The 72,089-nt window shown below is 33.3% G+C and overlaps 5 protein-coding genes across 5 annotated transcripts; 3 read left to right on the top strand and 2 right to left on the bottom strand.

The window, feature by feature from the left end:
• The first annotated feature begins 7,478 nt into the window (after positions 1-7,478).
• LOC133325313 (transitional endoplasmic reticulum ATPase TER94) lies at positions 7,479-10,955 on the top strand. The gene is made up of 6 exons (XM_061534099.1): positions 7,479-7,539; positions 8,275-8,377; positions 8,443-8,889; positions 8,950-10,539; positions 10,607-10,761; positions 10,833-10,955. The coding sequence occupies exons 1-6, from the start codon at positions 7,523-7,525 to the stop codon at positions 10,924-10,926; spliced, it is 2,406 nt and encodes an 801-aa protein (XP_061390083.1). The 5' UTR covers positions 7,479-7,522; the 3' UTR covers positions 10,927-10,955.
• Positions 10,956-18,843: 7,888 nt separating this feature from the next.
• On the bottom strand, positions 18,844-23,209 carry LOC133325311 (glycerol-3-phosphate acyltransferase 3). Its single transcript, XM_061534097.1, has 7 exons — positions 23,057-23,209; positions 22,735-22,986; positions 20,933-21,175; positions 20,563-20,799; positions 20,013-20,246; positions 19,515-19,771; positions 18,844-19,141 (listed from the first exon to the last, which is right to left on the bottom strand). The coding sequence occupies exons 1-7, from the start codon at positions 23,207-23,209 to the stop codon at positions 18,844-18,846; spliced, it is 1,674 nt and encodes a 557-aa protein (XP_061390081.1).
• A 3,278-nt stretch (positions 23,210-26,487) lies between these two features.
• Positions 26,488-28,402, top strand: LOC133325312 (eukaryotic translation initiation factor 5A). The gene is made up of 4 exons (XM_061534098.1): positions 26,488-26,612; positions 27,561-27,814; positions 27,885-28,086; positions 28,151-28,402. The coding sequence occupies exons 2-4, from the start codon at positions 27,606-27,608 to the stop codon at positions 28,220-28,222; spliced, it is 483 nt and encodes a 160-aa protein (XP_061390082.1). The 5' UTR covers positions 26,488-26,612; positions 27,561-27,605; the 3' UTR covers positions 28,223-28,402.
• Positions 28,403-48,671: 20,269 nt separating this feature from the next.
• LOC133325308 (uncharacterized) lies at positions 48,672-50,659 on the top strand. The gene is made up of 3 exons (XM_061534095.1): positions 48,672-48,896; positions 49,018-49,075; positions 49,131-50,659. The coding sequence occupies exons 1-3, from the start codon at positions 48,672-48,674 to the stop codon at positions 50,657-50,659; spliced, it is 1,812 nt and encodes a 603-aa protein (XP_061390079.1).
• An 18,239-nt stretch (positions 50,660-68,898) lies between these two features.
• LOC133325309 (uncharacterized) lies at positions 68,899-71,880 on the bottom strand. Its single transcript, XM_061534096.1, has 3 exons — positions 70,897-71,880; positions 69,148-69,281; positions 68,899-69,089 (listed from the first exon to the last, which is right to left on the bottom strand). Exons 1-3 carry the CDS (start codon positions 71,868-71,870, stop codon positions 68,899-68,901), a joined length of 1,299 nt encoding a protein of 432 aa, XP_061390080.1. The 5' UTR covers positions 71,871-71,880.
• Between the last annotated feature and the right edge of the window lie 209 nt (positions 71,881-72,089).

The raw sequence follows: 72,089 nt of genomic DNA on the forward strand, positions 1-72,089 counted from the left end.
GTCGAAAATACGCCTTCAAGCTAATATGAGCAGTTGATAAAACATTTCTCTAAACGTCAGCATCTACTCACAGAGCTGATGGTAGTTCTAATATATTTATCTTTTAAATGCCTTCTAATAAATGACACATCTTGAACATAATTTTCATCATCAAAAAATAGTTCCACTGAGCTTATCATCACATATAATTAGTTTTTCTGAAATATTTTATTAATTTTTTTGATTGTTTACAATATTTCTAGTTGTAGAAATGTCAAAACAGTATTATCGACAGGAACTGAGAAAAGTTGATATTCATAGTGTTATGTTTTATTTCAATTGCGTGGCAGTTGAACTGCTTTCCATAATCTACCCATAAATAAAATATATTTTCTATAGCTGAACATTGCTCTTAAGATTTAACCATGGTTGGTACAAATATTTATAAATATACATTTTTTAGCAATTTTTGCACTGATCCCATGCTATGCGTACATTTCGAAGGAAGATATTTTCATTTAAATTTCGAAAGCTGAATACTGTCAAAGGGAAATTCATGACAAAATTGGAAACATATGACTGCATGAGAATATCCTGTATAATTATGCCATGACAGAAAGTATACATTTTTAATTGTATACTTTTGACCGCATTTGGGTAATACGGACATTGAACAAGCCCTATACTTGTGAATTTAGGTACGGGCCTAATAAATAATTGCATTTTCACCATATTTGAAAAATATTTCGTGTATTTTAGGATAATTTTTAAACAAATTTTATCAATGCCTTTGTCAAAGCTTACTATGATTATTTTTTTAATTCAATATATTTTGACAAAAAAGGTAGATAAATACTACCGAATTTCGGAGTAGGGGAATATTGTAATTATCTTCCTTTAGACCGATAAAAGTGCAACAAATTTGAGTTTTTAGATTGCACAAGATAAAGTTAGTTCAAGCATTACAGCCGATTGACCATTTGACGCGACGTACGTTGCCAATTTCATATTGGAAACCCTTAGATACTAGTATTTATTTTGAAAATTGGTTTTGATTTTGTTGGGAATCTGCACAAAGCTTTGGATGTGGAAATCGAAATGGAACTCATCAACATCGATACTTTTTTAATCGATGAGGTCTTACCTCAACCAATACAAACACCTCACTCTCGTCTTGAAGAATTTCAAAGGGTAAATGACCGACAGCGTTAAAGTTTGAATTTGAAATGATTGAAATTGTGTTTAATTTGCAGTCAACAAAACGTAAGTATCGTCTGAATACTCGTTGTGTTATTGTGGATTGTAAAATTACATTGTTGTCCGTCTTTGTTCAACAATAATCTTTGATGCTATAGCCCATGAACAAAATATATATCCTTTTGTAAGTGTTTGAAATGATCCGCGACAGGGCTTTAAATTAGGTTCTTTGGGGAGCTAAAGAATGATCCCTGGTTAATAAAATATTTGTTCCAAAAACTATACATCTTCGCATTTGTTTACAAAGTTTAAAATTTAAAAAAAATATATTTTTTTTTTAAAATGTGTTTGACAATTAGATTCACAAACAAAGAAAAAAAAACTTTGAAACCATATAATTGTCACTTACACCTTGACGTTTTTCACCACAAAAGTAGAACACATTCATATAAATGAATGTTACCGAAATACGTCGACGTACGAATTTTCAAATACGTCGACGTACGAATGACAGAACGTAGTTTTGTTTTTTTCTTTTGTTGAAAATAGAAACAAAATATTTTTAGAATATTTTAATTTTGTTTCGCGATTTTGATTAGTTTGCTAAGAGATATGCATTCGACGTATTTGGGTAATACGGCCGTACAAAACATTTTTCCATAGTGGGGAAGTTGAATATTTTTGTACGCTTCGTTGGATTTTAGGTAACGTTGTAATACACCTTGCGACGAACCATAGTACAATAATACAAGGTAGGCCAGCTTGAGCTTCTGCCAAAAATTAAATAAATATATGCAACAAGTGTTTGTGTTTATTTTTTGGGCTGGCTTATGCCAATGTCTTGAAGCGCATTTACATTAAATTGGAATTCGGGATTTAGGGATGTTGCGTCATTTTTTAACAAGATTTTTTTTACAAGTAGGTACAGGGCTGTATATTTCCTGAAATTCGCCTTCCGGATGACCTGAAATACGCATTGTCAATGTTGAAAATTTGCAACTTTATGTTTTGATACGCAATGCGAATTTGGGTAACATTCATTGAAATACATGCATTTAACTTTAAATTCGTACGCATATGCATGAATTTAGGTACGACCCTAAAATTTGAAAACAGAATGTAACACCGTTACCTAAAATCCAACGAGGCGTACAAAAATAATACAGATGTTTTAAGTGCTCCTGATATACTTTATACAGTATTTTTCGGTTAATTGACCCTACGGTTAATTGGTTTCCACGCTTAATTGAACCACATGATAGGGCAACAAATATTTCATAGGAAAATACATGTAAATTTTCTCGGATAATTAAACCCTGTTAATTGATTTTCCCGCTTAATTGGTTCAAAATTCATGTCATCAAAAATAAATTTCCGTTTACTTTTCACCGTTAATTGCACAATAATAATTAAAAAATAATCTGCCATTTTTTTACATACATATTTGACATAATTTGTGAAAAAGACTAGGTGGCATCTTTACTAATTCAAAACATGTGTTTATTGCTAAGGAAAAACATCGAGAAAGCGTAATTTGTATTTGACATTGGATTTTTTTAAAATCATTAGTAGTTCCAATTATACGTGATTATTGTAATTGAACCAACTATTCAATTAAGCGGGTTCGGATAATTGGTTCCTCGGTTAATTGAACGAAAATTTGTGCAAATTTTGATGTGCAATTAACCGAAAAATACTGTATAACACGGCTTATGGCAAAACGGTTGTTCCATAAGCCGAGAGTAAAAAAGATTTCCAGGAGCGTCTGTTTTCTGCGCATCTCATCAAATTTGAAAGACCATTTTCCAAGATGGCCTAACCAAAGTAGTCGCTGCAGCTCGATCCGTCTGACTATGTCGATATCCGAGAATAGATGGTCCTTTCCGACTTTAACTGCTGGCATTGTACCAGTTAAAGTTATCCTACATAGCCGTATTAATTTTGCAGGAAGCGTTCTTTATACTGGCTGCTATTGAAGACAAAGAGTGCTACTTGCACGGATCTCCACCTGTTGCGCGAATTTCCGCCCATACGTTCATCCAGCCTTCGCAATTACGAGTAGATGGACTAATTAGATTTAGCACATAAATTTAAAAGTGGTTCTTGTAGTAACATTTTGCTAAATCTGGTTTACTTTCCATTCCAGGTCAAACTGCTTTGGAGTTGTGATTTTTACCCTAAATTTACAACAAATATGAAAATCAATGACTAATTTCCTAATGAAAATAAAAATATGTGGTCTTTCCCAAGAATCTACTAGATTTTACTACTTTCTTCGATAACATAAAAGAAAATTCGTTATCTTAGTATAAAGTAGTTGATTCTTGCAGTACGTTAGGAGACCAATGAATACACATAACTACATCAGATTCGGTGCCAGTTTATTTAAAAGTCTATTTGCACCGTCGTAACAAATACTTTCATCGACAGTTTCATGTAAATTCGTCCATCGTGTACGACACACAAAATACGGATATTGTAATAGATAGAAATATGGTATGTTCCCGTACTGCAAGAATCTACTATTTTTTACTCCGATAACACATTTTTCCTTTATGATATCGAAGAAAATAGTAAAATCGAGTAGATTCTTGCAGTACGGGAACAGACCAATAGTAATACATTGAAATACAGCGTTGTATTTTTATCGTACACGGTATCGTTTTATAAAAACGCCACAATGAAAACGACATGATTAAGACGAATATGTTTGAAATACATATATAAGCAGTATTATTATTGAACGCCTGATATTTGAAATTATTTTTCGGGTCACTCACTCAACTTTTTTTCCATTGCAGTTTATTGTGCTCTTATGGGCGGAGCGCATAAGGGGACTTAGGGTATGACATGAAGTATATACATATGTCTGCACGAAGTATGCATACGAAGACTTTTTGCAAAAACTAACTAGAAGAGAAAAAAACGGCTTACTCTCTGAAATATAACTTATTGAGTAAATGTTACTGGAAGAGTAACCAGACATAGCTCATACAAGATATGGTATGCACAACGAAAGAAAAATACACCTCTAAGAAGACTATAGTTTCGGTTATTGAAACTATAGTCTGATCCTCTCAGTTTCTATAGTTATTTAGCTTCTCCACAATAAATTCTTTTAAACACAAATCTCATTTTTTCAATTCAACGTTTTTAGATTAGCAACGAGTCCCTCCACTTGAGATTTCGTTGTTCTATCAAATCAGACTACAAAATTTTTATATGTATGCGTAATAATAGGACAATATCTGACGGATGAAGTAAGTCAATATGTACAGAGCGGTCTCTTTTTTTTGCTTATTTGAAAACGCGCATTATAAATTACATATGAACATACATATGTAAAAAACATATTGTGGACAATCACCCTAAAGTCATATACAGGAATTGTACTGCTTGTTTGGGTGTTTCAGCTTGACAATAACCGAGGTTATATCCGAGGTTATATCCAACGAAACCCTCTCACCAATTCCGTTGGACTCCTAAATTTGTGTTCTCTGACAACTAGTTGCACACTGATCTAGTTGCACACAACCGACTTATAAATCGAGAAATCAGTGTTAACCACTCCTTCTAGTACCTCCCCCACAAAATGGTCAAAATGTGCTAAAAATTATTTTTTTATAACATGCAGCGGACTATCCGATTGTAACGAAACTTTGTACAACCTATTATTTTTACCAAGCCTTTATTGGAACTTGATATTTATAACTTTGATCTTTGATCTTGAAGTGAGATGTAGAGCTATCATGTATAAGCTTAAGCGTGGTTTGCCGTTGGATGAGGATGATTGGCTCAGGCCTTCTGATTTGGTGGATGGGGAGAGTAGGCGGTACAGCACTATCCTTCGGGACTGTGTTGTTGATAGGTGGAGGACTAGGTGGACGAACAGTGACAAAGGGAGGGTGACGTACGAATTTATTCGTGACGCAACGTTCGTAGTGGACCGGCCAGACTTTCGCTTCGGCTTAAGTACTGGTTTCTTACTGACGGGGCATGGCTTACTTAATGCTTTTCTGCATAAAAGAGGCCTTGCACAGACGGTATTATGTGGGTGCGGGATGACCGAGGACTGAGATTAGAGATTTAGCAAGTATGGGTATATCGAATGGAGGGGCGGGGTGGGATTTTAGTGTGGTGATGTGTTCTGATGTCCGATGCCGCGGTCCGTTGGGGCCCTTGGTGCAGTCCGTGAGGACAGCATGTTAATTGTTTGTGTATTTGTCATTGCTTGTGGCCAGGTTTTTCCTTGCCACCTGCAGTTATCGTCGTTGCTTATTGTTGTTTTGGGATACCAGCCCGGACGTGCGTCAAACTGGAAGAGGCCTCGGTCTCGAGCCTGAGCGGAGGTTTTTCCGTACCGCGGGTGTCATGTGCCCCTGGATCTGTCGATCCAGCCTGACAGTTGGTGTGGCCCCCTGGGAGATTCGCGGGGGTTGTGGTTTCGCCCCTCACCAAAGGGGGGAGTGTGCCTTCTGCATGCTCTCCAATTGGTACAGTACTTCGGTGCTGGAGCGCTGGTGGGCGCTTTTCCGCCTGTGGCTCAGCCACTGTGAGGTAGGCCTATTGGCAGGAACTCACATAAACTCTTCAAGATACTTCCCCCAAATGCATACTTTCGGGTTTTTCATAAATAAAAATTATCTGAAAAAAGGCAAAATCATTTCAGCCACTTAGTTATCTCCATAAAATTATATGGCTTCATATTCGAAATATACGAATTCCGCCATCAGAATTATTTTTGAATCTTGTAAAACAGAATATAGAGAATAATTTAAAATGATGCATTGGGTTTTCTTAATATTGGGCTTTTATTTTTCAGAAATAATGTACTGTATCCCCCGAATGCATGGATCTAGCGATGTAAACTTTTGTCCATATCATATCTAGGATAGTCGCATTAAATCTGTGAACTGAAAATTGTTCTATGATTACGGGAAAAAATTCGGGGCTCAAAGGGTTAAAATAACGCTGGGTTTTTGGCATGGTAAATGTCGCGAAATTGTGCCGGTTTTAGGAAATAAATGACAGAATATAGAGAATAATTTAAAATGATGCATTGCAGGCTTTTTAAAAGTAAAAATTGTTTTCAATTTTGATTTTTAATATTTATTGTTTCCAATATTTCGATTGGAATCTCCAATCATCCTCAGGGAATTGAAGAAAGTTATGTTGTCTTTAAGTCAACGTTCTTACTTCAACAAGAACGTACAACAAAGATTTATAAAATTTTCAAACTTTTTCAGTAAAATTGAAAATGATGAATGAAAAGTAAAAAATTGTATAGTTTTTATATATGCAGCAGGATATAAATTTTGTTTTCTACATAATGCAATATGCATTTCTTTTCCCTTGGTTCTAATTAGCGCACAAAAAAAAGAAACAAATGTGGGGCAACTCAAACAAAAAATTCTCCAAATTTTTATATGTATAAATGTATTAAAACAACAACATTTTCAGAAAAAATGGAAAACATGAATGAAAAATATATATATATATATGGGTTAATACTATAGTCAGGAGAAAGATAATTATTTTTTCTATATAGATCCCTATGTAATTCACTAAAATATGTTACATTTTTGGTGTAAAACAAGAAACAATAGGTTTGAAATAAAAAACTCTGATGACATGCATTATGAATAGTGTTGTATGAACGGGTTAATTCATGTACGTAATTCTGAGAGCGAACTACGTTGTTCGGATGCCCGTCAGAACATGGCATTACACTTGAAGTTGATGTGTGTTCTCTTCGGAGTTATATATATATTAACTTTTTGTTAAACTTATGGACAACCTAATATTTTAATCATTCCCCGCACCGGTTCTACACCAGGCATGCTTACCCATATACGCTACCGTAACTGAGGGTCGATGAGTAAACACATTTTCTCTTTCTTTCTCCTTACGTCAGTCGTTTTTAATGGTGAATTCTCAGTTACGCTCGCACACACTTGCTCTCAATTTAATTTTGCCCAACACTGTTCTACACCAATTGTTTGTTGCAATCGATTATTATAATCGTAATCGACTATAAAGTCTACCCTGATATTAGATATACCACGCATTTAAAAGCTGAAAACTGTGAATCGTTCCTACTGCATAACCTGTAACTATTGCCTAGAAATAACCAAAGCGAAGTATTCGATTACTCATCCCGTACTGAGTATGACACTGCAAAATATTCAACGTTGAAAAGTTGTCACCACTGCATCGAGTCAGCTTTTCGTGCGATTAGTGCTAATATACGTTCGTGCGGGTGCGAATTTTTTGATTGTGTCAACTGAATAATTTAAGTTAATCTTGTTAATTAAATTAAGTAAAGACCACTAACATCAATAAAACAATGGCTGATTCTAAAAGGTTAGTACATAGTGATGTGTTCCACACCCGAGATATCTGTGTAGTAGAGCGTTCTTTCTTCGAGAAAAAAGCCGACAAAAAGTGCAACCTGGGTGAGAGGAGAGCAAAACGAACTCAAACTTGATTCAATTTCGCGAAGTCATTGCAATCAAATTTTCCTTACAAATCTGATGCCAGCAATGTACATATTTACATGTTTTTAACAATTTTAGGAAGAATGACAAAGTAGTACTTGTTTTGCATAACTACCTAGGAATTAAAAACAAAGTTACCAACAGATTTAATATTATTCTTTTTTTTTTTTCAAAAAAAAAATGTATTAAATTCAAATAAAATTTTTTTCTGAATGGAAAGGAAGGAAGGATTGTGTTTAATTGGAAAAACTTGTGTTTAGAGTCATTTTATTTTCAATTGCCACACCACAAGATATAAACAAAGAAATAAAATGGCGAATAATGGCAACGGCGGTGGTGGTGGTAGTCGTCGTAGTATAGAAGAAAACCCCCAATTCTCAAACCAATTGCTAGGCTCTGATGATTACGATTTGAACGATGAGACACACAAAGTTTTTAGAAAATGTACAGAAACTATCGCATGAAGACAATTTGAAAAGAAACCAACATTCAAAGTCTGACCGTAAATGTGTTGATGATAGAGGAGGACGGTTCGATTATTTCGTCTGTAAACACTGTATTACATATTGTTATTGTTTGTTGTTTTTCTGTTGGTGTGTAGCGAGGACTTGGCAACTGCTATTCTTAAACGCAAGGATCGCCCAAATCGCTTGATCGTCGATGAAGCTACTAACGATGACAACTCGGTGGTATCGCTTTCGCAGGTTAGTACACTTTTTTGTTATTTATTTTTTGAAATGAGACTTACCACTTTTTGTTTATCGAATAGGCCAAGATGGACGAACTCCAACTATTCCGTGGTGACACCGTCATTCTTAAGGGAAAACGACGCAAGGAAACTGTGTGTATTGTTCTCTCGGACGATACATGTCCCGACAGTAAAATCCGCATGAATCGTGTTGTGCGTAACAACTTGTGTGTTCATCTTTCCGACGTTGTTTCGATTCATCCTTGCCCTGACGTGAAGTATGGCAAACGGGTTCGTATTTTGCCGATAGATGATACAACCGAGGGTATAACAGGAAATCTTTTCGAAATTTATTTGAAACCGTACTTCTTGGAGGCGTATAGACCAATTCACATGGGCGATATATTCATTGTCCGCGCTGCTTTGCGACCAATTGAGTTCAAAGTTGTACTGACTGATCCAGAGCCATATTGTATTGTTGCTCCAGAGACGGTTATTTTCTGTGATGGCGATCCTATTAAAAGAGAGGTAGAAACAATTTAATTTTATGCCATTGTATCGACTTAATTTTCTGCTTCAAATTGACAGGAGGAAGAAGAATCACTTAATACTGTTGGCTATGATGACATTGGAGGTTGTCGCAAACAACTCGCCCAAATCAAAGAAATGGTAGAACTACCACTTCGTCATCCATCTCTTTTCAAAGCTATTGGTGTAAAACCACCAAGAGGAATTCTTATGTATGGTCCTCCAGGTACTGGCAAGACATTGATTGCTAGGGCGGTTGCGAATGAAACAGGTGCCTTCTTCTTTTTGATCAATGGCCCCGAAATCATGTCGAAATTGGCTGGAGAGTCTGAATCAAATCTTCGGAAAGCCTTTGAAGAAGCTGAAAAAAATTCGCCAGCTATTATCTTCATCGATGAAATCGATGCTATTGCTCCCAAGCGAGACAAAACTCATGGCGAAGTCGAACGTCGTATTGTTTCTCAATTGTTAACTTTGATGGATGGCATGAAGAAGAGCTCGCACTTAATTGTTATGGCCGCCACTAATAGACCAAACTCAATTGATCCTGCATTGCGCCGTTTCGGTCGATTCGATCGTGAAATTGATATCGGTATTCCAGATGCCACTGGCCGTCTTGAAGTTTTGCGCATTCACACCAAAAACATGAAATTAGCCGACGATGTCGATTTGGAACAAATTGCATCTGAAACTCACGGTCATGTCGGTGCTGATTTAGCATCATTGTGTTCCGAGGCCGCTATGCAACAAATTCGAGAAAAAATGGATCTTATTGATCTGGAGGACGACAAAATTGATGCCGAAGTATTGGCATCACTAGCTGTTACTATGGAGAATTTCCGTTATGCCATGACAAAGTCGAGCCCTTCGGCTTTGCGGGAAACTGTTGTGGAAATTCCCAATACAACTTGGAGCGATATCGGTGGTTTGGAGAATGTGAAGAAGGAGTTACAAGAATTAGTTCAGTATCCTGTTGAGCATCCAGACAAATTCTTAAAGTTCGGTATGCAACCAAGCCGTGGCGTATTGTTCTATGGACCACCTGGTTGTGGTAAAACGTTATTGGCAAAGGCCATTGCTAATGAATGTCAAGCAAACTTCATTTCCGTTAAGGGTCCTGAACTACTTACTATGTGGTTTGGCGAATCTGAAGCTAATGTTCGTGACATTTTTGATAAAGCTCGTTCAGCTGCACCTTGTGTGCTTTTCTTCGATGAGCTGGACTCTATCGCAAAAGCTCGTGGTGGAAATGTTGGAGATGCGGGTGGCGCTGCCGACCGCGTAATTAATCAGATTTTAACAGAAATGGACGGCATGGGTGCCAAGAAAAATGTATTCATTATCGGCGCCACTAATCGCCCAGATATAATAGATCCAGCTATTTTACGCCCAGGGCGATTGGACCAACTTATTTATATTCCACTTCCTGACGACAAATCTCGCGAAGCCATCCTTAAAGCTAATTTGAGAAAGTCGCCTTTGGCAAAGGATGTTGACCTTTCCTATATTGCCAAGGTCACACAAGGTTTTTCCGGTGCTGACTTGACTGAAATTTGCCAACGTGCTTGTAAATTGGCCATTCGTCAGGCTATTGAAGCAGAAATTAAGCGCGAAAAGGAACGTGGTGAAAACCAAACATCGGCTATGGATGTAAGTATACATTGAAGAAGTGCAGTTGGAAGTAAATATATTAAGCTAACTTAATTGGAATATATAGATGGACGAAGAGGACCCAGTTCCCGAAATTACCCGTGCCCACTTTGAAGAAGCAATGAGATTTGCTCGCCGTTCCGTATCAGATAATGACATTAGGAAATATGAAATGTTTGCCCAAACTTTACAACAGTCCCGTGGTTTTGGACAAAATTTCAGGTAACTAATAATTAGAGATTTTATATTCTACCATGACCTTTTCAAATGTTCTTATTTTTATATAATTGTAGATTCCCAGGAAGTTCCAGTAATACACAGGGATCTGGTCCAAATGCACCAGCGAATCCACCTGGAGACAATGGGGATGATGATCTATACAGTTAGATTTTTAGTTTTAGTTCTTTTTTATAAAATATAAAACATTTAATATATAAAACGAGAAACAAATAAACATACATACAACAACGTACTTTGAAAACATATGCATCATACATTAATCCCATTGGCTGTATGTGTATTTGAAAACCCCAAAACAATTCTCTACAATTAAATATATCTATGAAAACTTCACAAAATTATTATACATTACAATTAAATCAACCATAACATTTTAAATAAACCAATTCCAAAAATGGAAAGCAGTTGCGGTACATGAATCGTCTTTCATTTACATCAGTAGTCAAAGTAAGTAGTCAAATTGTATTAAATTGGCAACATGTGTATATTTTAACATATACAGCCGATCATCAATACACGTAATGAATTCAATTCTTTGGCAGAAATAAATTCTCGACAATGAAATCCTTCGATCATGAACTTGTGCACTGTCGTATTTATATGACAAATCGGTATACAATACGTCAAATTTTTCATCAAAGATTCTGCTGACGACAGCATACAAAAAAATAAATAAAATAAAATTCTCGCTTTCGCCTTATTATTATACATTACAATTAAATCAACCATAACATTTTAAATAAACCAATTCCAAAAATGGAAAGCAGTTGCGGTACATGAATCGTCTTTCATTTACATCAGTTGTCAAAGTAAGTAGTCATATTGTATTAAATTGGCAACATGTGTATATTTTAACATATACAGCCGATCATCAATACACGTAATGAATTCAATTCTTTGGCAGAAATAAATTCTCGACAATGAAATCCTTCGATCATGAACTTGTGCACTGTCGTATTTATATGACAAATCGGTATACAATACGTCAAATTTTTCATCAAAGATTCTGCTGACGACAGCATACAAAAAAATAAATAAAATAAAATTCTCGCTCTCGCCTTATTCTGTATGAAGTTCGAAAGCGAAAAAATCCGCTTTGGGGAAAAAATTAGGTATTCTGGATTACAGGGAGTAGGAGAATGAGATGACATTTTGTGCAAAATTTTTCGCTAACAAATTCAAAGGAAGCTGACTACAAAAACATAAGTAATAAATATTTTAATGAAAAATATTTACACAATTCTATGACGATTTATAATATTATAAATGATAGTAAGCAAATTTTTAACTGGAAAACAACAATTAAAATGCCATTGGAAATCCTATTGATAACGATGCATGCTGAACCAAATATTGCCAAGGAATGTATAAAGATAATAAAGAATATTTAAGTCGTGTTTGATGCATTTTGGAGGCGAAATACATTTTGGGTGAGGATCTGTCTCATGAAAAAAATTTTAAAAATTATGGAAAAACCAAATTTGCCTGATGAGCCACTTAGCAGGGAAAAACTTAAATAAAAATTATTAAAGAACAAAAATAAAGGTACAAAAAATATTTGTTTTTCAAAATTACCGTCTACATGATTTGAAAGAAGAAATAAAGGAATAGGAGCAAATCATAGCATATCTGGCCACTTTAAGAATTTTAGGAGATAAAATATCGAAATTAAATAAAAAACAAACAATTATGTAGTGAAATCTCGCAGATTTCTTCCCATTATTCGTTGTGTTTTTGCCATCATAAAAAAATGTTCTTTTATTTGTAAGCTATTGTAGTTGTTGCACCAAATTGCTTCAAAACAATGAACAGCTGTTTCACATGCCATATTGTAGGTTGCCATAAACTTTAATTTATTTTCTTTTAATAACAAAGCATTTATACAGCGGATTATTGATATTTCACATTTGTATTGTTATAATGTTTAAATAACAATAAAAAGTAAAAAAATCAATAAATAAAATATTGCACAATTAAATTACAATGGGGCAACACACATTGCAACTTAAATTACAATATGGCAACATACATTACAACTTAAATTAAAGTATGGCAATACGAATCTTTTTTTTAACTACCATATTCGCATCTCGCATTTTTTGTGTCTCCCTATTCATTCAGAATACGGCGAGAATGTGAAAGCGAAAATTTTTTTACATGCGAGATATCTCCCAGTGAATATCCAGAATAAGGCTGTGCAATTTTCAATATTCATAAGTGGTTTTGTGGAACCGATCCATGGCCTTTCCATTCATGAAAAAATAAATAATTTGAAAAGAATTCAAATTGCAAAAATTATTTAGAAGACAAAAAATGGCGTAGCTTTTCCAGTACATTATAAAAAGGGTTCCAAAAATCAAATTTTTGTTTCGTTTTTGAAAGAGTAAAGGAAAAATCTATAATAAAATTTGGCTTAGTTGTAAATTTTACACAATACCGACCAAAAACTGACAATGGTGATGAATAATTCCGAGGGACGAGATTTTTACAACTCATGTATTTTTCAAAATATTTAGAAAATTCCAAAACCTGCAAGAATGTAGAATGTTTTACTACGATAACAATTTTTCCTTTATGATATCCAGAATAATAGAAAAATTAAGAGTCGATTCTTGTAATACGGGAACAGACCAATAAAAATTCAATTATTACAAATTGTTATTTTGTTTTGTTATTGTAATATAACTTACAACAACAAAATTCCATGTGGTTGTTGTATCGTTTGTTGTTATTGTACCTTGCAAATTTCTTAACAACTTCAAATAGTAGTGTACATTTGATTTTTACTAGATTTTTCTGGATGTTGTTCAATAACTTTTTTCAATATTTCACTTAAAGGGAAAATCTCAAGAAGTCTTGAAGCTATAGCCGATTTATTGTGTCAGTATCAAGGGACGGCAAGAATGATTATCAAACTTTAAACGCATTTTTCGAAGCAGTGTTTTACGAATGGCGGGCACGATAACTTCAAAACTAATAATCCAATCGATTCCAAATTTTTACACGTTTTTCTGGGAATGTGTAGTTCTCGTATGAACTAGGATAAAGCCATTCGGTGAAGACCTTGCTTTTTTAACTTAGTTTGTGGTAAAAAACAGGCGATTTTCAAAAAAAAAAAAATCAAAGTTCCGCCATTTTGTTAATTGTTGTGCGAAGTCAATAATCCTAGTTCATCGAGAGCCAGACATGTACTCTTTCTAACACCGTTATAATTTTCGGATTCCGATGTTCCAGTGAGGAGTTGTCATGCCCGCCTTTAGTTACCTATAATACTATTTTACAGCACTAAAAAACAGTAAATATGCTAGGTTCCGCTGGCAAGTATTTTTTATATTCTCCACCATGAGGTACATGGTAATTCTTCGAGAAACCAATGGACTACTACACCAACTTCGGTTGAAAATTAAGGACAGACCCTTAAAAATAGCTACAGTTGTCGGGATCATTATATGGGGAATGTGTCAAAACATTAACATTGGACATTTTTTGTTTGGAGATCTGTAATCTGTTGAAAAAAACAGAAGGCAAAATAAACAAAATATAACTGAAAATGTGTAGAGACTTTAATATTTTATACTGTAAAAATCCATAATGCCAACTTATGGGGATATCGGTAGGAAAAAGCTCCAGGATTTTATTAATTTTTTAAATCCAACCTGCCAAACTCGGCGTAACTTTTTAGTGTTTTGATAATTTTCTCCAGAGTTGTAGTTTTCTAACTGTTGTAATGCATTTGATTTATACTGATTAAGTTTTTGCAGATTTCCACCTGGGTTAATTGATTGTTTAGTGTTTTGATAATTTTCTCCAGAGTTGTAGTTTTCTAACTGTAGTAATGCATTTGATTTATACTGATTAAGTTTTTGCAGATTTCCACCTGGGTTAATTGATTGTTAGATTGAAAATTTACCTCTTAATCTAAATTATTTCCGAACCGACGGATGGCCGGACAAACGGATAAAGCCAAATCATCTAAGAATTTTATTTATTTCAAAAAATGCAATTTGAAGCCTTAAAGGCCGATTTTAATTAAATCGCAAACCATACTACTCCATATAATAATTAAATCTTAATAACTATATCTTATAAAGGTATGATAATCCTAACATATAATAATATGAAGTTTTAATGGTTAGCAGTTAAATGACTACTAAAGTACATATTCATACATATTCACTACATATTAACATTCCTAAATACTTTAAAACTTTATTTTATATATAAGTCAATTTAGAATTGTAAAAAACCAAATTAATTCGATTAGAGCAAAAGTTTCACGTCCAAAGTGAAGAATATGTTAATAATAACGGGCAATAAGCCTTGTTTTAATCGTTCTATATAAAAGGGAAGCCAAGGGGACAAGCCCTGATGACCCCATGTTGTCTAGGACTACAAAACTTGCTAAATATATATACATTATTTTATTGTATATATAATTTTGAGTTCTTGGTTAGACCGTATAGACTAATTTACGATACCCGTCCGATAGTCCCATTTTTAAATGAATCACAACGCTGTAAATTTATTTATTTTTTTTAATTACACTATGCGACAAATTTAATTTTTTTTAGTTACCGGAAATTCCAAAAGATTAATAAAAAAGACACGTGTTTCGGCGTTTTGAAAGTTTACGTCGAGGATAACCTAATTGGGTAAAAACTTGTAAAAAGTACAATTTTAGCCCTAAAATGATTTTTGTTTTTTAAGATTTTTGACTTTTAGGCTGATTTTTGAGTTTTAGTCTATTCTTATACTTATAGTAAACCATTATCGCGTTTTGAATGAGTTTTCAATTACTTCTGGAAAAGGGGACCGAAAAGACTCTTCAATGAGTCGATTGAGGGTTAAAGTTGTATACCAAAATATATATTTTTTTAGCCCCTCTTTCATAACATGTTGGAATTTCCCGGTAGTTATTTTTTGTGTTGCACAGTGTTATTTATTATAATTAACGAAAGGAAGGGGAAAACAAATTGCAAATATCTAACGATATGGCAATTACCTCTTTCAGACAGTTGAAAACATTTGATGGGATCTTTTAAAACTTGGAAAAATAAATTAAGCCTTCGAGTAAAAATATACACTGAACACTATCCCCCACATTCGCGTGTATTAACATAGATTTTTCTCTATTTTTAACATTTTTGCAATATTTGCGCACATGGGAACTGTTAAACACAGAGGGGAATGCAAATATGTATAGCCAAACTTTCTAACAAAAGGTGTGGATGTTGCTTCTTTTTTCATAAACTACTGACCGAGGTGGCGAACACAAATGCAAAAAACAACGACTCTCGATTAAGGAATTAACAAATTTTAGCAAAGAAACACACAATTCCAATGGGAAAACAATTCACAAATGCAAAAGATACAATTAATTAATGGATTTGCTATTTTTCTTTTAATATTCTTAGTATTTCCCGACACAAAGACAGAATAAGAGCGATCGTTCACGAGCGACAGTTTGTTAAGGCTGCGACAATAGAACTGATTTGACGGAGAGACAATTGTATTAAGGAAGATTAGAGAGGATCTTCCTCAAATTAGAATATTGTGCGATAAGGAAGTCTATATAGGAAGTCAGTAGAAAAGAAGGAATAGGAAATCGAACTGCAGAGTTGGAGTAATTTCTATAAAATTTATAGAAATTAATACAACTCTGCAATTCGATTTCCATTTATAGTATAAGTGCAACAATTTGGGTAATTAAAAAATCTTTGGTAAGAATAATCGGTTTGGAGTGAAAAATGAATCTACATGAATATGTAGATTTCAGGAACATAATTTTTAAAAGATTTATTGCTGCATTTTGTTAATACTCATAGGGCTTATTTATATTAACACAAATATGCCGGACTATATCGTCGACGACTCAAATCGCCATAGCTTATTACTAGACATCGCATTTTACATATCTGTGCAAAATTAAAATTTAAATATTTTGAGAACCAAACGGTTTTCGCTAGTCATCCTTTTCGGCAAATTATGTCAGTTCATATCGAGTGAGTTTTTATTCGACAATAAATTTCGATAGATCATACCTATGGTCTGTTCCAGAACCTGCAGGTATGTACAATTTTTTACTACGATAACAATTTTTCCTTTATGAAATCGGAAAAATTAGTAGATTATTGCAGTACGGGAACAGACCACTACTGTATGACACCATCCGATACATTACATATTTGGTTTGTTCCTGCACTCCTAGAATCTACTAGTTTTTGCTACGATAACCAATTTGTCTTAATGATATCGAAGAAAATAGTAAAAATTAGTAGATTCTTGCTGTACGGGAACAGACCAATTGTTTTAGGGGAAATTGCTTATAATTGTATAGAAAAAAAAAACAAAAAACAGCTGTTGGTGCAAATAAATGTCAAAAATGTTGTTGTAGTCTCATGGTATAATAATAGAAGGTAACAGCAAGTGTTGTTGTACAAAAAACGATACAACAACCACATGGAAATTTGTTGTTGTAAGTTCTACTAGTGTCAACTCATTTGACAGAAAAATGTAAACAAACAAATGGAATATTTTCGAATCCTCAAAATAAAAATTGAAAAACATGAATGAAAATCTATCAAATTTATATTTCTATCGCTTCCACATCTTTCCTATAATTGAGCCATTGCCATATATATGTGTAACACATATGAAAATGCTGGGAATAGCGAGTTATTCCTTGAAGAATGATTTGCTTCCTCAAACTTTCCCAGCAGGCAGGTTGAGTAAATTGAATACAAGAGCACATTTAATAAAGAACAATTTCAAATTGTATGCGTTCCCAATTTTCCTGTTGGGTGATTTTTAAAAACATAATTTGCCAAATTCATATTGACACTAGTATTACGTTGGAATCAAATCAGCTGGGATTTGCTGTTACCTTTTATAATTGTATCATGTTGTAGTCTAGAACCAAAAAATTAAAAAACAAATGGTATGTTCCCGTACTAAAAATTAAAAACGAAAATCTCCGAATTTTGAAGAGCTTGTTTGGCAATACTTTTAATAACATTTTCTACAAGAATTTGTGTAAAAAAATCTTATGAATCAGTTTGTTTTGTCAAAATATTTTTGACATATCAAAATACAACTGATATTTGTTGTAGAAATTCGCCGATGCTGCTACCTTATATATCTACCTTGGTTATAAGGGTGATGTAGAAAAGGGCTAATATTAAAAGAAGATGCACAGTGAAATCTCGCTAATCCTGACAATTCATTGCAGACCCTAATCCGAATTATCTGTGTTTTAAAGTGGTTTTAATTAAAAAAATAAAGAATGTGTGTTCGTGTCAAGTGTTACTGCTCTTAATTTCGCCAACTCCATTTCTCTTCAAAATACTTCAGCCATCTCATCAAGGTAAATGGCATATATAACTTTTTAAACTTTGGAATTTGCCGGTTTTTATTTGAAGAAATGCGGAGTGAGGGGTTTGCGCCATGAATAGGTCATTTAGGTAAAATTGGATATTGAATGTAATTGAATATTCAATTCGCTTCATATGAGATATACAAGTTTGAAAAATGTTCACCCTTTGAGGGGGAGGCATTAGAAGGAGTGAAAGATAAGTCCTATCTTTCACCATTAAACAGTCATGGTAATAAGGTCGTGCCAAGTTTAGTTCAAATCGGATATTCCGTTCACATGATATTCTGACCATTTTGTGGGGGTGGTATAAGGAGCGGACCGATACCCTCCATCTTCGAACATGGTCGATGTTTGGAATAAAAATTACGACGTGCAAATTTAGAATGAATTCAGTTACTCCCTTCAAGTGTTGTCTTGTTCCATAAAAAATTTAAATAAAAAATGTTTTTAAAAACGTTCTTCTTCACATAACTTTCCATTTTCATAGAATAATATATCTGCCACGGATAACAAATCAATGTACACAAAAAGTTAATTCCAATTTATTTGGTTCCACTTAAATATTTACTTTGAAAAAATTGTATATGTATACGTGTTACAATAAATTACAAATTGGTTTGTTGGTATATCATGGGCTGTGTTTTGGAAACATATTCTAATATATTCCTAAAAATACATAGGTGTTGCATGGATTAATCTCCTTTAAGACGTTTTATAAATTCAACTTGTTGCATTTCCTTCCACTCCTTCTTCGGCTTCATGCGCTTTAGTTGACCATCCCACACTAAATCAACAAGCCCACCTTGCTTTGCAATAACGCTTTTCACACGGTTAGCAAAATCGATTGCAGATTCGCCCTGCTGCCTATACATAGGAGGCAAGTACCAAACGTCGCAGACAATTGCCCAGGATGTCATCATCATGTATAAGTATTGCAACATAGAATATTTGGAACTGTTCCAAAAAGCATCGCCAAAACGTGGATCGTATCTGGATAAGAAATGTATATAGCAATCATTTAATTCAGAATTGTAATTAAATCTATGACTGGAAATACTAGAAACATCTTCAATTCTAACAGTTAGAGATGGACTGTACAGTACACCATCGATTAAATCCACTTTTTGTAATATCTTAAATGTAAGTGTAAGAGGCCCTGGTATAGGCGTAAATGTTGTATAATACTTTATAATAATTTCCCATTGTAAAGTTGAATGGGACTTTAAAAAATAACATGCATCTCATAATCGCTTTCCTCAACTTCTCGTTTTAGCGAGTTAATCGACGTGTGCACTGAGCGGCTCAAATATTGAATAGTAAAAAAAACAAAATAAGGTACTACGTATTATGTAAAAATATTTACTTTATAGCTACTGGATATATGACGCCACCAACTTCGAAGCTGCCTTTTTTAAATTGCATTACGGAAGTGTTGTTGATACAAGTTCCCTCAGGGAATATTAATATAGGTGGGTTGCTGGGATCAGATACGTGTTGCTTGAGTCTTTCAGCAACAGCGTGGCGATCTTTGGCCTCTCCCCTCTCGAACCAAATATGTGGAGATGCTCGGGCTAAAGCTCTTTGGAGAATACCTAGGAAACCACCATGACGCTGTCCAATCTATGTTTTGAAACGTAATAACAATATGCTAAATTTAAGGTCAATCGTTATAAGTTAAACAAAGTGTTGGCCATAGCGAAGTTATTTGTTTTAATTTATTACCAATCTTCGCTATCACCAACAAAATGATGACACGTGCTGGGGGTAAATACGATTACATGCATTTATATAACGGATAAATAAGCAATGTCAAATGTACTCAAAATAAAAACTTAAAACACAAATCATGCATACCACTTACCAAGGAATAAGTCGTGTCACACATTAACACTAGCACATCAATGGGACTTGTGTGATTGGCTACACAAATCCCCGTCGTTGGACGATTTTCTTCATTGTGATAGTTAATTACTGCAGATATAGCACTGGACAATACAGAGAAGCAATGTCGTAAAATACGATTAACCAGTTGACGTTTACGATCACCTTCTGGCATGTATCCCACAATCGCTGTACATATAGTAAGCCATACAACCTGATTATAATGAATGCATAAAGAAGGATGCATAGAAACAACAACAAAGATGGAGAAATGAGGCATATTAATGAAAGACACAGAGGACGCAGGACGATAACAAACAGAACAGTAATCACAAATAGGCACACTTCAGCATATCGCAATGACACATTTGATCGTACAAGTAAACCCGATTCCCTCAATGAATAAGGAAGGTTCTATGAGGAATTTGTGGTCTTAGCGCATTAGGTTTGGTACATGCAAGTCGAATTGCAATTACAATAAAAATTTAGTATACAACAGTACGATCCCCTTATTTCAATTTGTTGCTCACCAGTGAAAAAGTACAATCTGTTGATAATATGGCCACATCGAGTGGTGAGGTATGATTTGCCACACAAAATCCTACGGATTTTGGTTTGTACTGCACATTATAGAAATTTATAACGGCCGATAAAGATAGGCAAATAATTCGAAAAGTGACCTTAAAGGCAATGTCCGCACAGAAGTGGCGTATCATTTTTATTGGAATCAAAGCCACTAAACTGTTGGAACATACAGCAAAGACCACCTGTTATGGAAGAGTAGCAAAATGTTATTTATATTCTTCCGCTTTTTTGCAAACCATTCGTAAACCACTGTCTCTTTCAGAATGTTTCATCCACAGATATATTATTGGAAAGTATTATAACTCTTATACTTACACCGATAAAGCAGACCAAAACTCGCAGGGGCATAAGAATGGTGTATCGAACCGCAAATCCAAGCACCCATATGAGAGTAATTTTCCAATTAATGAACTCATACTGACGATTTGTACGCGTCAATAAATTCCAACTTTTTAATTGCTCAGCTTCAAAACGTGACGTAACTTCATCTTCGATAATAGCTTCAACGCCAGCTTTTATGTAATCCAAACATTCTTCGAAGTGGAAGCTAATTTTTTCCTGAAAATGTTGTTAATATTAACAAAAAACATGTTTCCGTTTTCAATATATTAATGTCCGAGACACAGGTATATCATAGTTTTTGATACGTTTGGTATATACCAAGATACATTAAGTCAATGCTACGAAATATGTTTTAATAATAGGTTTGTCTTCGAACTTTTCCAGTAATAATTACCCAGTAAGTTCTTTTGTGAGTGTAAGCAATAAAATTACAACAGCAAAAGACAAAATTTTTTACAAATTCTCAAATCGTTTTTGCTTATAAACAACTATAGTGAGTAAATTTTTTCTATTATACTTTTATTTTTGCTGTGCGCCTTAAATAAGTGTAAAAATTGAATTTTTTCAAAGCTTCTTCGTACCAACAACAACTTTTGACAGAAAATGTAGATGCAGATGTATTTCTTGAAGGTGCAGATTTATTTCGCCACCTGGATGACCTGATATTAGAACCAAAATGTCTCTCTGAACTTATTCTCATTTACTGAAATAATAAGGTATCGATCCAGTAAGTATTTGTACAAATTATCTTCTTATCAAACATACCTATTATTAACCGGATTGAAAGGGGTTAATTTTCAAAATAAAAACTAGATCTTTTTTTACCTTGTGTGTGTGTCACACATACATATTAAACCTTCAAGCATTTGTATGTGAGTTTTATCTTCATTGAACAAAGTGTAATTTTCGTAAAATCGGAACTTTTACATTTTTTAAGACAATGTAGTTTTCAATTGAAATACGTTGAAGTCCTGCTTACAAAAATGTAATTATTACATCGAAGAAGTCCATACATTCCGTAATATGGGTATCCGGAGTTCGGTAAATAACCTCGAATTTTGTTTTTGGCGAGTGACCGGCTTTAAGACAAAAGAATCTCCTATTAATTCCAATATAAATATACTATATTTAAAAGGCAATTATTCGAGATTATTTTAATAATTCATACTTCTTATAACTGCATTTCTGAAATATCAAATATCAATGAATATCCAATCTTGCAATTACAAAACAATGTTGGTAATATTATTATACATTCTGCTGGACAAATTAAAGATAACATATTTATAATATAGCGTTCATACCAATGTATTTGTTGTTGTATCTGATAAAATACATAATTATTTTTGTGACCATTGATCAGTGTTATAAATATCGAAATGTTCAAAGTAATGAAATAACAGTCACTACCAGTAAACGATTAATTTTCCGTTGTTGGCTAAAAAATTTTACTGCTTTCTTCAGTGTTTATCAGCAAATGATAGCGGTAATATGTTGTTGGCTGTTGCCAATATTTGTTATTGTGCACTATACTAAAAAAGCACAACATATTTAATTGGTAGTTTTCAAAAATGACCTTCTGCAATGTTCAGTAATTGAGTTCCAGTGTTTCGCTTTTAATGAATATTGAAATTTTTCAGATTACGTATTCCTCGTTTCAGTATCTTCTAACATACAACAGCTTTACTTTTAAGAGTATAAATTAGTGTGTGCCCTAACTTCAATCTGGTAATCTTTAATTTAAATTCAATTGTTTTTCTATTTGATCTACTCACATCTTTTATCGTCTCCGTCAGCTTTTCTTTATTGAAATTTGGTTCGTTAGGTGTGGGCAATAATACGTTGTCACGATTGATAAGTGTATTCCCATTGGTATTATTAGCATCGTTGGATATTTCATTGGTCGCATCAACTGGACACAATTTGTCATTCTCCTTAGTGGGATTAGCAATAGTATGCGCTGCGTTCGCTTCGGTTATTGTTGCATGGCGCTCTTTATGAGCTATCTCAATGCTGACACGTCCGTACTATTGATAATAGAAATACAGAAGCATGATCATAGCCTTGACACTGACACAGTCACAACATATCGCTTACCTCAAAAATCCTGAGCAGCAACTTAACATAGGATCTTCGCACTCCAATTGACTTGTTGATTGCGGACAACAGTATTAGGAATAGAATGAAAACTGAAGTCGTTATCCAGAAAATGTCAATAATCGATGGGATATTACCCGGAAAATCAAACATCTTCCTCGATTTGCAATTTATACTATTTGTGTTACGTCTCTTCGTTAATTTATTCTACTTTATCGTATAATGGAATACGCGTCCAACTCTTGAACTACTCCTGTTGCAAATACATGTCGGTTGGAACTGGAGAGGACAAGGGACACATAATTCGACTTTCGACCAATTGATTTAATCGAAAAAAGATAATAATCGATTTTGCTGTTGTCGTTACCTTTCAAGGCATATTTAAGAAGGTAGCCCATCAGAAATTTATTAAGCGGAGTACACACTATATTTTTTTAATGACACTCTTGCCTAAATTTTGCTTGTTTGGTAGTGTGGTCTCTCATGTTCGCTATTCATCAGGCAACAACGAACATATTCATGGTTGTTGGAACGTCATTAGTTGATAAAACAGCTGTCATTCAAAAGCGATAGTGTGTACACCGCTTTATTTATTTATTCCAAAAATGCAATTTGAAGCCATTAAGGCCGATTTCATTTAAATTGCAGACTATACTACTCCATTTAACAAGATTTCTAAATGATATCTTAGAAGGTATTATTCTAAAAATAATAATATATTTCAATGTTTGGCAAGTGGCTAACTACTCAAGTAAGTGTATTAATATCACATATTCAATATTTAGTAATAAACAGCATTGTATAAAATATAAGAATTTAAATTTGTATATTATAAAAAAGATGACATACTTTAGTTTAGGTAGAAAAATTGAGAACTACTCCAACAACAAACTGTTTTAGAACAATGATATGTCAAAAATATTTTGCAAAATCAAACCGATTTGTAAGATTTTTTACACAACTTCATTCAGAAAATGTTAACAAATATATTGCCGGACAAAATTTTCAAAATTTGGATATTTTCATTTAAATTACAACATTTTTGACATTTACATGTACCAACATCTGTACTGATGCGACTACCTTATTAAATCTGCATTGGTTCCTTGAGGAATAGTTGATATTCAGCTGCTCTCCCTGTATGCCCTTATTAATAGCCTAATAAGGGCATACAGGGAGAGCAGCTGAATATCAACTATTTCTCAAGTTAGCTGTCAAAGTCAATTATTGTGAATTAGCTTTTATAATGAAAACATAAACGAGTCCAAACTTTTCACATTAAACTTGAGATTTAACAGCTGACATTCGCTAGCTGGGTGACCTTATTAATAGATTAGTAATTGATTAAAAAAGCTGGAAGTCTAAAATAATTGTGTTCACTCACCTTAAGAAACAATAGTTATCTGCAAAAATATTGTAAATATTTTGTTTTCATTTTTAGAGTATTAATTCTAAATAGAAAGCATTTTGACATCATGGATGAAATCAACTGGTCTTGCCGTTCGACATTATAATTGGGCCACAAACCAATGTTTCATACAAAGGAAAATGTAAAGTTTTTTATATGATGTTCGCGATTATGTTAACAATTTTGTATAAAACAAGAAACAAAAATATGGTGTGTGTGTGGATTACGTGGCCCTTTAAATTTAAATATGTGTTTATTGGGCGAAAGGGTCAAGGATGGGTGGGCTAGTGTGGGAACCAAACAAGTTCCCTTGTCATGGCTGTGTGTTGTGTCGTTTTATTTTGTATTCATTTTGTAGATTACCATTTTCACAATTGTTCGACCCCTAGAGCTGACGGTTGTTGGGTTGAGAATCCCCCTGAAAGTGGTTCTCCGACGATTAGTTGGAACCCCACTAAAGCGCCGCGGTATGTAACAAGATTAAAAAATAAAGGTTTTGTTTTGCTTATAGGTTATGTCATATGAAAAATACATATGCAGGTTTGAACGCAAAAGCTAAAAGTATTGTGTACATATGGATGAAAAAATTGACAGTACATATGTGAAATACATATGGTGTAAAAGCACCATAAGATTTGAAGAACAGAGAAAAGTTAATGAAATAAAAAAAATACACTATTCGTTGGAGATACACGCCAAACACAACAATATTATTGCAGGTTCTGGAAGCGGTATAGATTTTTTGGTTAAAAATATTGGATTCTTGTAGTTCTGTACCCGACCAATTTTACAATATAATGATTAACGAAATCACCTTTTGTAATAAAGCCGTGTTAAGATGTGAAGAACAGAGGAAAGGTAATGAAATAAAAAATACGACATTCATTGCACTATTTACTGACAATTTTTTTCCAACTTCATACAACGTATTTGTTCTTTTAAACGAAAATGGACTATAGGCGACAATTTTCGTTTAAAGGCCACATTTCATATAGTCTTCCCTGTTTTTATATAGTTTAAACGGACATGGCATTTAGATTTCTTGCAACATGTACAAATGTAAAAATTGCTAAATTCATAGTTCGTAAAATAGGTAGACGCATTATATACAGTATGAAGAAAATATTGGCATTAAAAAAAAAACTATGAGGAAATGGATTGAAATGAGGACAATTTTTCGCCAAATACAAAGTAGACAAGTCAACAGTTTATAAATTAATAAAGAATAGTTCTAAAACTTCAAATATGACTACGTTTAGACTACTAAACCCACTCGATCTCAAACGTCAACTCCATTGCGTATACGTCACTCATGATGCAATAATAAGGTGATGTATCAAAACAAAAATCTTTTTTTTTTTTTTTTTTTTTGTACTTCTACGTCGTCAAGTATGTTGGTGAAGCAAAAATCTTTGTTTTTGTCTCGATTATCTGTCAAATTTTCCATATAATATTTCAAATGGTTGGCAACACTGCACATCGAATTCGAGTAGAAATTACCCACTTTGACAGTTAATCAAGACATCAGCTGCGTTAAATGGACTACCTATTCATTGTGCCATGACGTCACTCTATCTCAAAATACTTATGGTGTTTTTACACGATATGTATTTTACATATGTGCTGTCACTTTTTTACATATGGAAATCGAACTCGTCATGTGAAACATACGGAAATTTCAATGTGTCAAAACGATATGCAATTACATATGTATTTTTTCCGAATAGGACGCGCTCTATTTTCGTATGTGAAACATAAAAGAAATCAGCTGTTTGAATGAAAGACATTGTTGGAAGAAAATAATTGCAAGCCAAAGAAAAGTATGAAAAGGCAACGATTACAAATTATTATTTCGTTTGTAGGTGTATAATTTAAAAATATGTTGATTTAAGAAAATTTATAGTCATGTTTAGGGTTTTTAATGAAAATAATCAAATGAAGCATTTTATTGTCCAGTGTAAATATAATGTAGCTTCTTAAAGATGGAAATACTGCGCCCGTACAGATACAACTCTGCTCTGTAGCGCAAGCATGTGCTTGAAGAAAATGCTTGTCGATTGTCCATCGTTTCGTGTTTAAGCGGATATATTTTTTTACAGGGTCTTTTTGTTTCGCCTCTTTTTGGTTACGACAAGGTTAAAATCACATGTGAGTATTTTAGGGAATTTTTTTTATTAAAATTCTGCAAAATGTGTGCAAAAATGAGTGATAAACAGTGAAATGTATAAACGGTCGAGAAAGAAAGAAATGTAGTCATTGCAAAAAAAATGTGTCGAGTGGCAGCAGACCACGCGAGAAGCTGATTTTTCTGCCGCATCTGGTGGCGAAGTCTTTTTGCATATATGCATGATTCAGTTTTTTTCATGTTCGGCTTTTGTATACGCCGATATCTACTCGTTTTGATACTTGACTAATTTAGTTAAAAGTGAAGACGGTAAAGAATCGATGCAAATTATTGGACAACGGAGTCGAAGTATAACAAAGGAAACCCCATTTTTTATCTTCCCGAGCTGTAAAATTCACCCAATTTTAATAATCGGTATGTACCGACACCTTTGTCGGACTAATCGGAGTAGAAGAAATGCCGGCAGTGTTTGAAACAGGTGCATTTTAAATTTCTAACATGGACTATTCGGAGGAACGTCCCTTGATCAGACAATACAATTTTGTAGAAGAAATGGTTTGCAAATATAGAGGTTATGACGTTGAGAATTTGATTTTTGTCGCGAATGTTAAACGTCTGTATCTGCACGGCTACGGTTGTAAGTGTGTGTTGAAAGTATGTGTGCGTATGTAGAGGTGGTGTAGTGTAGTCGTAGTAGTACGTATACATGCCTGCCTACTCTATCACCGTCGTAGAGTACAACAAAAGTGCCTGAAAGAAGCGTGTGTATAAATTACTTTTTCTTTGCTAATGCGGTATGATGTTTGTATAGGTCAAAAGATTTGATTATAGAACTTATATATGGTATTCCTAAATATAAAGTTTCCAAAACAGTTGACAATAGGTCGGTAGCAATTCTAACATGTTGATTGAGGCGTGGCATTGCTTTGAAAGTAATTTTCAATATCTAACCAATATTCGTTGTATTTCAGATTATTCCTTTTTGAAATCAGGGTCTAAACTTGAACTTTGTTAAAATGGCTGAAATGGATGATCATCACTTCGAAACCGGAGATTCTGGTGCTTCTCAAACTTTCCCTATGCAATGTTCCGCATTGCGTAAAAACGGTTTTGTAATGCTCAAGGGTAGACCCTGTAAAATTGTCGAAATGTCTACTTCCAAAACAGGCAAACACGGTCACGCTAAAGTCCATTTGGTCGGCATTGATATCTTTACAAATAAGAAGTAAGTACAAAGTAAATATAACAAGAATTGTTGATCTCAAATATAAAATCCCATTGCTGCTTTCTTTCAGATATGAAGATATCTGTCCATCAACTCATAATATGGATGTCCCTCATGTTAAGAGAGAGGACTACCAATTGACCGATATCAGTGATGACGGATACTTGACCTTGATGTCTGACAACGGCGAAATTAGAGAAGATCTTAAATTGCCCGAAGGTGACTTGGGTAACTCTTTGAGAACCGATTTCGACAATGGCAAAGATCTTTTGGTGAGTACCAATAACATTTACAAGACTGTGATTTCCAATTAATACTAATTTCATCTTGTTACAGTGTACTGTCCTTAAGTCTTGCGGCGAAGAATGCGTTATTGCCATTAAGACTAATACCGCTCTTGACAAGTAGAGAGTGTGTATTTTGTGTGTAGTGAGTTCTTTTTATTTTTGTTTTTAAGAAAATACGTACCAACAGCTACAACAAGAAATAAAATTTTTTGATAAAAAATGAGAATAATAAGGACTTCTATAATTCTAGTTGCTGCAAATTTCTTTTGCATTTAAAATGAGTAAAACAATTTATTGAAAATACAATGTGAAGTATATTTCTTAAAATAATACATTTTTATACCACGGTTATTACATATATATATATATGTTTTATCTTTATAGTTTAGTACTGAACCATCAAGATTGTGTTTTTTTTTTACTTTCCACCAACATGGACAAAATGTGTGTGTAGATATTCAAAATCTTTCCTTTGAAATATAACTTTCCTAGCAGAAAATTCAAATACAAATCTCAGAAATTTAAATGCAAAATAAAAATCAACAATTAGAAAATATAATCAATGCCGAAGTTATTAGTTTGCTGCAAACACTGAACAGAGGCAATTAACAAAGGATTTTCTTAAAAAAAATTTTGCCAATAAAATTTTATACTTTTAATAAAAAAAAAAATATAAAAACTAAGTATCGAAACGTTTTTGACATTATTTTTAATTCAGCATGCTTTTACGTTTTCTCATGTACTATTCACTTTAATTTTCATACCTCTGGCAGCTTTAAAAAAATTGCTTTGAACATAAGTCTCTTACAAATGGAGGATCAATGGAAACTATATATGAAATGCAAAATTAAAATCTTGTAATAATCTCATCCACTTAATGATGCCTAAAATATAAATGATGAAAACAAATATACTTGTGAAAAGTTTAAACATTTATTAAAGAATATATATTTTTTAGATCTTTAATGGGTTTAGGGATATTTTACAGGCACTATTAGTGTTAAAATGCGAAACAATATAACTCGGGGTTTACACATGCAATTTTTATACACAACTCTGCTGATATTTACGATTTTCTTTTGAGTTGCATTCCCCTTTTCGTTCTTCTTCTCATCCTTTCCAAAGAACTCAGCAGAATTGCTCTCAAAAATTGCATTTGTGAATCCCGACAACTTGCGCATACGTAGATTAACATTTCCTAACGATGATCATATATGAAATTATATCAGAAATTATATATTATATGAAATTATATCACCCATGTTTGGGTATATTTCAAAAAAATATACCAACAGTCTTCTCCTATTAGGTCAATAACCTAAAAACGGCAGTCTACGGACACCATAGCCGTTTAACGCCGCCATGAATGAAATAAAGTTGCAAGATGGCCGGAGCAGTGATGCCAGATTTTTCAAAAATCCCTACGCATAAAATTCCCTTTTCTTATACACATTTCTGTTTTCTTTTTTTGTACATTTTGAATTAAGCATATAAATTTATAAAAAAAAGAAAACTTAGTAATAAATACAGTTGAGTACGCTTATAACGAGCACCGGATATAACGAACACATTTCATATTAAATATGATTATAACCAGCCCAATCATGAATATCGATAGGAATTGAGTACGCTTATAGCGAGCACCGGATATAACGAACACATTTCCTATTAAATATGATTATATCCAGTCCAATCATGAATATCGATAGAAATTGGATCCTCATGGAAAATATTTTACTCGCGGGTTGGAACCTCCGATCATGAATAACATGAGAAAAAAATATATGTAAATATGGCATCACCAATGAGCCTTTTTAGCACCTTGTGTACCCTTTTTGATATAGCCATAAATCCCTACTTTACATTACGAATCATGGTCACGAATCATGAACATTTTTTTCTCTCTCTTATTGGTAAATTGACAGTAGGGTTGGAGACCATTGCCGCAATATTTATACCTGTTATTTGCATAAAAAATAAATCTTACAATTTAAGGATAAATCTGCATAATAAAAAAATCTACTATAGGTAAATTTCTGTAAATTCGTACCTTTTGTGAAAGAAAATAGAAATAGTGCGACCCTAATTACTCTCAATTTACCAATGAGAGAAAAAAAAATACCATGGTTCGTCAACATGATTCGTAATGTAAAGTTGGGCAAAAACATAGAAACCGTAAAGACTTGGTTCTTTACGGTTTCTATGTCTTTGCTATAAGCCCTTGAGCGCTTTTTGTTTTTGTTCGAGTCTACGCAATTTTTCACTTATTTGAGATGTTGTTTATCGGTGGATGTGTTTTGTCAAAATGTTGTAATTTAAAAGAAAAAAGTTAAAAATCAAAAGTTGTAACCAAGGCTGTTATTACCAGTTGAATCTTGTGAGTAATATGAGTGAAAACAGTTTTGATCAATGTTGTACCAAAAAGTGAATGTGAATCTAGATACTGAAAAATTACAAAAATTTAAAAATTAAATTAAAAGTGGTCCTTTATTAGGTTAAGCATATCATATGCATTTTGTAATTTATCTTTAATGGGCCTGAAGGCTTTGAATTACAAGTTAAATAAAATTGAATTGAATTGAAAAGTTGTCGAGATAATATTTGCTTCATGAACTTGACGCACCAATTACTTTCATACTTTAACATTTTGTTGATTGCGATTTTTAAATAACTTTGGATATGTTCGGTTGATCAGCGTCAACGCATTTGATCAGGTCAAACGCCCTAGGGTGGTGAAAAATTTAAGTACTTTTATCTATGGCTGTGAACATTTTTTGGTATGGCGACCAGATTTTGGAAATGAAAATAGGTGAGAGTATGGGAACTGGTGCCCTTGTTTACATACATCTGCATTCTCTTTTAGTAAGTCATTGGAACAACTCTAGTTTGGTAAAAACGATCAGATTTTTCTGAAATTTTTTTCCAGAGGTAGGTATTTTTACCCTAATTATGGGGATATCTTTTTTTCTTGGGGGACGTACCCGGTTACCCCGTTATTTGACCCGGAACTTCGGGTACGGGGGCTTAAGTCTAGTTTAGGGCCCCCTCCCGGATCATTTTGAAATTTTTACCACATGTAGTCCTTGGGGCCCTGATTACAGCAGTATACTTTTTTTCTTGCGGAAATCGGTATTTCCGGAGATATAGGCCTCCAAAGTTTCGTTGGGACCCTTGTATTTTCAGGTAATTTTTTAAAACTCACTAAGGCAATATGGGTATCATTTTAAAGCATTTGAAGTCCTGATTACAAAAATTTTTATATTCATATTAAATAAGTCCATACATTCTGAGATATAGGTCTCAAAATTTCGATAAGTACCTTCCATGTTGTTATTGTGTAATATTGGTAAAGGCTATATAGGTATCATTTTAAAGCTTAAATACATTCTGTCGCGTAGCCGGTGTTGCCATCTGTCCATAGGAGAAAGTATTAAATTCCCGGCCGAAGGCCGGCTACCAACAAAAACTATTCTAATTAAAAGGAGATTCTGTCGCGTAGCCGGTGTTGGCATCTGTCCAGAGGAGAAAGTTTTAAAACCCCGGCCGAAGGCCGGCTACCCACGAACACTATTCCAATTAAAAGGAGATTCTGTCGCGTAGCCGGTGTTGCCATCTGTCCATAGGAGAAAGTCGTAAATCCCCGGCCGAAGGCCGGCTACCCACAAATACTATTCTAATTAAAAGGAGATTCTGTCGCGTAACCGGTGTTGCCATCTGCCATAGGACCTATATCTCAGGAAGTATGGACTTATTTGATATGAATATTATATTTTTATAATCAGGGCTTCAAATGCTTTAAAATGATACCCATATTGCCTTAGTGAATTTTAAAAATTGCGAGAAAACTTAAGGGTCCCAACGGAACTTTGGGGGCCTATATCTCCGGAAATACCGATTTCCACAAGAAAAAAAGTATACTGCTGTAATCAGGGCCCCAAGGACTGCATGTAGTAAAAATTTCAAAACGATCCGGGAGGGGGCCCTAAACTAGACTTGTTCCAGCTGGGCTTAAGACTTGTTCCCTTAGCTGGCTTGTTACAGAACGGTTGTTCCATAAGCCGAGCTTAAAAAAGATTTCCAAGCGCTTCGGTCTTGTGCGCAAGTCCACCAATTTGGAAGACCACGTTCCAATATGTTATTTTCTACTTGGTCTTTCCATCTAATTCGTGGCCTTCCCCTTCTACGGGAACCATCAGTAGGCTCATTTTTATATGCCTTTTGAGCTGGGGCTTCTTCATTCATCCGCACAACATGGCCTAGCCACCGTAGTCGCTGCAGCTCAATACGACTGACTATGTCGATGTCCGCGTATAAATTGTAGAGCTCGTGGTTCATTCGACGCCGATATTCACCGTCGACGCAGATCGGCCCGTAGATCTTTCGGAGAATTTTTCTCTCAAACACCCCAAGCGCTGCCTCATCTGCTTGCGCAAGTACCCATGCTTCTGATCCATATAATAGCACGGGTAGTATCAGCGTCTTGTAAAGTGTGAGTTTGGTCTGGCGAGAGGTGGCCTTGTTTCTAAACTGCTTACTTAGACCATAGTAGCATCTGTTGGCCATCACAATCCTGCTCCGAATTTCAAAACTGATATTATTCGTTTTATTTATGGCGGTACCAAGGTATATAAAGTCTTTAACTACCTCGAAGCTGTAGTTCTCAAGTTCCATAGTTGGTCCGAGTCTACTGGACGTCTTGCGCGTTGATACCATCAGCTTGGTCTTCTCGCCGTTTACTGCCAGACCTACCTTGGCAGACTCCTTTTCAATTTGTTCAAAGGTGGCTGTTACCGCTCGCAATGTTCGACCTATTATATCGATGTCATCGGCGTAGGCGAGTAACTGATGTTGTTTGGTGTACAGAGTGCCATTTCTGTTCACCTTTGCGTCTCGTATGACCTTTTCCAGTAGGATGTTTTAAATAGCATGGTGTTTTTTTGCTGACCGCCCTTCGGCCGGGGATTTAAGACTTTCTCCTATGGACAGATACAAACATCGGCTACGCGGCAGAAACTCCTTCTAAATAGAATATTTTTTGGGTAGCCAGCCTTCGGCCGGGGATTTAAGACTTTCTCCTATGGACAGATACCAACACCGACTACGCGACAGAATCTCTTGTTAAATAGAATAGTTTTTTTGGGTGACCGGCTTTCGGCCGGGGATTTACGACTTTCTTCTATGGGTAGATGCCAACCACGGCGACCCCGTGGTCCCCGATTTTTTTGAAAAACTCCCTAAAAGTCGAACTTGGGTCCATTATAAGCCGTCTCCAACGCTGACTCAAATGATAACCACAATTTGCCCTTTCCAAAATGGTGCGATATGTGGCTGTATCTGTTGTGGATCAAAAGATATGGGCCTTAGAACCCTATAAAACCAAGGAAAATCTTTCTACATGACAGAATCTCCTTTTAAATAGTATGGTGTTTTTTGGTGACCGGCCTTCGGCCGGGGATTTAAGACTTTCTCCTATGGACAGATGCCAACACCGGCTACGAACCCTATAAAATCTCCTTTTAAATAGTATGGTGTTTTTTGGTGACCGGCCTTCGGTCCTATGGACAGATACCAACACCGAATACGCGTCAGAAACTCCTTTAAAATAGAATATTTTTTGGGGTAGCCGGCCTTCGGCCGGGTATTTAAGACTTTCTCCTATGGACAGATACCAACACCGGCTACGCGACAGAATCTCTTGTTAAATAGAAAAGTATTTTTGGGTGACTGGCCTTCGGCCGGGGATTTAAGACTTTATCCTATGGACAGATGCCAACACCGGCTACGCGTCAGAAACTCCTTTAAAATAGAATATTTTTTGTGAAGCCGGCCTTCAGCGGGTTGTTAAGACTTTCTCCTATGAACAGATACCTACACCGGCTACGCGACAGAATTTTCTTGTTTTTGTAGGATTTTAAGGCCCATATCTTTTGATCCACAACATATACAGCCACATTTGGCATCTGTCCATTTTGGAAAGGGCAAATTGTGGTCTATCCTTTTTGTCAGGGTTGGAGAGGGACTATAATGAACCCAAGTTCGACTTTTAAAGAGTTTTTCAAAAAATTGGGGACCAACACCCAGTTTTGAGATAACCCCATCATATTACCACTCATCTTTAGAACCGGATATAATCGGGTACACGTACCCGAACTTCCGGGTCAAATAACCGGGTAATCGGGTGCGTCCCCCAAGAAAAAAAATATATCCCCATAATTAGGGTAAAAATACCTACCTCTGGGAAAAATTTCAGAAAAATCTGATCGTTTTTACTAAACTAGAGTTAAGCCAAGGCATTTCATATGGCGGTTTCTCATTTACTCTCCGAACATATTCTCTAGGATTCGACCAAGGAACAGTGTTCCCGCGACTTGGGCGAATTCTGGGATTTTTTTTTTTTTGCTTCTTGCACAACTAAATTTTTTCCATATTTATTTACCCTACACAACTATGTGGTAAGGAATATTATAGACCAAGAGTTTTTAAATCAGCAAACTATTGTTCCAAGACTGCCTATATTTTTCGACTAGCTGAGTGGATTTAGACATGTTTCTCCAACCGTCCGCCCGTTCTTTATAATTTGTAGTTATGGGCCAATCGCCCTTTGCATGTGGATTCGGTTCTGCCCAAAGACGCAGCAATAGGTTTGGGTAATGATCGGTTATTATTTGGGAGATCAAATAGACCTACAACTTTATTCTTGTCAGTTTTTCTGGTCGCTCTAATAGACTAAATTTTACACGTGGAAGGGGATTTGCTCAGAAAAAAGGATAGATGTCATGATGAATAACATTTAATATTTGGCGGATCAAAAAGACTCAGACTTTTGTGTGAAAAATGACTAAATGTATTCCAGAAAAGAAGGAAGGTCACAGTTTATCCAAGAGTATTGATTGATTTTTAATATATATATATAGAGTTATATATATATATATATTTAATATATATATATATATATATTTAATATATATATATACATTTATATATATATATATATATATATATAATATATACAGGGTCTAGAGAATATGGCAACATATGTAATAAAATCATTTGTACTTTGATTCATCACAACTACCTCAACACTTTTTGCTTTCAAGCCTTATACAATTTTTTATTTTATAATTTTTGGTTTCTTATAAATTTTAACTAATAGGTACATATGTAACCTTTAAAATGAATATACATATGACATACTATAATCTTGATAAATATATTTTATTACTGTTTTAATGGACGAACTCAAAGTGTTCAAAACTGCCCCCTCAGGGGGGCACCTTTGAACAAGGCTTGACATTTTTGATCGGCTTGTTTTTTTGCAGTGTTTATGTTAAAATATAAATGTATTTTATTCAAACATATCAGAAATGCATTTATTTATTAAAAAATATATACAAAATTTTTCGAAAATTAAAAAATTCAAATCAAAATTTATTAAAACATAAAATGACATAAAAACAATAATTAATATGGTGAAAAATGCAGTTAATTTCGTAGTCTGCAGTTAAATGCAGTTAATTTCGTAGTCCCATTTGAAATTTTGAGAAATCGTAGCCAAAAGTGAAAAACTCCTTTTTTTACTCGAGTTTAATGGGCATGTTCAAAGGTGCCCCTCCCATGGCATTTTACGGAAATTTAAAATAACTTTTTTTGTAATAAATATATATGAAAGAAATTACATTAGTTATGTTTGAAATGATTGTTGGAATGCAAAAAATTTGTTTGACAAAAGAAATCTATCACAGATTTTTTCCTGCGCCCTTACAACCAAATGAATAAAAGTTTACAATGACACTGCGAAAACATGGTCACCCATGCACAATTTTTCGACAACTGAAAAAGCAAGCCAAAGTGGTTTACACATATAGAGACCAAGATAGCCATATACAAAAATGTGGTTGCGGGTCGGAAAAATATTAAACCAAGATTTTATGAGCGCTGTTCAAAGGTGCCCCACGTTCGAAGGTGCCCCCTCTCCCCTAATAACAATATTTTTGAAAAAATCAAACCTAAACCCTTAACTTTTTTGGATCACTTTTAACATAAACGTCTCATATAAAGTATATGTTTTTATCAAAAATGCATGTCAACAATTTAACTATTTATGGGGAAGAATCAGACATTACATTCAACTGACATTGGACATTCTGGCACCTCCCCACCAAGTGTGGAGGAGTGGTTCGATGTTCTCCATCTCTCAACTTGATTTCAGTTGGGACGAAAAATTACGATGTGCTAAGTTTGGATAAAATGGGTTACTTCCTTCGAAAGTTATCATGCGCACCAGTCATCCAGAGAGACTAACTGTAATTTGTAAATGGACTCCAAATTGTCCAATCGGATTTTGATAAAAGACACATGCGTTCGATGTGCTAAGTTTGGATAAAATGGGTTACATCCTTCGAAAGTTATCATGCACACCAGTCATCCAGAGAGACTGACTGTAATTTGTAAATGGACTCCAAATTGTCCAATCGGATTTTGATAAAAGACACATGGGGTCTAAACGGATATTTCGATGATATACCTTTTGCTGTCTTTGCTATAAGTCCTTGAGCACTTTTAGTTTTCACTAATTTCAGATGTTGTTTATCTGTGGATGTGTTTTGCCATTAACTTGACGCACCAATTATTTTATACCTTAACATTGATGTTGATTACGATTTTTAAATAATTTTGGACATGTTCGGTTGATCGGCGTCAACATATTGATCATGCGCATTTCGGTCATACACCCTAGGGTGGTGAAAAATGTATTTTTTATTTTTTATAAATAAACGATGTATATAATTTTTTTATTTATAAATAAATAAATTTTTTCTTGGATTCGTGAGTTACGTCGCGTGAGTGACCGAGAAAAATCCTTCGCAAATAAAGGATATGCCTTATTTTGAATTTTTGAAAGTGCAATAATAATGCTTGGTATCTCTTATTCATGTAAAGAATATTAAAAGTTTAAAATATTTACACAATTCGCAGAGTTTTTCCATTACTAGTAGTGATGTCTAATTTTTGTGGCTTTTATCTCAAAAGTTAAAAACTAGAGGCTCTCAATTTTTTTACCACTGATAGTACTTCTAAAGGTCTACAAAAAAGTATTAATGAAGAATTGTAAAAAAATGTAATTGTTTTCGATATATTTAAGATTTAAAATTTGATTTTCCCTCTAAAAGTCGTGTGACTGCGGAAGTGCCCATATATATGTAGATAACAATGATTACTGCTACATTCAGTTACGTTTTGACAAAGTTCTTCAGAATCACATATCAACTAAAAAAACTGCATCTAACTCCTAAATAAACAAATTCTACGATAATACATGTTGAATACTAATATGTTTATCGTAATTTGATTAGAAATAAGTATTCCTTTGAAATTAATACCCAGTTTTTAGAGTGATCTCAAAAAAGTCTGTTTCAGAAATATACTAAACTTGAGGGCAGAGTCAATGATCGAGGGGATAAAGGTTCTTATAAACGCAATATTATCACATAATAAATATATAATTTGCTTAACTTCTAAGTATTTATTAATAAACTATAACTCAGAACGAATAAACCACTCAACATGAATTCTTTTAACATTATGTTCATGGCAAAGTAATAAAGGTGGTCTCAATTCGAGAATTTGAATACAACAGTGCGCTTTTTGTATTTGAGCACGTCAAATACAACAAGAATACTATTTTTGTTATTGAATGTCATTAAAATAAAAAATATTATATATTTATGTATGTTTTGTGTTTAATTTCGTTCATTCAAAAAGAAAATTATTTTTTAAATAAATGATGTATATAATTTTTTTATTTATAAATAAATTTTTTCTTGGATTCGACCCATGGTACAATTATAAAAGGTAACAGCAAATCCCAGCTGATTTGATTCCAACGTAATACTAGTGTCAATATGAATTTGACAAATTATGTTTTTAAAAAATCACCCAACAGGAAAATTGGGAACGCATACAATTTGAAATTGTTCTTTATTAATGTGCTCCCGTATTCAATTTACTCAATCTGCCTGCTGGGAATGTTTGAGGAAGCAAATATTTCTTGAAGGAATAACTCGCTATTGCCAGCATTGTCATATGTGTTACACATATATATGGCAATGGCTCAATTAAAGGAAAGATGTGGAAGCGATAGAAATATAAATTTGATAGATTTTCATTCATGTTTTTCAATTTTTATTTTGAGGATTCGAAAATATTCCATTTTCAAAATAAAAATAATTTGATGATAATTTGTTTGTTTACATTTTTCTGTCAAATGAGTTGACACTAGTAGAACTTACAACAACAAATTTCCATGTGGTTGTTGTATCGTTTTTTGTACAACAACACTTGCTGTTACCTTTTATTATTATACCATGGATTCGACCGAGGTAGATGTATTAGGAACCTAGGGTGGTGAAAAATGTATTTTTTATTTTTTTTTTATAAATTTTTTTTTTTTTTTATAAATTTATAAATAAATAAATTTTGTCTTGGATTCGACCGAGGTAGATGTATTAGGAAGTCCAAGGCTTATTCAGAAGTTTAGCAGGGAGGTGAATCTGCGTCTACATATTGATCATTGCGCATTTCGGTCATACACCCTAGGGTGGTGAAAATGTATTTTTTATTTTTTATAAATAAATGATCTGTATAATTTTTTTATTTATAAATAAATAAATTTTCTCTTGGATTCGACCGAGGTAGATGTATTAGGAACATAGGGTGGTGAAAATGTAATTTTTATTTTTTTACAAATAAATGATCTATATAATTTTTTTTATTTATAAATAAATAAATTTTCTCTTGGATTCGACCGAGGTAGATGTATTAGGAAGTCCAAGGTTTATTCAGAAGTTTAGCAGGGAGGTGAATTCGAAGACTTCATTGAGTGTCAAATTTATTGTTTGAAGAATAAATAAACAAAATATGTTTTTATTCGAATCAAAATATACGTGCACTTACATCATTACTTTTGAGTTTTTGTCCAGTTCTGGTTGGTATTTCACGATTAAAATGTTGACAGCAAGAGAAGACTAAGGCATGAATTCGCCTCCCTGTTAACCTTATGAATAAACTTTGAGCAAGGTAGATATGTAAGGTAGCGAATTGGGAACATGATATGTCAAAATCAATATAGATATATAAGGTAGGCGAATTGGGAACATGATATGTCAAAATTGTTAACAAGGACAGAGGCGTGGAGGCATATGACATTGGAAATGTCGTCCCATTATTAGTTTTGAGTTTTTGAATTTGGCTTCTACTAAATATTTTGTTTATTGCTTCCAATGCAGCTTTTGCCTCCAAAGCTTCACTTCCAAATCCTTAACCAATTTGAATATATTTTCCTTATAAGTTTGCGAATCCGAAGCAAAAAATACTGGACTATAAAAATATATATGGGCACTTCCGCAAAAAGGTAAACCAAAGTCGAAGAATTTGTTTCTTTAATTGTGCTTAAATACGTAAAGTAAAGACAAAAAATACAAAGAAAGACTACATTTGTAATTTTTTCTTCTTGTTCTTAGCATAAATACTAATTTAATGACTAAAATGCAGACATTGCAAAATCAACAATGTCGCGTGAGTGACCGAGAAAAATCCTTCGCAAATAAAGGATATGCCTTATTTTGAATTTTTGAAAGTGCAATAATAATGCTTGGTATCTCTTATTCATGTAAAGAATATTAAAAGTTTAAAATATTTACACAATTCGCAGAGTTTTTCCATTATTAGTAGTGATGTCTAATTTTTGTGGCTTTTATCTCAAAAGTTAAAAACTAGAGGCTCTCAATTTTTTTACCACTGATAGTACTTCTAAAGGTCTACAAAAAAGTATTAATGAAGAATTGTAAAAAATGTAATTGTTTTCGATATATTTAAGATTTAAAATTTGATTTTCCCTCTAAAAGTCGTGTAAGTGACTGCGGAAGTGCCCATATATATGTAGATAACAATGATTACTGCTACATTCAGTTACGTTTTGACAAAGTTCTTCAGAATCACATATCAACTAAAAAAACTGCATCTAACTCCTAAATAAACAAATTCTACGATAATACATGTTGAATACTAATATGTTTATCGTAATTTGATTAGAAATAAGTATTCCTTTGAAATTAATACCCAGTTTTTAGAGTGATCTCAAAAAAGTCTGTTTCAGAAATATACTAAACTTGAGGGCAGAGTCAAGGATCGAAGGGGATCAAAGATTCTTATAAACGCAATATTATCACATAATAAATATATAATTTGCTTAACTTCTAAGTATTTTTTAATAAACTATAACTCAGAACGAATAAACCACTCAACATGAATTCATTTACCATTATGTTCATGGCAAAATAATAAAGGTGGTCTCAATTCGAGAATTTGAATACAACAGTGCGCTTTTTGTATTTGAGCACGTCAAATACAACAAGAATACTATTTTTGTTATTGAATGTCATTAAAATAAAAAATATTATATATTTATGTATGTTTTGTGTTTAATTTCGTTCATTCAAAAAAGAAAATAATGAAGCACATCAAATATTTCAACGTATAGCAAAAGGAGGCGACGGTAACAGAGAGCAAAACCAACATAAGCATTTTTAATTAACGGGGCGTTCAGCTATTCCATAGAATATTCAGCACTTCAATTTAATTCAGCTTACAAGCAATAGGTAAACTTCACACCCGCCCCAATGTTCGCTCAAAGGTATATAAACAAAAACGCGACGGTGGAGGCCGCCCCAACTAGCTTATTCAAAAAAAAATAAATAAATAAATAAATAAAAAAAAAAAATAAAGAAGATTTTCAACTTTAAGAAGACTTCCAGATTTTCTTTAAAAATACACTCATATCTTTATCCCGTTCAAACTCTTTTGTAAGAATATCTCAAAGTCCTTATATATCTTTCCATTTGACACAATTTGGCATAGTGTACTGAATTATGTCTATGTGTGTGCTAAGTTTCGTGGAAATCGGTTCAGATTTTGATATAGCTCCTACATATATTTTCTGGCAAGTCTCGTGGAAATCGGTTCACTTTTAGAAATAGCTCCTACATATATTTTCTGGCATGTCTGGTTGAAATCGGTTCATATTAAGATATAGCTTCTACATATGTATTTTCGTGCGATTTTACACAAAATTGGCACAACATTTTGCACAAAGTACTGAAATTAGTATAGCCAAAGGTGTACCAAGATTTGAAGGGATCGGTTCGGATTTAGATATAGCTTCCATATATAGTTTCGTCTGATTTGATGTAAATGGTTCACCAAAGACACAAAATTTTGCACGTGAAGTTAATATACCCTAGCGTGTGGAAAGTTTTGTTGAAATCGGTTCAGATGTTTTCTCCCTACTTTAATTATAAATTAGTATAACATAACCTGTTATACTAATTTATAATTAACGATGAAATCAGTTCAGATTTCGATATAGCTTTTATATATATTTTCGTCCGATTGTAAGTAAATGGTGCACCAAACACCTCATTTTTATCAGATATTTATCCAATCAACGGGTGTCCGATTGATATTTGCTTTATATAATTTTGTTCCATTGTAAGAAGCAACTCTATATCTGACCAAATGAAAAATTTAGTATGGGTTGCAGAATGACATTTTTATGGATCCAATTTCATGATAATGGTCCTTCAAAATGGGACGTCTGTTAGGATTCATCTGTTGAATATACCCAAAGTGGTGAAGGGTATCATATAATCGGCCCCGTCCGACTTTATTACTTTCCTTACTGGTTTAGAATTATGTTGTTCATCTGCATTTGCATACAGACTATAACGCACCGATTTCAGTCACAACAAGACCACACATTAAATGACATTAATTCCAACATTATCAGCTTAAAATTGCTGATAGATGTCAAAGATCTGTAACAAAATCAAGTTGTTTTTGTTTTCATCCTTTTGTTGCTGTTGCTGTGATGACAGCTAAAGCAAACAAACTGATAAAAAGGAAATCTTGTGTTGCTGTCTTTAATCCGTCAACACTACAGACAATGAACTTTTTTCGTGGACAGCAAACTGAGTCATTATCTCAAAATTTTTTATAAATTGTTTTTTTTTTTTTTTAACAAATATTCAGATTTTTTGTTTTATTTTTTAAACTGACCTACCCTAAACATTTATATTTGACATTAAAAAAGAAAAAAAAAACCAAACTAAACTAGGTTTACTTTTCGTGAAGCATATATGGGCAATATTGCCAATTTTTTAACATAGCTGAAGCGGAGGTTCACCCCTTTATAACTCGGGATCTACTTAAGTATATGAAAAAAGTGAATAGTTTTGGGTTAATTGATCTGTCGTTGCGAACTGTTCATGATATTGACCTCCAAACTTTATTTTGGTGGAAGCTGTGTCTGCTTTAATGTAAAAAAATATGTAAAAACTGGTTGAGGCGAACCAGTTTTTTTATGTTCTCTATCGATTTGTGGCTAAGCCACTCATTGCACGGTCTTCGTGTCAAAATAAAATTAGAAGCCAATAAAATGGGGACTACGCCCTTTATGTATCATTTTTCAAAATTTTAACTGCATCTACCATTAAATGATGCTGACATTTTGAAGCTCGATTTTGAGTGTTTTTTTAATTTTACTTCTAGCTTTAATACGCAAACAGGAATTTATAAAAATCGATTATAAGATTATTGTAGTCGCGAATCTGCGTAATTTGATATGTATTTTGTGTGTGTAGTATTCACAGCTTCAGAGTAATACTCATCCGAAGGTGAGAATTTTGTGCGATCAAATTTCTAAAAAACCTATTTTTCGGGGCAAATTTTTAGATCTGCCAACTGAATGATATGGGTACCCGCGATCAATAATGTTTTTTACGTTTCGGATGATATAAAATCTTCTTCGTGAAAATCCATCTACTAGAACGGCGGGAACTGGCCTTCCAAAAACACGAAATTTGGCAAAAAATGTTTTTGAAAATATCGCGGATTTATTTGCGTTTTCTGTGTATCATTTCCGCTTCAATAAATGACCTCATACGGATTTTGATCTTTTTCGAAAAGAGAACTTTAAAAACTTCAGCCGAAAGAGAGATGTACGCAATTTATCTCAAAAATAGATTGTGCTGGCACATCCATGGTTCTTAATGGACCACATTGAAATGGTATAGATCGATGTATTGTTTTAGGGTGCACACCGAAATCGGATGCGCGTTAATGGCATATGGTGTTTTCGGAAATTATTCGCGTTTTACGATTTTTTGGGTACTTCAATGTAACGTGCGGCACATCTTAGCCGTCAAATGAAATTTCGCAAAATATATATGGATTGGAAGATAAACTTCAGTACTTCCTGGAAACCGCATGCGCATCTAATGATTTTGAGAATTACGCGATTTACACGCAATTTAAAATGTATATTTCATAATATTATTTTATTTTAAGATTTATTCCTATTTATAGAATTCTAAGATTTATCGGAAGAGTCTTGATATAATCCGCAAGGCGTATACTTATACACAGAAAGTGATTATTATTATATATGTAAATTTTTCGTCGAAATTCGGGTGAAATATCAGAATAACCCCAACAATTTGTTCTGAAATTTCTTGTATACAATTAAAAAAATAAATATGATGACATTATTTTTTCGAACCAAAAAGAAATATTTTTCCTCAATATCTTGTTTTGTTGTCGCTTTGATTTATAAACCGCTACACGGACTTGTGTGATTTTGATATCATTTGATTCACCATCGTGTTTAGATAATGTAGATATTTTTAAATTAATTTTTAGGTGTGTGTGTATGTCATTAATATAATGAAAATATTGATGTAATCTGCTATATTTTTTTTATTTTTTTCATATTTCGCGAATATGTGCAACTTTATCGTGATTATTATAATATACTCATATTCTTATTTTACGGAGGAAGATATATATCAACGTTTTTGGTCAATGTAATAAACGGCGTAATTTTAAGATTTTTTTCTTATGCACAAAATTAAAACCTCGATAACTTTTGCGCGCATCAACCAAAAATTTGATCGTGAACGGTTTCGGAGTCAGAACATTTTTCTCTATATGTGTACCAAAAATCATTGATGTGCCACAAAAACAAAAAAGCTGATTTTTTGAAAATGGAATATTAAAAAATTGGCAATATTGCCCATATATGTTTTTATTTGCGTAATTGGGATATTAATTTTAATTTTTAGGTTTAATTTTAATTATTAAGATTTAATTATTATATTATTTGTCATAAGAATCAATGTTGTGTAGATTGCTTGTACCAATACAAAATGGGCTAGATAGCCTGGTAACAAGTCTTTGAAAATAAATAATAAATAAAAAAAATAAATATTAATGCACCTAACTATGACTTTCAGTTAATGGCGATAATTATTAAAACACCCAGTTGATGTTGCCTGAGTTTTGAGTCTGAGTGTGATTGATTACTAAAAAATAATTAGTGCATATAAAAAGTTGGTTTTTTTCAGTTGTTTTGTCTTTGTTTTTTTTGTTCACACCTAATTCCTGTTAATTATATTGCAAATGCAACCATGTAATCATTTAAAATTATCTTTTTAGAGTTGAGTTTTTTTTTGCGATTTCTTTAGTGTGATTTTAGAAACTGTTTATTAGACATTGATTTGTGTGAGTTTTGAAATTTTGAAAATTACAATATTTTTTAAGTTGTAAAGTGATCTAAGGAAATACCACTACATTGCCAAAGAAATAATGAGAGATACAGGGTTAACTGTTTAATAGAAACTGAAGCAACTAATAAGAATAACAGCAGAGTCAGGCGGTCGAATTTAATATGAGGACTGCTATATATATTTTTGGCATTGATAACATTATTTGTAGTCTATATTATTGGGAAATATGATTTTTGCACTCCATGTACCCGAAATGCCCAATTATAGCTACTTTATGGGAAAAATTCGACGAATGAGGCCGACATTCTAAAGCATTTTTATACCCTTCACCACACTGTGGTACAGGGTATTATGTCTTTCTGCATATGTTTGTAACAGGACAAAGAAAACGAGATAGACACATGGTTCCTTTTGAGAATATGCATAGAATCACTTTCTGAGTCGATTTACGCATATCCGTCTGTCCGTCCGTCCATGTCTTTTTGTGAACAAAGTACAGGTCGCATTTATGATCCGATTTGGATGAAATTTGGCATAGGTCACTTATTTGGCCCAATGACGAACCCTATTGAAATTGAGAAAAATCTGTTTAGATTTAGATATAGCTCCCATATATGAGGCCGACATTCTAAAGCATTTTTATACCCTTCACCACACTGTGGTACAGGGTATTATGTCTTTCTGCATATGTTTGTAACAGGACAAAGAAAACGAGATAGACACATGGTTCCTTTTGAGAATATGCATAGAATCACTTTCTGAGTCGATTTACGCATATCCGTCTGTCCGTCCGTCCATGTCTTTTTGTGAACAAAGTACAGGTCGCATTTATGATCCGATTTGGATGAAATTTGGCATAGGTCACTTATTTGGCCCAATGACGAACCCTATTGAAATTGAGAAAAATCTGTTTAGATTTAGATATAGCTCCCATATATATTTTCGTCCGGTTTAATGTAAATGGTGCACCAAAGCCCCTATATATCTCTCGATTAGCACGAAATGTGGCACAGCGTAATGAATTAGGTCTAGAATGATGTGTATTAAGTTTCCTGAAAATCGGTTTAGATTTAGATATAGCTCCCATATATATTTTCGTCCGATTTAACGTAAATGGTGCACCAAAGTTCCTATATATCTTTCGATTTGCACGAAATTTGGCACAGCGTAATGAATTAGGTCTAGAATGATGCGTATTAAGTTTCCTGAAAATCGGTTCAGATTATATATAGCTCCCATATATATTTTCGTCCGATTTAATGTAAATGGTGCTCCAAAATCCCTTAATATCTTTCGGTTTGCACGAAATTTGGCACAGCAATATAACACATTTGAAATACCAAACATTCTAAGAAATCTTTAAAAATTTTCCAAGACTGGAAAATTTTATGTCAGATCCACCGTTTCCGGTAGTCCCCATATAACGATACCCCCAATTTAGATTAGGCGAGTTTACTTGCGGCAAGTCTTTGTTTGTAGGAGAGAGGAGCAAGGGGAATAGAAATGGAAAAAAATTGCTCGTACCGACAATTTTCTGGCAATCCGTTTTGTGTATTTTGTTTGTTGTGTCAGTAATTTGAAATAACCATCCAGAACATTGTCACAAAATGTAATTTTTTTTTTTTTTGAAACCGAATTGGCTTGTATAGGCGCATGAAGCAAGTTCAAAAGAGAACGATAAAAATTGCCGCAAGTATACCCGACTAATATAAATCAGGACTAACATATTGTTTTCTGCCAAACTAATATGAAAAAATAGGGACATGGCTCTGAATATTCTAACTTTTAGTAGAACGTGAGCCAGGAGGGAGAGCAGTTAATAAAAAAAATATGAAAAAATCAGCTTCCATGCTAACGATTAAAAATTAAGGAATCGATGCAATTTATCGATCAATATGGAGTGACTGAATCTATCAAAAGCCTTCTCAAGGTCCAGGGACAGTTACTCTCCACAACCACCAACAATATTTTCTACATTGTCAGTCAAGCCGACAAGCAGGGATGTCATACTACGATTACGTCTAAATCCGTATTGGCTATCATGCAATAGTGATCGCTCATTAATATAACCAACCATTAATCCATTTTTAATCCAACAGCATGCCAATTCAATTTCCAATGTCATCTAAACTTTGCAAATTTTAATAAAACCTGTTTTTAATTCCATACACATCCGCAAACCATATCGGTCGGCAACACCGACTGACTCTTTTTACTTGTTATTAAGCAGTTTGTGGTGTATATATGTTTTCTGAGACCATTAATAACATAATAACCATGCCCTTAAACGAAAAAGAATAATAAATCCAACAAAAATGTTGAGTTGTCAAAGTCCAAGTTTCGATTTTAACAGAAAAAATATAACTTAAGGGAAAACGCATTTGAAGTTTTAATCTTACAAATTCCTCCAAAAATGTTCCATCCTTGGGTTTTTTCGTTTGAGTCACTCGACCATGAAATTTTCTTGAAATCCATAATCTGGATCTATCTATTAATAGGGTTACCCAGCAAGCGAAATTCAGTTGTTTCTTCCAAGAGTAATGTTAATATTTATTAATAAGGTCTCCTAGCAGCCACTACTTACTGGCAACATACTCGAAAAACAATTATTACAAGTAACATATTGTTTTTTCTCACGAGTAATGTCAAGATTTATTAATAAGTCTCCTAAAGTTCGTTTACATTTAACCGGATTTGGTTAAACCAGTGGGTTTAAATTTTCAATTCCTTTGAATATATGCCAAATAAATCCTAATAAAGTAGGTTAACCCGGTAAAAAGTTCTAATGTAAATGCCGTACTAGCTACCGAATGTCAGCTGTTTTTCTCATGTCTAATAACCATGTCCTTTAACGAAAAAGAATAATAAATCCAACAAAAATGTTGAGTTGTCAAAGTCCAAATTTCGATTTTAACAGAAAAAATATATCTTAAAGGGAAAACGCATTTGAAGTTTTAATCTTACAAATTCCTCCAAAAATGTTCCATCCTTGGGTTTTTTCGTTTGAGTCACTCGACCATGAAATTTTCTTGAAATCCATAATCTGGATCTATCTATTAATAGGGTCACCCAGCAAGCGAAATTCAGTTGTTTCTTCCAAGAGTAATGTCAAGATTTATTAATAAAGTCTCCTAGCAGCCACTACTTACTGGCAACATACTCGAAAAACAATTATTACAAGTAACATATTGTTTTCTGCCAAACTAATATGAAAATTCAGTAGTTTCTTCTCAAGAGTAATGTCAAGATTTATTAATAAGGTCTCCTAGCTACCGAATGTCAGCTGTTTTTCTCGAGCCTAATGTCAAAAATTTGGACTTTGTTTAAACTTTTTTCCTATTCAATTCAATTCAGCAATACATAAGCAGCTTCTCAAGTTTGCTTTTAAAATACATTATTGTACATTGACTTTCATTATGAAAACGTAAACAAATTAAAAATTGTTTGACATTGGACCTGAGAAAAAGCAACTGACTTTCGCTTGCTGGGTGACCTAATTAATAATACTTGCTTCACCAAATATTTGTTTAAATTTTTTTCCCATTCAATTCAATTCAGCAATACATAAGCAGCTTCTCAAGTTTGCTTTTAAAATACATTATTGTACATTGACTTTCATTATGAAAACGTAAACAAATTAAAAATTGTTTGACATTGGACCTGAGAAAAAGCAACTGACTTTCTCTTGCTGGGTGACCTAATTAATAATACTTGCTTCACCAAATATTTATCATGAACCAATGATACATATGATGACAAAAAGTGCCTGCGGCTGTATAGCTACGGATGGAATCATTGCATATTGATTTGTTGTTAGTTAAGAAGAAGAAATCTAAACAACATATGGTTCTAGCATATGGTAAACTTTTTGCTTATTTACGGAATGAAAAGCTTGTGGCACAAATAAGAATCCCATTCATAAAATTCATTAGTTTTCCCCCCGCGGTATAAATGAGCTTCGACGATTCTATTTTAGAAAATATTAAGACTCAACACGAGTCCGATGACGATGGTGAAGCATTTATGGAAGTATTAGGTAGATTTAATGAGCCTGAATGTAATTTTAACTATGACCCTCTATACCAAGGGACCGATGTGGAAAAAAAGGAGTTCAAATGGCACTGTGATATGACTCAATTCCTTACACCGTATAAAGCCGAGGATGATGCCAAAGCTGTATGTAATAGAAAAATAGTGAAGACAGAATTAAAATCCTCAAATGGAAGAGTATGGAACAAGGTAAAATCTAAACAATATACTTTTATATCGGTATTTCACATACCGTTATTGTTCCCAGATTGCCCCAATACCGACGGTTGCCGATGAGTTTGTAGAATGTTTTCCAACTGGAAAAGGTAATCATTGTCGATTTACAATCGTACCGTTTTGACCATTGATTTCCACTAATAGGACCAGCTAAAAATGTTGCAAGTATTCTCGAAGCTTGGCATCTCATTTTCGACGTTTCAATGCTAAGCCAAGTAGTTAAAAGCACAAATGAAGAAATAAAAGCCATCAAACGGAAAGAATCATATCAGAAACGTTTAACAGATATGACGGAGATGCGAGCATGGTTGGGATTGAACTATTTATGTGGCGTTCTTAGAAATACTTTATATCCAGGAGCCATAGAGGAGTTGTGGACATTGGAGCTTGGAAATGCGATTTTCAGGGCAACTATGACATATAAGCGTTTTGAATACCTAGGCAAATGTTTACGCTGTGTGGAACGGCTTGACAATTGTCAGTTCCCCAATCCTTTGGATGAAGTAGGCGATATGTGGGAGAAATTGGTTATCAACTGTCGATCATACTATGCACCAAGCAATTTCTGTATGATCGATGAACATATTCTGGATTTGACCATGGACGCCCAAAGACCTTTTGATCATATTATCCCTACCCTATGCAATAGTAAAGGTCTTCGCTTTATTACAATGTGCGACGCTAAAACGCTATATGTGTCAAATGCCATAGTAGCAACCCAGAGCAACCCATTGGAAGAGGAAATTTATCAACTAATTAGTGATATTAAAGGTTCAGGAAGGTGTCTATGTATACGTGAACGTTTTGGCTCTATGAAATTAATGCAAAAACTAAGACAGAATAACCTCCAAGTTGTTGGTGCTCTGGAAAATACTAATGATGATATTCCCTCGGAGTTATGCAATAATTCGAGCGGTTTTCAGATGTGGTATTCGAGGCAGGATGCCACAATTATTTGTGGTTTAGATAAAGCAATAACTCCCACCGGGTTAATCTTGACCAACGGACTTTCCCCGCGCTTTGATGGAACTAAACTATACGAAACAGTAAAAAATTCTAATGGGAAAGCATTCGAGCGAATGAGACTATATTCAACAAAAAATTCTATGGTTAAAACCTCATATTCATGGTCATTAGAATTGTTCTATTTTATGCTAGATCTCACGGCTTTTAATGCGTGGACCTTGTATCGTTTATCGGAAAATGGTAATGCTGAGATTGAACATAGGGATTTTCTAAGACAGTTGGGATTATATCTAACTCAGCAACAGTTAAAACAACGCATGCACCCAAACTTAAAAATTCCCCTACCATTGAAATTACAAATAGCTGAAATTCTGGGTGAAAATGTGGACTCTGTACTGGCCACTGCTTCTAGGATAGCAGCGGCAACAAACAAAGTTGGTTCGATAACAACTGGAAACGCAATTGTTCCCGATGGAATTGTACTGCAGTCGAGAGAAATTGACAATAGGAGAAGATGCCGAGGTTGCAAGTCCCGCAATGGTTCAAAAATAAAGACGAGATGTCAACAATGTCTCATACCTTATTGTATGCGCCATTTAATATCCAGATGTGAACAATGTTCTGGGTACAAATTGCCGGAATGTGACGCAGACGCCAATAAAGTGATTGAGCCGCAATCAGCTGATTTAGATGCTTCTCAAGATTAAGATGATAAAAAAACGAAATAAAACATATATTACTAAATGTTTCCTTTTGTTTTTGGGTAGAATGAACATGTCCATGAATTCATGCAAACCAATAGAGCTACAGAGTTCTTTTGATCCAATGACTTTATGAAGATATCAGCTAAATGATTCTTTATTTATATTTGCTTGAATTGGATGTGTTTCTGTACAAAATCTCGAACAAAATTGTGTTTATATCGATATGCTTGGCGCGTTTCTTTTCATTATTTGAAGTGGTGTTTATACTGACAAAATAATGTAACAGCAAGTGTTGTTCAACAAATTATACAACAACCACATGAAAATTTGTTGTAATTAATACTAGTGTCATCGTACTTTAATCAAAATTAATTACACACAGAACCAAGGTATATTAAGAAGGTAACCGTGTAAGTCCTGATTTAGATTAGGCGAGTTTACTTGCGGAAATTTTTATCGTTCTCTTTTGAACTTGCTTCATGCGCTATACAATTACACACAGAACCAAGGTATATTAAGAAGGTAACCTTATAATTCTGATTTAGATTAGGCGAGTTTACTTGCGGAAATTGTTATCGTTCTCTTCATGCGCTATACAAGGCAATTCGATTTCAAAAAAATATATTTTTTTACATTTTATGGCAATGTTCTGGATTGGTATTTCAAATTACTGACACTACAAACAAAATACACAAAACGAATTGTCAGAAAATTGTCCGTACGAGCAATTTTTCTATTCCCTCCCTTGCTCCTCTCTCCTGCAAACAAAGACTTGCCGCAAGTAAACTCGCCTAATCTAAATTGGGACTAAAACCAGCTAATGGTAACATTATTGGTCTGCTCCCGTACTGCAAGAATATACTATTTTTTACTACGATAAAACTTTTTTCCTTTATGGTATCGAAAAAAATAGTAAAAACTCGTAGATTCTGGCAGTACGAGAACGCAGCAAACTATACTACTCCATTTAACAAGATTTCTTAATGATATCTTAGAAGGTATTATTCTAAAAATAATATATTTCAATGTTTGGCAAGTGGCTAACTACTCAAGTAAGTGTATTAATATCACATATTCAATATTTAGTAATAAACAGCATTGTATAAAATATAATAATTTAAATTTGTATATTATAAAAAAAGATGACGACGATAAAACTTTTTTCCTTTATGGTATCGTAAAAACTCGTAGATTCTAGTACGGGAGCAGTTTACTTGCGGCAATTCTTATCGTTCTCTTTTGAACTTGCTTATCGTTCTCTTTGAACTTGCAATTCGGTTTCAAAAATATTTTTTTTTTTTTTTTTGACATTTTGTGACAATGTTCTGGATTGGTATTTTAAATTACTAACATTACAAACAAAAGTTCCGTTCCAGAACCTAAAAGAATCTACTTATTTTACAAGTTTTGCAACTTTATTCTCGAAAACCGTTCCTGAACCCACAAAACTGGTAAAACATTGAATCAAATTTAAGAGAGCACAAAACAAAATGGCTTTCTCTCGAGAAATTTGGCCGAGTAAAAATGGTAAACAGGAATGCCTACTTCTGATTGGCTGTTATGTTGATTTTGAAGTATTGCCATCTAATTTTGGCATATTTACTAGATTTGCGTTCCCGAACTTGTCCAATTATTTTGTGCTCTGAGAGTTATTTTGAAATGTATCCCTTTTACCAGCTTTACTATGAAAAAAAGTACTGGAACAGACCAAAAGTACACAAAACGAATTGCCACAAAATTGCCGGTACGAGTAATTTTTTTCAATTTCTATTCCCCTTGCCCCTCTCTCCTGTAATCAAAGACTTGCCGCAAGTAAACTCGCCTAATCTAAATGGGACGTACTTTTGAACGAATTCGCCTTTTGGAGGAGCTGATATGTTGACCACGGCCTAGTTATAAATTTTGACATTATGTTCCCATTTTTTTTTCAAATAAATTGTTTAATTTTTTCAAGATGATATATCTATACTAATAAAAGAGTAAAGTGATTGACTGACTGACTGATTTAACGATTCATCAACGCCCAGACGAAACGGCTGAAGCTAGAATCTTGAAATTTTGGGTGAGGGTCACTCTTGGCCCAAATGTGACAGATAAGGCTGGGTTTTTGGAAATTCGTACTAGAAGGGTACGAAAAGTACTAAAAAGTACTAAATATGATATCATTTGTATTTGGCGAACCAGTAGAGCTAGAACTCTGAAATTTGGATTGAGGGTCACTGATGGAGTGTAGGATAGCTGTACCAAAGGGTTTTTGGAAATTCGAACTACAACTATCCGAAATGTACGAAAATGTACTAAATTTGGTACAATTCTGTAGCATGAGAACGGATAGAGCTAAACACTTGAAATTTGGAATGCGAATTAGGGTTGGGAAGTAGGGTCGATATAAGGAGATGGTTTTGAAATCGTGTACTCATGTGTACGAAAAGTACTATATGGTACTATATTTGGTACAAATTTGATTTGGAGGTACAAATGGAGCTAGAATCCTGAAAATTGAAAGTGACATTACCGTCGGAGTATAGGATTGTGATATGTACGTAGTTTTGGAAAAAGTACGAAAAGAAGTGTACGAAAAGTACTAAATCGTACTATAATTGGTACAATTTGGATTTGGGTGAACCGATAGAGCTGAAACAATGAAATTTGGAGTTAGGATCATTTTAGGGGTGTAGGATTGGGGTCAGGACTCAGTTTAATACATTATTACTTATGGGTACTAAATGGTACTAAATTTGGTGCAATTTGAATTTTAGGTGAACCAATTGAGCTAGAATCATAAAATTTGGAGTCAGGATCACTGTCGAGGTGTAAGATTGAGATATGCAGGAAGTTTTAAAATTTTGTACTTATGTGTACTAAATTTGGTACAATTTGAATTGTGGTTGAACCGATACAGTTGGAATCCTGAAATTTAGATTTTGGAGCACTGTGGGGGTGTTGGTTTGGGTTCAGTTGGAAGTTTTTGAAATTCGTACTAAATGGTACTAAATTTGGTACAATTTGAATTTTGGGTGAACCAATAGAGCTAGAATCATGAAATTTGGAGTCAGGATCATTGTTGAGGTGTAAGATTGAGATATGTAGGAAGTTTTAAAAATTTGTACTAATGTGTACTAAATTTGGTACAATTTAAATTGTGGGTGAACCAATGGAATTGGAATCCTGAAACTTAGATTTAAAATCACTGTGGGGGTGTAAGATTGAGAAATGTAGGAAGTTTTAAAATTTTGTACTAATGTGTACTAAATTTGGTACAATTTAAATTGTGGGTGAACCAATGAAATTGGAATCCTCAAATTTGGATTTAGGATCACTGTGGGGGTGTTGGTTTGAGTTAAGTACGAAGTTTTGGAAATTCGTACAACTGTGTACTAAATTTGGTACAATTTGAATTATGGGTGAACCGATAGAGTTCGAATCCTGAAATTTAGATTTTGGAGCACTGTGGGGGTGTTGCTTTGGGTTAAGTTGGAAGTTTTTGAAATTCGTACTAAATGGTACTAAATTTTGTACAATTTGAATTTTAGGCGGACCAATGGAGCTAGAATCAGAAATTTGGAGTCAGGATCATTGTTGAGGTGTAAGATTGAGATATGCAGAAATTTGTGCTAATGTGTACTAAATTTTGTACAATTTATGTTGTGGCTGAAGCGATAGAGTTGGAATCCAGAAATTTAGATCTACGATCACTGTGGCGGTGTGGGATTGGGTATTTATGAAGTTTTGGAAATTGGTACTACTGTGTACTAAATTTGGTACAATTTGAATTGTGGGTGAACAGATACAGTTGGAATCCTGAAATTTAGATTTTGGTTTGGGTTAAGTTGGAAGTTTTTGAAATTCGTACTAAATGGTACTAAATTTAGTACAATTTGAATTTTAGGTGAACCAATAGAGGTAGAATCATGCAATTTGGAGTCAGGATCACATTTGAGGTGTAAGATTGAAATATGTAGGAATTTTTAGAAATTTGTACTAAATTTGGTACAATTTAAATTGTGGATGAACCGATAAAGTTGAAATCGTGAAATTTTGATTTAGGATCACTGTGGGGGTGTAGGGTTGGGGTATGTAGGAAGTTTTAGAAATTTGTACTAAGTGTACCAAATTCGGTACAATTTAAATTGTGGGTGAAGCGATAGAGTTTGAATCCTGAAATTTTGATTCAGAATCAGGTGTAGGATTGGAGTATGTAGGAAGATTTGAAAATTGGTACTAATGTGTACTAAATTTGGTACAATTTGAATTGTGGGTGAACCGATAGGTTGGAATCCTGAAATTTTGATTTAGGAACACTGTGGATGTGTAGAATTGCGGTATGTAGGATTTTTTGGAAATTGTTACTACTGTGTACTAAATTTGGTACAATGTGAATTATTGGTGAACCGATAGAGTTGGAATCCTGAAATTTTGATTTAGGATCACCGTGGAGGTGTAGAATTAGGGTATGTAGGAAGTTTTGGAAATTGGTACTACTATGCACTAAGTTTTGGACATTGGTACAACTATGTACTAAATTTGGTACAAATTGAATTGTGGGTGAACCAATAGAGTTGGAATCCTGAAACTTGGATTTAGGATCACTGTGGGAGTGTATGTTTGGGTTAAGTAGGAAGTTTTGGAAATTCGTACTACTGTGTACTAAATTTGATACTATTTGGATTATAATTAAGATTTTATCTAATTCATGATTTCAATTGGATTGCATGATGTAGGTAGTAATGGAAATGTTTACTTATGTGTTCTAAGTGGTACTAAATGTGATACAAATTGGATTTAGATGAACCGATAGAATCCTGAAATTTGGAATTAAGATTGGGGTATATGGGAAGTGTTGGAAATTCGTACTTATGATTGTTAAAGTAGGTAGTTATATTGAAGCTATATTGAAATTTAGATTTTGGAGCACTGTGGGGGTGTTGCTTTGGGTTAAGTTGGAAGTTTTTGAAATTCGTACTAAATGGTACTAAATTTTGTACAATTTGAATTTTAGGCGGACCAATGGAGCTAGAATCAGAAATTTGGAGTCAGGATCATTGTTGAGGTGTAAGATTGAGATATGCAGAAATTTGTGCTAATGTGTACTAAATTTTGTACAATTTATGTTGTGGCTGAAGCGATAGAGTTGGAATCCAGAAATTTAGATCTACGATCACTGTGGCGGTGTGGGATTGGGTATTTATGAAGTTTTGGAAATTGGTACTACTGTGTACTAAATTTGGTACAATTTGAATTGTGGGTGAACAGATACAGTTGGAATCCTGAAATTTAGATTTTGGTTTGGGTTAAGTTGGAAGTTTTTGAAATTCGTACTAAATGGTACTAAATTTAGTACAATTTGAATTTTAGGTGAACCAATAGAGGTAGAATCATGCAATTTGAAGTCAGGATCACATTTGAGGTGTAAGATTGAAATATGTAGGAATTTTTAGAAATTTGTACTAAATTTGGTACAATTTAAATTGTGGATGAACCGATAAAGTTGAAATCGTGAAATTTTGATTTAGGATCACTGTGGGGGTGTAGGGTTGGGGTATGTAGGAAGTTTTAGAAATTTGTACTAAGTGTACCAAATTCGGTACAATTTAAATTGTGGGTGAAGCGATAGAGTTTGAATCCTGAAATTTTGATTCAGAATCAGGTGTAGGATTGGAGTATGTAGGAAGATTTGAAAATTGGTACTAATGTGTACTAAATTTGGTACAATTTGAATTGTGGGTGAACCGATAGGTTGGAATCCTGAAATTTTGATTTAGGAACACTGTGGATGTGTAGAATTGCGGTATGTAGGATTTTTTGGAAATTGTTACTACTGTGTACTAAATTTGGTACAATGTGAATTATTGGTGAACCGATAGAGTTGGAATCCTGAAATTTTGATTTAGGATCACCGTGGAGGTGTAGAATTAGGGTATGTAGGAAGTTTTGGAAATTGGTACTACTATGCACTAAGTTTTGGACATTGGTACAACTATGTACTAAATTTGGTACAAATTGAATTGTGGGTGAACCAATAGAGTTGGAATCCTGAAACTTGGATTTAGGATCACTGTGGGAGTGTATGTTTGGGTTAAGTAGGAAGTTTTGGAAATTCGTACTACTGTGTACTAAATTTGATACTATTTGGATTATAATTAAGATTTTATCTAATTCATGATTTCAATTGGATTGCATGATGTAGGTAGTAATGGAAATGTTTACTTATGTGTTCTAAGTGGTACTAAATGTGATACAAATTGGATTTAGATGAACCGATAGAATCCTGAAATTTGGAATTAAGATTGGGGTATATGGGAAGTGTTGGAAATTCGTACTTATGATTGTTAAAGTAGGTAGTTATATTGAAGCTATATTGAAATTTAGATTTTGGAGCACTGTGGGGGTGTTGCTTTGGGTTAAGTTGGAAGTTTTTGAAATTCGTACTAAATGGTACTAAATTTTGTACAATTTGAATTTTAGGCGAACCAATGGAGCTAGAATCAGAAATTTGGAGTCAGGATCATTGTTGAGGTGTAAGATTGAGATATGCAGAAATTTGTGCTAATGTGTACTAAATTTTGTACAATTTATGTTGTGGCTGAAGCGATAGAGTTGGAATCCAGAAATTTAGATCTACGATCACTGTGGCGGTGTGGGATTGGGTATTTATGAAGTTTTGGAAATTGGTACTACTGTGTACTAAATTTGGTACAATTTGAATTGTGGGTGAACAGATACAGTTGGAATCCTGAAATTTAGATTTTGGTTTGGGTTAAGTTGGAAGTTTTTGAAATTCGTACTAAATGGTACTAAATTTAGTACAATTTGAATTTTAGGTGAACCAATAGAGGTAGAATCATGCAATTTGAAGTCAGGATCACATTTGAGGTGTAAGATTGAAATATGTAGGAATTTTTAGAAATTTGTACTAAATTTGGTACAATTTAAATTGTGGATGAACCGATAAAGTTGAAATCGTGAAATTTTGATTTAGGATCACTGTGGGGGTGTAGGGTTGGGGTATGTAGGAAGTTTTAGAAATTTGTACTAAGTGTACCAAATTCGGTACAATTTAAATTGTGGGTGAAGCGATAGAGTTTGAATCCTGAAATTTTGATTCAGAATCAGGTGTAGGATTGGAGTATGTAGGAAGATTTGAAAATTGGTACTAATGTGTACTAAATTTGGTACAATTTGAATTGTGGGTGAACCGATAGGTTGGATCCTGAAATTTTGATTTAGGAACACTGTGGATGTGTAGAATTGCGGTATGTAGGATTTTTTGGAAATTGTTACTACTGTGTACTAAATTTGGTACAATGTGAATTATTGGTGAACCGATAGAGTTGGAATCCTGAAATTTTGATTTAGGATCACCGTGGAGGTGTAGAATTAGGGTATGTAGGAAGTTTTGGAAATTGGTACTACTATGCACTAAGTTTTGGACATTGGTACAACTATGTACTAAATTTGGTACAAATTGAATTGTGGGTGAACCAATAGAGTTGGAATCCTGAAACTTGGATTTAGGATCACTGTGGGAGTGTATGTTTGGGTTAAGTAGGAAGTTTTGGAAATTCGTACTACTGTGTACTAAATTTGATACTATTTGGATTATAATTAAGATTTTATCTAATTCATGATTTCAATTGGATTGCATGATGTAGGTAGTAATGGAAATGTTTACTTATGTGTTCTAAGTGGTACTAAATGTGATACAAATTTAGATGAACCGATAGAATCCTGAAATTTGGAATTAAGATTGGGGTATATGGGAAGTGTTGGAAATTCGTACTTATGATTGTTAAAGTAGGTAGTTATATTAATGTGCACTAACTGATACTCAATTTGGATTTGGGGTAAGCTATATTAGATTTTTTTTTCAAAATAAGTATTACAAGAGTACAAATGGTAAAAAATTACACCAAATTTAGTATAGAGGTAGATTTCTGTAGCGGTCGGAATGGGTGTGTAGGGTTGAGATATAGAGGTAGATTTGAGAACATACTATGGCAGAACATACGTACTAAATGGTTTTAAAATTTTAATAATGGTCGATATAGGGTTTTAAATACATCCCACATTCGCTAACGAAGTAGCGGGTATATGCTAGTATATCTATATATATAAAAGAGTTGCGTTATAAGTGACTGACTGATCATCAACGCCCAGACGAAACGGCTAAACCTAGAAACTTGAAATTTGGCATGTAGGTTGGGTTTGGTGCGTAGGCGTGTGATAAGGCGGGGTTTTTGGAAATTCGTACTAAAAGGTACTAAAAAGTACTAAAAACTGTATTATGCGGGAACGGTTAGACGTAGAACTGTAAAATTTGGTATTCAGCTTTGCCTACGATAAGCCAAGTGGTATGTGTGAAAAAATTTTGGAATTTAGTACTAAGAGGTACTAAAAAGTACTAAATATTATATTTGTATGGAATGCGTAGATATGCATATCTGAAACTTGGTATGCAGCTTGAGCTAATACAAATATAATGATTTGGAAAAAAAATTTGAAAAACTTGTACTAAAATGGTACTAAAAAGTACTAAAAACTGTATTACGCGGGAATGGTTAGATGTAGAACTCTGAAATTTGGTATGCAGCTTTTCCTAGGATAAACGAAGTGATATGTGCTAAAAAAATTTGGAATTTAGTACTAAAAGGTGCTAAAAAGTACTAAATATTATATTTGTATGGAATTGGTAGATATACATATCTGAAACTTTGTATGTAGCTTAAGCTAATACAAATATAATGATTTGCAAAAATATGTTTGGAAAATAGTACTAAAAAGTACTAAAACTGTATAAAACCGGAAAGGATGGAAGTAGAACTGTAAAATTTGGTACACAGCTTTGTCGATGATAAGCGATTCAGAATGTGTGAAGAAATTTTGAAAATTAATACTAAAAAGTACTAAATATTATACTACGATGGAAAAGGTAGGGATAGATATCTGAAATTTGGTATGAAACTTAAACTATTACAAACAGAATGATGGGCAAACATATTTTTTGGAAATTAATACTAAAATGTACTAATAAGTTGTAAATATTATATTGCAATATAGCCGATAGAGATACAAATGTGAAACTTCGCATATAGATTTAACTATTATAAATAGAATGCTATGCACCTAATTTTTTGGGAAATAAGTACTAAAGTGGTTGTAAAAAATACTAAATAAAAAAATACAATAAAACAGGTAGAAATAACAATCTGAAATTTAGTATGTAGCTTACTCTATTACAAATAAAATGTCATTCATATTTTTTTTGAAATTAGTACTAAAATGTACTAAATACAGTAGTATAACAGAACCGAAAGAAATGGAAATATCAAACGCGGTGCGTAGATTTAACTATTAACAATATTATGCTATACAGTAATATATTTTTTGAAATTAGTACTAAAATGGTACAAAATATTAAATTATAATGGAAAAGATAGTGATTGAAATCTGAAATTTAGTATTAGTATAATAATAGAGTGATATCCTCTATAAAAGTTAGTAATACATAAATATTTTCAAGAAATAAGTTATAAAATGTACTTAAATATTGTTTACGACAGAACGAGTAGAGGTAGAGTCCTCAATTTTTTTATGTAATTATCTATATCATTTCAAAAAAGTTTTTTTTTCTCCAAAAAATTGTATTAGAAAGAACAAAATAGGAATGATTAGAGACAGGTATCCAAATTGCAGTACTAATCTTTGAACTTTGGTTTAAACTTCCGATATAGTGAAAAAGGGACGAGACTTCATACACAAATAAGTGAAACTATGTAAACAAGCCGCTGAACACAACAAGTACTAAATTGTTGGCATTTTTAAACGCAAATGTTTCTAAAATTTCTGCCATAACAGTACTGACATTTATTTCCAATGATGTTTTCAACCATATTTTAAATGTAATGAATAATGGGGGGATTTTTATGTCGAGGATATATAGAATACCGACAATTTTTATTTGGAGTAAAATCTGAGATTTTCTTGAAAAAAATAAGATATAGGGTCTATAATTATTTGGAATATTTCAAATTTGTACTAAATATTCAAATATAAAACGTATATTGTGTAGCTTAATTAAATTTTATTTATTTTAACTATTCAAAAATTCCGCTAACGACGTAGCGGGCCTATGCTAGTATATATATAAAATTGCCGGTACGAGTAATTTTTTTAAATTTCTATTCCCCTTGCCCCTCTCTCCTGTAATCAAAGACTTGCCGCAAGTAAACTCGCCTAATCTAAATGGGACGTACTTTTGAACGAATTCGCCTTTTGGAGGAGCTGATATGTTGACCACGGCCTAGTTATAAATTTTGACATATTATGTTCCCATTTTTTCCAATAAATTGTTTCATTTTTTCAAGATGATTTACTGTTGGTCTGTTCCCGTACTGCAAGAATCTACTCAATTTTACTATTTTCTTCGATATCATAAAGGATAAAAGTGTTATCGGAGTAAAAATAGTAGATTCTTGCAGTACGGGAACATACCAAGTGAGTGTAATAAGTATTTTGCCTCAATACGAATTTGACAAAATTCCAATATATACGCCAAAAGCCAGCAAACTAAAGATGTTAATTGAATTATGTGTGATGGAATATGTTTGTGGGCATGTTTAGATCTTATTTCTGCAAGAATCACTGCGAAAGACCTATTGGTCGCGAAGATATCGGCTAAAATCTATAACAGCCCAAAAATGTTTATCACAAAAAAGTATTTTGCTTTTTATTATTATTCTAGAAAAAATCATTACATAGAACACGCTTTGTCTTCTTATAGTTACCATTGCGAGTAACCATATACTTTAAGCGATTTGGCGACGATTCCAATCAACTCACATTTACGTCCAATACATTCTCCAGCAATATTTCATTTAATATTTGTTAATTTCTCGTCCTAATCTCAAAATGAGAGTATTAAATATAGTTGTCGCGGCTGCAAAACATCCCAAATATCTTTAGAATAATAAAAAGGAGGTTTTAGAAAATATAACGCGATGACAGGACCTTAAAAACTTTTAAAACCAAAATCCGACAAACAAATTATTTAAAAAAATATCGCGAAACCCCATTTTTCAGACTTCGAAAACTTTATATTGATCTAGGAACCAATATAAGTGATGAAAATAGCAATAAGGAGGTCAGATTGAGAGATATTAACGGTTTTGTGGCAATAGAAATACATCTTATTTCGAAAACAAATAGATCGACCAGATTATTCCCACTTGCATCTTATTCGCAACTGATGATGTTAATCGGATATAAAATATTGAATGCGCATTCGTCACCAACTACAACAGTTTTTCAAAAGGCAATAAGATTTGACCAAGAATGGTGTTTTCTCCCACTTCATGTACTGTTTTGTAATTTCTGACGTTTTAGAACTGTTCATATCTTTAAATCTGACATCATTATTACTATTTTCATCTCATATATTGGTTTCTAGGTCAATATTAATTGACATTAAAGTTTTCGAAGTCAGAAAAATGAGGTTTCGCGATATTTTTTAAAGTAATTTGTTTGTCGGATTTTGGTTTTAATAGTTTTTAAGGTCCTGTCCTCGCGTTATATTTTCTAAAACCTCCTTTTTATTATTCTAAAAATATTTGGGATGTTTTGAAGCCGCGACAACTATATGTAATACTCTCATTTTGAGATTAGAACGAGAAATTAACAAATATTAAATGAAATATTGCTGGAGAATGTATTGAACGTAAATGTGAGAAAATATTCGCGAAAAAATGCCGTGGTTTATTGGAATCGTCGCTAAATCGCTATAGTATGTGGTTATCCGCAATGGTAATAAAAAGACAAAGCGTTTGCTATGTAATGATTTTTTTCTAAAATAATAATAAAAAGCAAAATACTTTTTTTGTGATAAACATTTTTGGGTAGGTATAGATTATGGCCGATATCTTCGAGACCAATAAGATTTTCGCAGTGATTCTTGCAGAGATAAGATCTAAATATGTCCACAAACATATCCCATCATACAGAATTCATTTTACATCTTTATTATGCTGGTATTAGTCGTATAAATTGGAATTTTGTCAAATTTGTATTGAGGCAAAATACTTATTACACTCACTGTATATATGGGAAATTACAAAATTCTTTTAAAATTCCATTAAAAAAATTTTGAAAATTTTTTTTGCGAGCACATTTATGATTTTTGGTACATAGGTTAAGAAAAATATGCTGATTCGAAATCTGTTCGCGTTCACAAATTCGGATGCTGCGCACAAAAGTTATAGCGGTTTTAAATCTTGTATTTCAAATATATATTAAATGGATTCCTATTCGTTGTAATTCGCGAATTTCTTCACAAATGCTTAAACACCATTGTTTTCTTTGCATACTAGTCAAATCACACTGAAATACGGTTTAATAGTCGCGAAAAACAAATAGAAACATGAAGATATCGGAAAATAAAATAAATTAATTTTTGAAATAAAACTATTTTTTTTTTGAATTTTCGATTTTTTTAGTATGGTTAAGAGGATACGGTTTTGCCTTAATCTTCTAAAATATACAACGCTTTCTTTCTTTTAGATGATTGTTAAATATCGGCAGATTCATCTGATAAGAGTTTCGACGTCATTAATGGCTAAATATATTGCATTTACAATACATAAAAATGATCAATATTGAAAAGCTTGCAATTCGCGAATTAATTGAAATCAGTTGATGCGCATGCGATTTTCGTATAAACCGAATCAATGTCTTTCAATAATTATTAATTTTTCAATGTTTAATTTAGCGGTCAAAGTGTGCCACTCGATGCACTTTACTATGCAAAAACCCTAAAAATGGCTAAAAATCACGCAACGTGCATACGATTTTTATGCGCATCCGATTTTAGTAATCTCCTATGAAAATACGCAAAAGGACACCTATTTTAAAAGGATCGGTTAAGAACCGCGGATGTGCCTCCACAATCAATTTTGGATAAAATACGCATATTATTCGCGTATCGATGTATTTTTGACCCATTTCCACGCAGATTCGCGAATTTGACAATACAAGAATAAATGCATGTAAAATTAATTCGAAGAAAACCGCGATTATTTACGCGAATTTGTCAAAATAAGTTTTTGCAGTTTTTCCCACATTCAAGGTACCTATATCCGCCGTTTTAATGGGCGGAATTGAACATGGATGGGCTCATTAGATCCGGCACGTAAAAAAACTAAAATCACGCGGGGTTCCACGGAATTGGAATGGACTTTCTTAATTTTAGACTAAAAAAATATGTTTTTTATAAAAATTTACGCACTAAATTTTCGTCTTTGGAACCCAATTGCAAAGAAGCTACAGTGAGCACATTCATGAGATATACACTAAACGAAGCAGAATCACGAGTTCTACGATCCTATAATTAGTTTATTCTATTGTCTGGGTGCGCATCCTAATTATAAGAAAAAATCAAAAAACACCGAAAATCCAACTTCAAAATGTCAGCATCCATTTTGGGTGGATGCAGTGATTATATCGAAAAATCATACATTAGAACCATATTGTTCATGGGGTATTCTGCAACTTAGTCACTGATCACATGTGTGTGCGTTGTGTAGTTTAGCCACAAATCGGGAACGAACACAAAAAAACTCGTTGGCTTCAACACATTTTCACCCATTTTTTTACATTACCACCATCACAGCTTCCACGCAACTTATTATTTATTACCAATATTTCAAGATTTTGACAAGAACACTTCATTTTATAGAATTGAATTTAAATTATATGCAATATGTTCATATTTCGCGAGTTATAACCTTGCAAACCTCAACTTCAAGGAATTTAAAAGATTTTTGTAATTTCCCATATATATATATATATATATTTGGGCAATATTGCCAATTTTTTAACATAGCCGAAGCGGAGGTTCATCCGTTTATAACTCGGGAATTACTTAAGTATATAAAAAAAATGAATAGTTTTGGGTTAATTGATGTGTCGTTGCAAACTGTTCATGATATTGACCTCCAAACTTTATTTGGGTGGAAGCTGCGTCTACTTTAATGTAAAAAAATGTGTAAGAGCAGGTTGAGGCGAACCAGTTTTTTATGTTCTCTATCGGTTTGTGATTAAGCCACTCATTTCACGGTCTTCGTGTCAAAGTAAAACTAGAAGCCCAAATGGGGACTACGGCCCTTATGTATCATTTTTCAAAATTTTAACTGCATCTACCGTTAAATGATGCTGACATTTTGAAGCTCGATTTTGAGTGTTTTTTTTTTTAATTTTACTTCTAGTTTCAATGCGCAAACAGGAATTTCTAAAAATCGATTATAAAATTATTGTAGTCGCGAATCTGACTAATTTGATATATATTCTGTGTATTTAGTATGCACAGCATCAGAGTAATACTCATCCAAAGGTAAAAATTTTGTGCGATCAAATTTCTAATCAGAGTAATAATCATCCAAAGTTGAAAATTTTGTGCGATCAAATTTCTAAAAAACCTATTTCGGGCCAAATTTTTAGATCTGTCATATGAATGATATGTGTACCCGCGATCAGTAAGGTTTTTTACTTTTCGGATGATACAAAATCGTCTTCATGAAAATCCATCTACTTGAACGGCGTGAACTGGCCTTCCAAAAACACGAAATTTTGCAAAACATGTTTTTGAATATATCGCGGATTTAATTGCATTTTCTGTGGATCATTTCCGCTTCAATAATGACCTGATTCGGTTATTGATCTTCGTCGAAAACAGAAATTTAAAAACTTCAGTCGAAAGAGAGATGTACCCAATTTATCTCAAAAATTGTATGAGTTGGGTCATCCATGGTTCATAATGGACCGCATTGAAATCGGTATAGATCGATGTATGTATGTATTATAAGATATTTAAGCCTGTAGCTTGTGTTTAGGGGTTGAGAGAAGATATAAAATCGTAGTGCTTAACCCTATGGGCTAGGTTTTTAAGTACAGGGGTCCCTCTCCAAGTGAAGAGACGTTAAGATATTGTTAAGGTAATATATTGCTTGTTTTAAGCTTTGGAGTAGTCTTTTTATTTAATTTAATTTTTAATTTAATTATTATTTTGTTTGTTTTCAAGGCAGCAATTAATAACTGTGGAGTTAAAAGATTGTTCAACATTTTAAATGATTTGTATGCAACTATGCATAAATCTAAGAATGCCAATTCTTTCCCGGATATTTTCATTCGTGTTCTTATACATTGCAAAGGCTGAAAACAATTAGGGTACTAGTAAAAAATCGGCCGGCATGCTTATTTTATATTTATTTCTTTTGTAGTCCAAAATCTAGTTTATACAATTTTGGTTTTTTTCGCAGAAAAGTTTTATTTTCCTACTAGCGGGACCCGTGGCGCTTCGCTACCCCTGCTGAAGTTATCAACATTAAAATTTAGATATGATCAATTAGTATGCATCCTATCCTATTTAAATTTAGGTAAACCCTGGAATTTTTATATTCTCGCATTAACACTACAAAAAAGTGTGAAGTGTTGTAGTAGTTGTATAGTAGTAATTAAATAATTCGCCGTTTTCTGTAATGGTGACAATTTTTGTTTTCTTGAAACGCATTTTTTCGCAAAGTAACAACAATTCAAAAATGATAATGTCAATACTTTTTATCAATTTTACACAATCGATCACCTCCGTCTGTAACCTCCTCTACAAAATGGTATTTAAACAAAAATAGTGGTGTATCTGAATTTATCCTATGCCAGTCTCTGACTTGTTTCAGATGATAAAACGATTTATAATTAAAATGCACACTAATCACTTCGATGTTTTTTTTTTTAAATCCAAATAACATTTTGTTTGATTTTCTTCAAAATAAACATGTTTTTACAAACTGACGAAAATGGAATTTTTTTTTCGCTTTGACACAATTTTTATTTCAATATACATACATATACACCTAAGTCTGTTTTTACACGGTTTTAATATAACATGGTTTGAAAATTTAATATTTTTACTTTTTTTACACGATTTTATTCCATTTAGCATGATTTGAAATTTTATGTACTTAAATTTTTTTTGTCAAATTTAATTTTTGCGAAGTATATTCATATCACAATCAATGTCTTTTTTACACGGTTTTTTTTTACACGGCTTCTTCTGGAACCAATCTACCGTGTAAAAACAGACTTAGGTGTATATGTTTGTATTTCAAAATATATCCTCATCGCATGATGAGTATTTGTATCCATGTTACTCTACAATATTTTCAAACCGCTCACTTAAGATATACCCATAAAAAATGTTATACATACATATGTACATTTTTTCAGATGTATGAATACTTTTGATGCTATTTCTTCTTAGTTTTATTTGTTTTTCATTTGTTACTTCCATGGGATCGCTTGACTTTCTATGAACATTTTAGTAAAATCTGTTTAGTGAGTCCACAAACAATTGGTCTGTTTCCGTACTGCAAGAATTTACTCGATTTTATTATTTTCTTCGATATAATAAAGGAAAATTAGATTAGAATTAGATCGCTTGACTTTCTATGAACATTTTAGTAAAATCTGTTTAGTGAGTCCACAAACACTTGGTCTGTTTCCGTACTGCAAGAATTTACTCGATTTTATTATTTTCTTCGATATAATAAAGGAAAATTAGATTAGAATTAGATTCTTGCAGTACGGGAACAGACCAAATATGTTTTCTATTTTCTACGTATAGATTTAAATGAAATGAGGTGTGTATTTTCCCTTGTCGATTTTAATATTTTCTTCGATATCATAAAAGGAAAATTAGATTAGAATTAGATTCTTGCAGTACGGGAACAGACCAAATATGTTTTCTATTTTCTACGTATAGATTTTATTTTTTATTTTTTTTTATTTATTTATTTATATATTTCATAGTGCCCAGTCTTTCGACCTTAAGGCTGTAAGCTACATTTCACAATTAAATATAAAATTTATCGTATTAAGCGGCTTAAATGTAAAAGGGAGGGATATTGAACTACTAAAGAATATTATACCGATTAAATTACAAAAAAAAAAGTTTTTGATTATTATAGATTATGATTAAAAAATTTGATTAATTGGATAATGACTACTCCAGTAGGAATGGAATGGAAAATTATTATATATAAAAATGAGTTGTGTTTTTATCTAAATAATTTGTATCACAAATATAAAAAAATTAACATACATACGTAGATTAAAAAAAAATTTAATTGAATTTGAATTTAATTGAATTAAATGAAATGAGGTGTGTATTTTCCCTTGTCCGCGGTCATGTTGTGTGGATGATGCGTATTTATATATATAGATGACATTTTGTCCATATTGATGACAAATATATGCAGAAAGGTATTCTAAGGTATTCTTCTGCAATATTATTTTCATTACCAAGTTTACTTGCAAGAACGTTATAAACAACAATATATTTTTTGTTTTTTTATCCTCAAACCAAATACTGATAATCGGAAATCTAGTGGTAGCAATTTAGAATACTTTCATTATTATACATGAGTTGTTAAAGATTATTATTTATTCTTCAAACTATAAATTTGACAGTCAATGAAGACTTCGAATTCGCCTCCTTGCTAACCTTATGAATAAACCTTGATTACATCTTTATGAAATAGATACGTGGCAGAACGGAAGAATAGCAGCTATAATGGTAGTAAAACAGCTCCCATTTTGAAAAAATGTTGAAATTTGCCTTTATAAACGTAAATAAATTTGACAATAAATTTATTTTCTACAGCATTGCCATACTGGAATTGTTTAATTCGGTATAAATTCAGTTTTATGCAATAAGGATAATGTACAAATTAATTTGAATTAAGACTGTCGTTTGTCTAGGCTATTGCTTTCATAATTTCTACATATAATTGGTTGACAAAATTTTCTACTACGTCTACAACGAAATAAATTGTCCGGTCACATTGGGCTCGTTATAACTGTTTGTATTACCATGCCTCTGTTATGCCCGAAGTCAATGTATATATTTATTATATTTCATTAACTATTTTCTCAATATGCACCTTGTCAAGTCTTTACGGTTTCTGTCTTTGAGTAAATTCAAAAAATAATTCTTACATGCATTGGTAGCTAAAAAGTAAACTAAGATAATCGAAGGCCACATTTAGTGATATTTAATAAATTAAGTCTTGCCCAAATAATTGAAATTTTTTATTTAGATATCAAGTGATCATATTAAGATGAAACAACTTACAATAAATTGATTGCTTAATAATTCATACTATTGTGCTAAACATCTTTGTATTATTTGATAAACGTTTTTAAAACTTGTACTGAAATTGCTTGAAGGCCTTAGGAGTATCTTTCCGTAACGTTGGCTTTGTTTTGTCGCTTTCATTCTGGTTTATAAATAATCCTAGGAACTGTTCATTTTGTGTTTCCGAAAGTGGCATATCCAATTCACTACACGACTTAATTATTTCGGCACATGCACGTAAATCTCTTCTTTTATCTGCAAGTTTCAAAATACATTAAAAATTGACATGTTCCGATAATCAATTCATACTTACACTGGTAGTTAAAGAGCAAGCTAAGACAATTGGAGCACGCTTCCCTTTCATTATATCGAAGATAAACCTCTATCAAACGATGTACAGCATCTACATTATTGCGGCTCAGAAATGATCCACACAATGAAACCGACCTGAAACAGGAAAATGCTACTTAAAATCATACACTACAGTCATTAAATCATTTTGAAAAATGTTGTTTGTGTAGCTAAAAATATCCAAATATGTGAAATATATTCACATTTGGCAAGAAGGCATTATGGTTAAAATAACACAGTAATAGTAATATAACAGTATAGCACAACTGTCAAATCTGTCCCTTCATTCACGCCCTTTTATTGGACTTTTGTGTAAAAGAAAAACATGCAGAACTATTAAGTAAACGAACTGATCGACCTATTTTGATAAATCCCACAGCAGTCGCTTCCATGTACCGGACGTCTTCCCAGACGCTGGAGTCATTATCAATATGGATTTCGGAAATAAAGAAAATACCACAACATCATTCCACAAATATAAATACAGGCCTGAACCAAACAGGTCGTGCAACATTGTAATGTCCCTTAACTTATACAAATTCTTCGATACGGGCAACCGCGCAAACTTTACGAGGATATAGATAATCAACTATGTGTGTCAAGAAGAAGACACAATTCCACAATCACCGGACAGTGATTGATTAATGTATGAAAATAAATTTACGATCATAGCGTCGCACAGAGTTGCCGGGTTCTTGTAAGACTGGACAAACTAGATGGAGTGGCTCAATCGTAATGAAACTTTGTGGGACTAAAGAAAGAAAAATACAAACTTTGGTTCATATCGGTTCATATTTGGATATAGCCCCCATATATATTTTTTATTCCGATTTGATGTAAATGCTGCAGCAAGCTCCCAAGGTTCGTCCGATTATGACGAAATTTCGCATTGCGTATAAAATGGAGTGTTTAAAGTTTCGTGGAAATCGGTGCAGATTTAGATATTGCTCCCATACATAGTTCCGTCCGATTTCTGGTAAATTGGTAATAAAACTTCTAAGGTTCGTCTGATTGATACGAAATTTTGCATATCTTATAATTGTCAAAAAGTCAGATTTTTTTTTGCATATCTTATAATTGTCAAAAAGTCAGATTATTTTTCAAAATTTGGCACAGTTTAATACAATTTAAAAGTTTTATCAAATATAAATATGTATATATTGCTAAAAATGTCATTATATTGTAAAATTTGTCACATAGAGGTTTGACTTGTCAAAGAGCCAGATTACTGTTCAAAATTTGGCACAAAAATCTTTCTAGTTCATCATATATTAACTGTTCCCTGTAAAATAAGAACGCATTTCTGTCGTACGTGGCCCATTAAATAATAATGAGAGCGAATAACGTCGGTCAAATGACCCGTCAGAACATGGGATAAGGCACCGTATAGGTACATTTTTTGGTCTTGGGCTATTGAATTTGATTCATGCATAGCTTATGGGCTAGAGGTTTTATTATCCAGTATGACAATTCTCACTCGTACAAATACAAAATCCAATGTACCATTGAATGGGGGCTATATCTAAAGGTGAACCGATATTGATAATTGATTGAGTGTGATTTAAAATATCAAACTACAGTACATTCAGATGAAAATCGTGTCAGTACACATTTTTATAAAGCTTATCGTAGAAGTATATGTGCAACATATTAGAGCTCTAATTAATTGCGATCTCCATCGTGATACTTTCACAGGAATGTGTATTCTTACCTTTTGGCTACCATCTTCTGAAGTTCTTCATAGTGCATTAATAATTCTCCTGCTGATTTTTGATCACAAAACCAGTCACTCACGAAACATTGCTTCCACACGCAAGCTATAACGAAAATATCGTGATGTTCTTCATATATACTCCGTGCAATTTCCATCAGATGTACTAGTACAGCCTCACTCTTTTTCACTAACGTCTCTTCTGTAATTGTTCGAAAAGCAATTCTGATCATCCGTTTCCCATCATTGGAGGCTTTTTCGTATCCCATAGATAGGGTTTTTAAAGCTAAATCTGCACTATCACTTCTCCACAGTGCCATAGCCTTAAAGGGTGCAAGGTCACAGTACATATTTGTCAAAACGTGATTTTGTTCTTGACAAATTTCCGCAATTGATTCTATGTATTGTACTCTGGACAAACTGCTAAGGTATTTGAGACATGCCACTAGAACTTCAGTTGAAGGCAGTTGTTGCCATCGTATGCATTGCTTCACCAAGTATAAGAAATCCAATTTGTTTTTTATTTCCAAAGTGGAGCTAAGCAAATTATCTAACTGCGCCTGGGACAAAGACCGTATGTCAAGCCCCAATTCCGGAGAACGAAGGGCTTGTATATCGCTAATTACGCCTCTCGACATTAAGCCGAAGTTTTTCGAAAATGTGTTGCATGTACCATCTGAAGTGTTTTCTGCTACAACATTTGACTTTCGACCATCCTTGATAAGAGTTTCTACACCAGAACCCATCATGTTGCCTCTTATCTCTTCCCATTTTTTACTTTTGCGTTCCACAAGTTCGTTCGTGAAACTGTCGATAGCGTCAATATGAGTGGATTTGCATTGGACTCCTCCTCCACTTGCCAATGCTGGCCACAAAAAAGATGTAATACATTTTTGAAAGCGTTGTAGAGCTGCTTTTTGAGGCGATGAAGGAGCAGTGACAGCTCCAGAGCTCAAGCGGGCAAGCATAGCCATGACTGCTATGATCTTGTAACCTGAGTGTCTGCTTCTTCTCCAATACTTGATTTTATTTTAGTACATATTGCCCCCAACAGCCTACTTCTGTCCACCCAATCGAATCCAAAATTATTTTGTAACTAGTTCAAATCAACTATTCTGTGAATAGAATATGCCGAACTATTTACAAATGATACAATTATTTGAGCAAAGAAAAATGACCGATAAAGGTGACAT

This window comes from Musca vetustissima, unplaced genomic scaffold (genome assembly GCF_032173495.1).
Source record: "Musca vetustissima isolate MV318-11 ecotype Yass unplaced genomic scaffold, APGP_CSIRO_Mvet_v1 utg567, whole genome shotgun sequence".
NCBI classification, from domain to species: Eukaryota; Metazoa; Arthropoda; class Insecta; order Diptera; family Muscidae; genus Musca; species Musca vetustissima.

What these genes read in the sequence shown, in the direction of transcription:
- LOC133325312 (XM_061534098.1), top strand. Translation starts at nt 27,606, where the DNA reads ATGGCTGAAATGGATGATCATCACTTCGAAACCGGAGATTCTGGTGCT. An exon ending in GATATCTTTACAAATAAGAA is followed by an intron (nt 27,815 to 27,884) that starts GTAAGTACAAAG and finishes GCTTTCTTTCAG; the next exon opens with ATATGAAGATATCTGTCCAT. An exon ending in ACAATGGCAAAGATCTTTTG is followed by an intron (nt 28,087 to 28,150) that starts GTGAGTACCAAT and finishes ATCTTGTTACAG; the next exon opens with TGTACTGTCCTTAAGTCTTG.
- LOC133325308 (XM_061534095.1), top strand. Translation starts at nt 48,672, where the DNA reads ATGAGCTTCGACGATTCTATTTTAGAAAATATTAAGACTCAACACGAG. An exon ending in CCGAGGATGATGCCAAAGCT is followed by an intron (nt 48,897 to 49,017) that starts GTATGTAATAGA and finishes TATTGTTCCCAG; the next exon opens with ATTGCCCCAATACCGACGGT. An exon ending in ATGTTTTCCAACTGGAAAAG is followed by an intron (nt 49,076 to 49,130) that starts GTAATCATTGTC and finishes TTCCACTAATAG; the next exon opens with GACCAGCTAAAAATGTTGCA.
- LOC133325311 (XM_061534097.1), bottom strand. Translation starts at nt 23,209, where the DNA reads ATGTTTGATTTTCCGGGTAATATCCCATCGATTATTGACATTTTCTGG. An exon ending in TTTTGGTCTGCTTTATCGGT is followed by an intron (nt 20,800 to 20,932) that starts GTAAGTATAAGA and finishes CTTCCATAACAG; the next exon opens with GTGGTCTTTGCTGTATGTTC. An exon ending in GTGACACGACTTATTCCTTG is followed by an intron (nt 19,772 to 20,012) that starts GTAAGTGGTATG and finishes TTCAAAACATAG; the next exon opens with ATTGGACAGCGTCATGGTGG.
- LOC133325309 (XM_061534096.1), bottom strand. Translation starts at nt 71,870, where the DNA reads ATGGCTATGCTTGCCCGCTTGAGCTCTGGAGCTGTCACTGCTCCTTCA. An exon ending in CAGAAGATGGTAGCCAAAAG is followed by an intron (nt 69,282 to 70,896) that starts GTAAGAATACAC and finishes TTCCTGTTTCAG; the next exon opens with GTCGGTTTCATTGTGTGGAT. An exon ending in CTTGCTCTTTAACTACCAGT is followed by an intron (nt 69,090 to 69,147) that starts GTAAGTATGAAT and finishes TGAAACTTGCAG; the next exon opens with ATAAAAGAAGAGATTTACGT.
- LOC133325313 (XM_061534099.1), top strand. An exon ending in CGGTGGTATCGCTTTCGCAG is followed by an intron (nt 8,378 to 8,442) that starts GTTAGTACACTT and finishes TTTATCGAATAG; the next exon opens with GCCAAGATGGACGAACTCCA. An exon ending in GCGATCCTATTAAAAGAGAG is followed by an intron (nt 8,890 to 8,949) that starts GTAGAAACAATT and finishes TCAAATTGACAG; the next exon opens with GAGGAAGAAGAATCACTTAA.